Raw genomic sequence first — 72,089 nt, forward strand, 5'->3', positions numbered from 1 at the left:
CCGTCGTCTTGAAGTATCTCACCAGCCCGTGGCCTTTCGCATAGTGGGGGATCGATATACTCAGACAATTTATGCCAGCAACAGGGCAAAGGAGGTTCTTAGTGGTGGCAGTTGATTATTTTATCAAGTGGGTAGAAGTTGAACCTCTCACAACGATCACAACGAGGAATGTGCAGAACTTCATCTGGAAGAATATAGTGTTCCGTTTCGAACTACCCCGAGTACCGATCTTTGACAACGATAAGCAGTTCGAGGATATTCAATTCCAGAACTGGTGCAAAGATATGGGAATTCAACAAAATTTCACCTAGGTGGCACACCCTCAAGCAAACGGCCAAGTAGAGGTCACGAATAGAGCCATTCTCCGCGGACTGAAGGCACACCTTGATCGAGCTAAGGGGCTATGGGTAGATGAGCTACCAAGTGTATTATGGGCTTATAGGACCACGGTGAAGACCGCAACAGGCAAGACCCCCTTCAACCTCATGTATGGCACTGAAACAGTCATCCCAACTGAGATCGAGGTTCTCACGCTGCGTCTGGAAGTGTACGATGACGAAGCAAACGAAGATGAGCTACGCACCAACCTCGACCTACTTGACGAGGTACGAGACCTCACATACAATAGGACTGCGGCCTACCAGCAGGGAGTAACTCGGTACTATAACGCCAGGGTCAAAAAGCGGAACCTCCGCGTCAGAGACCTGGTTCTTCGTAAAGTCATGGTACCTGAGCCCGGTGTTGGTAAGCTCAGGCCGAATTGGGAAGGACCCTACCAAATAAAGTGGGTGCTTAAGGAAGGAACGTATGAGCTTGAAACCCTATATGGGAAATAAGTACCTCGAGCATGGAATATTGTCAACTTAAGACAATATTACCTATAATTACCAAGCTGAGTGGACCACAAGTCACTCCCAGGGCCTAAGGGCTAAAAAGCCGAGCTAAGGACCTCGACACCCAGTCGCCTCTTTGACATGGGCGAACTTCAGGAGAGTGGACTATTAAGTCGCTCCCCCAGCCTAAGGGCTAAAACGCCGAGGTGGATAAAACGTCGAGCTAAGGACCTCAGCGCCCAGTTGCCTCTTCGACATGGGCGAACTCTAGGAGAGCGGAATATAAGTCGCTCCCTCAGCCTAAGGGCTAAAGTGTCGAGCCAACAAAAGACATCGACACCACATAAGACCTAGTTGTCTCGTTGGCATGGGATAAGTACGTTTAATGCCAAGGCAGGGTCGGCTCGGGTGTGAACCCTATGATGCATAGCCTGCCCCGACATATAATAGGTTGAACCCGTTAGGGACAATCGATGTAAGCTTAAGTAGCCCGGGTGCAGACAGTTTGGGTATATACCCTACTATGTCGCTCACCCTAGTGTACATCCAGAAGTTACCCCTACTAAGTACTGGGAGACAATTCGGGGTAACAATAGTTAAGAAATCCCCACATCGGGTACTTAGCTCAATAGCTTGACAGTTCGGGGAAACCCTTACACCCATTATTCCGATCAAAAAGGATAATTGCACAAGAAGGTCAAATGCACAACACTTAGCAAAAAACATATTTCATTACCAGAGTTTCATTACAATGAGTTCGGTACAAAAAAAAAAGAAGAAAAAGAAAACTGAGCTCGCAGGCTCAAAGTACAAGGACCGCTCGAACTACTTGGGGAACTTCTCGTATGGGGCCTCCGCAGAAGTGCCGGCCTGGTCGGCAAACTGGTTAGTAGCGCCAGCCTCCCCGATGTCTTTGTCGCCCTCCTCTTCAGAGTCTGGGTCTTCGGCAGCTTGACGGGCTACCTCTCCCATGATTCGCGAGGTGGTGGTGGCGCTCACATCGAGCTGGGGGAACTCACACTGTATTAACCACTGACTAAGCTTGAAGCCATTGCAGTAGGCGTCCAACATCACCCCATCGAACTCCTCTGACATCATGTAGTCTTGGACGGCCTTGACCTTGGCCTCCTCCATAGCGCCAAGAAGGATGTCAGTTCACTCCTTGACATCTACTTCGAGGTTCTCTACTTGGCACCTTAGAACTTCCTGATCTACCTCAAGGCCCTCCACCTTGCGCAACAGCTCCTCCTTCTCGCACTACCACCCTCCTTCTCTGACATCAGCGACGTAACTAACACTTTCTGAGCCAGCACGTCACCCTCCAGACGATGGATTTGGCCGCGAGCTAGTTTCAGATCGGATGGGCTGCACAGGCTGAGTCTTCGGCAGCCAGAGCTCGCTTTAAATGCTACTCAGATTGGTAGGACAGGGCATGCACGACATTGTTCACTTGCCAAGAGAATGCCAGTAAGTGTCAGTAAAGCAACAATTGTAGAAATTGAAGTCGAAGTGCAATGAGACTTACCACCATGCAATGGGTAGCTGCTCGAGCTCCGAGTTGAGTAGGCGTTAGCTCGGCCAAGCTCAAGACCTCCTCGGCACACGCAACCCCTTTGCTCTTCCGGAGGCTGTACTGTGGGTTCAGAATACTTCGGGCTAATCCCCCACTTCCTGAAGTAGTGGTAGCAGTCTCAGGAGTGGGCTCTGTAGTTGTCTCGGGAACAGGCTCTGCAATTGCCCCGGGCTCCCGAGGTGAGGGGTTCTCTGACTCCTCCATGTTAATCACTGGAGAAGCATCAATAGTCCGCTCAGCAGGTCGCTCAGCAAGCCACTCGGGTTCAGGAATAGAAGCCTGTGGAGATTAAATACGAGCTCTCTTTGCACCTCGCTTCTTTCTCCCCTTCATCTTGCCGAAGAGTTTCTCTGTGCTGAATTTCTCCATGCGACCTGCAACAGAGTTCGACGTCATTATTACTACCAAGAAGTAGAAACTGGCTACCGAAGGAAAAAATACTAACTCTTGACAAGGCGACCTACCGGGACTCAGACCGGCCTCAATAAGCTTGTTCTCAACAAGGTAGTCCTTGTAGTCGAAGCCGTGCTCCACCCAAGACTGAAGTACCTTACTTGTAGCCTTATCTAGCCTAATGTCGGAGTCTTGAATGGCCACCCTCCAGTGAGTATGGGAGGGCCACCCCACAGTGTTATGAACTACAAAGTAGTCCCGTTTCCAGGATGGGACCTTACTGGGAAGCTTATGTAACAACTTGAAGCCTGGGCGGGGGAACATGTAGTAGGTCCGTTTGTGCTCGGGGAGAATGCTAGATGCATTCTTCTTTATCAACAAGATTGAAGAAAAAATCTCAAGGTCAAGAGGAAGGGCATAGTCGAAGTAGAGGGAAATCGTACAGACTATAGAGTTCGGGTGGAGTTGATTTATGGTTACACCGAAGTGATTTAACACTTCAACAATGAGGGGGTGCAGTGGGAGGCAGAGTCTGACTGCGAGCTGTTCCCCAAAAATCACGATCTTGTCACGATCGTGTTCCCAAGGGAAGTCGCCCGTAGGAAGGTGGTAGGTGTACTCCCTACGATGTACCGAGCTATCAGGCCCCTAAGCCTGCCTACCGTCATAATAGAAGGACCGAACTTGTCTGGTACCCGACCTCGATTAGAGGTGGATGCCAGGTTACCCGAGGTCCTCCGCACCTCGTAAGTGGAATGTGCCTCAGAGGTACCTACTTGACCTGAGGTATCCATCTTGGGCTCATCCAAGAAACTATCTGCTGGAGCCAGGGCACCCACCTCGGGCTCGTCTAAGAGACTGTCGAAGCTATGGTCTGACATAGCTATGGACTGAGAAATGGGCTAAAGGAAGCTAACTACGAAATTGAAAAACTGGAAACGAACTGAAAGAAGGAGCTAGGGAGACTCACCCAAGGAAACTTGAGCTGAGGGATTTTTGCACGACCTCAAGGTGAGTGCTAAGAACTTATGGCAGGGAAAAATGACCTAGGACCCCCACTATTTATAGCCGCTATGCTCAGGCATCAACGGTCAAGATCAAGATGATCTGACGGCTCTCAAGAAAACTGGCTACACGACCCCCGAGGTGAAATCGGTTTAGCACGTTTTTTAATGTCCCTGGAGTCTATAAATCGCGTGATGTCTGCGTGTGAACTGTACGTGACCCGGTCACCCTTGATTGAGCCGAGCATCAAACTGGTCTGACCGACGAGCTGCCTAGCTGGACGCCTGAACTCCGAGCCAAATCCACCCGTCGTACCGTGAGCTCCCCGCGTTGGGTCAAGACCCCTAGCACGAGGAGTGGGGGGCAATTGATGGAGGGTGATTTGGCCTGACCTCATAATAGGGGGACACGTGGACATGACTCGACATGAGTGACAACTTGGCATGACAGCCTGGCCGCAACTCGGTGTGATGAGCTCACTGGAGCCTAGCGTAACAGCTCGGCACGGGCAGCAGCTCGCTACGAGGTGGTATTTAGGTTACCCCAAAGGGGGAGCGCCCCCAGGTCCCTCCAAGTGAGGAGCCCCAAGCTCCTCCCAAGTAAGAAGCTCCCGAGCTCCTCCTCAGTGAGGAGTCCCTGAGCTCCTCCTCAGTAAGGAGCCTCCGAGCTCCTCAAGAAGGGAGCACCCCGATCTAAGATCGCTGGGTAAGGAACATCCTGAACTGAAGGCACTTCGTGTAAGCTCGCCAGTAGGCTCTTGCCCAAACCTAAGTAGCCCCCTCAAAGACTTACTTTGGGTAGAAGCACCTCGACATGTCAGTAGTAGCTCGGTACTAGGTAACTCGGTGTATCGCCTGACAACCGTACCTGCCAGATCTGGAGACTACACCCACGTCTTTGGCCAAGCAGCGTCGTGCCTGCCAGGCTCTGACGAGTGTCCCTTGCCTGACAGGGCCGTACCCTGTAACGGTTACCTGCGCCCACTAGCTCAGCTCTGGCACTAACGGTTGTAGTAGAGAATCAGAGGCGGTTATGCCAGATTTGACAGGGCATCAGTATAAAAAGGCCCCGACCCCCAAGGGACAAAGGTAATTGCATTTGCGCTATTTGCACTCTAGCTTTCTTCATCTTCTCTGCAATTCTCTCAGAGTTCTAACTTAAGCATCGGAGTGTTCCCACCGGGCGAGCCCCCCGGGAATCCTTCATCTTCTTCTCCTTCTCAGGTGTTGTCCGTTGCCAGCTAGGAGCGAGGTCCCTACCAGCTAAGAGTGACTAGATCGCGCCCTATCAGAGTGTAAGCGCATAGGGGTGCAAATGGATGGTTTGATCCGATTCGAGATCCGATTCTAGTTGGTTGAATTCGGATCACCCCTATCTGATCCGATATATGATATATATTTGTTTATATAAATAAATAAATATATATATATATATATGTATAATGCATATATATGTTAATTATATATTTATTTATAAATATATTATTTATATTATATTTTTGTAAATTTGTTATATTATTTACTTTTTTTTTATAAAAACATGTATATATATTATGAAAATAATTAAAAAAACTTGTGTTTTTTGTTTTTTATTTGAATTACTATATTTTATTTTTCTTTTAATAATGTATTAATTTTTAAAGAAAACAAATTGGACCGAATTAGATCCAAAGATCCAACTTCCCGATCGGATTCAATTCAGATCCTTGCTTGTTAGATCCGATTGGATCTTCGGATTGGATCGGATCCACCATAAATAGTGTCAGGTCATATTCAAACATACTTTGATTCAAATCCAATCCGATCCGTGTGCATCCCTGTATAAAGTGCACTGTATGCAGGGTAATATTGGCGATGTTTGACATCAATGTCGCTTTTTGAGAAAAACGGCACCATGTAAGCGCCACATCAGAGAAAATGGTGATTCAAGCAACACCCTTTTGTTTGGTATCGTATTCCAAAAAAAACATTGTTCCAAATCATATCTTAGAAATTGGGAAAGTGTGAACTGGAACAACACCAAATTCAATATTTTCTAGAAAAACGATATATTATTGCCAACTATATAATGATGTGGTATCAATGTGATATTATATAATATAGATCAATATTAAAAATATTACTGACAGCATTAATATCAAATAAAATCAGTGCTGTTTTCTGTACATGAACACCCTTTCTCTAATAAAACGGTATGATGTTCACACTTCACAGCACGGATGCCAAATACGTACATTATGGCTTTTGCGATTTTTTCATACAAAAGAGAATTGATACTTCATGGGATGTTTCGTACTGAAACAAACCGGTTAAGTTGATGTGTGCATCTATAAAATATAAATCGAGAAGTTAGTCCGTGCACGACGTGCACCGTGCACGCACGGATTTCCTTGGCATAAAGAACACAGTTGCATCAGTGAAGGATTAAACATTAACCCTTAATTGTAGTGCACCGACCCTATGGTTAATATTTTATAGTTCACCGCCTGTCAATTTAGAATGGATTATTTTCATTTAATTATTTTTCTTTAATCCAAAAACAGTAGTATGTTTGTCAGATGTGAGATGTCTCTCCTATCCCGTTTAGGCTGTATTTGGTTTAAGAAAAAAGCATAATTTTTTTTCATAAATCTTATATAGATTTTTCTGCATTTTCCTTCGAACCAAACGTAGCCTAAAAAAAAGCGTGGTCTGCCCAATTTACTTTGCTTGAAGATATCTTGCCATCCCATAATCCCATCCATCTCGTCAAGGGCCAGCTTTTGACAAACTGGGCAGCTAAGATAAACGACTTACCCATCTTATTACAGGTGCAGGCACCCGTACAAATTTCATTGCTTTGAGGTTGGTCAAACCGTATCTATACGTGGTTAAATTTTACACCGTCGATCTTGTACTACATCCACAGTATTCAACGCAGCCGCATGTAAAGTAAAATCTTTTTGACCAACTCATATAGTTGAATGGTACGATGGTACTGTGATCATCATCATACCACTGTCCCTTTCAACGAAATTATCACTCCTTTCCTCCGTAACTCTAAGGTTGAAATCAGCGGCTAAAATCCAAGAAAACCATGTCATTTCATCTTTCGGATTTCAATGCTTACATCAAAGAAAAGTATAAGAATATGCACGTGTCCATGCCAGATTCGGTCCCAAATCGATTGTTTTCTTTGTTTGGGTACCAGTTTCCCATCGTTTTCATTCTTTTCTGTTTTGATAATTTTATCGCAACTATAACTTAATCTGACTAATAAATAAAAAAACAATGAGGTAAGGAGGACAGTTGGTGATGGGATCACTTAGCAATGAGACTAAATTGGTACAGGAATCTTTCACATGGCAGTTTAGGTGGTGGTCCAGGAGGGCTCGTTTAAGATTTGGATTAAATGGGAGCAGAATCTTGTTGCATCTTGATGGCATATGTAATTAATTAAAATGGCTTGCACATAATTATATGCATCCATATTAAAAAAGATGGAATTGAGTTATTACATCAGTTTTTCTCTCTACTAATTATTCCATTTCTCATCTTCTATCTCCGACAAACCCTAGTGGCAATAGGATTCGATCCTACATTTATACACCAATAAAGCTGGATCCTACCAACTGAACCATCAATCAATTGATGATTAAGTGGTAACCCTGCCAAATTAGGCTTTGAATGTGCCAAGGGGTCAGTTTTGCCTGATTCTCTGAATTGAATTGATAATGTCAGTTCTAGTTCCATGATTTTGCTCCAATTAATGCTTGGGTTGTTTTTTATTATTGTATGTCTTAAATGAATTATTTTATTAAATGTATATAAGGTTTTTTAGTTTTCTTGTAATTTTTATAATATTTTATATTTGAAATGATAAATTTATAAATAATATATAAGATAATAAATCAGGTCTATTGGATTAGACTTAGAATCAATTTGTTTCCTCTTAATTCTTATTTCTTAAGAATAATCTTTTAATTTTAAGAGAAAAATGGTTGTTCGTTTCTTCTTATTTATTAAAGTGTAATTATACAACTTTTTGTTTTCTAATGATACCTCAAAAAATACATAAAAATTCTCATATATGGAGTCAAAATGGATATTTGATAATTTTCAGAATTTAAAACAACATTCTCTATATTTAGAGTTAAGATGAAAGAAAAATTCACCAATACCAATATATCTCTTAAATTAATCATTGTACTTTCAGATGTCAAATTTCAGAGCAAACGAATAGGCACTTAGACCCAATCATCCCAATTATTAACCGGGATGGTTCTATGCATTTGATTTTGTCCCAATTAATAACTAGTTTAGTATTGATACCACCTTGTCCCAACCAAGGCTCGACCTCTTGACAGCCCGAATCAAACTTAATTGAGTTCAAGTCGAGGTCAAGTCTACAAAACTGGGTTGGGAGATAGACTACCCCCATTGTGTAGCCCTTCCTAATATATATATTATTCAAATAAAGCGGGGGGGGGGGGGGGCGACCACATTTCAACTACATCAATATAACCCTTTGAGCTAATGATATAATAATAAACAGACCAAATCTTTACCAATAAATTTACTTTTAATTGATAACTAACAATTGCTTGTATACGTAGGATGAAACTTGGATCTGATGCCTTCTCTTCAGTCGTTAATGAAAAAGAAAAAGGAACAAAACAGACTCAAGCTGTTGAATGCTAACAAAGCTAGTGAAACAGGCAACGAGTAGAGTGTTGAGGCATTAATTTACAGCTTGAACAAAGTTTACCTACACAACATATAAAAAACGCGTATGATATATAAATATAAAATATTAATAAAATTAATTTTAAATTTAATTAAAACGGGCAAAGAATCAAATTGGTCAAAACTTCTGAAATTTAATCTAATAATCTAAAGATCTAGGTTCTAAATATCAAAATGTATCGTCAATGCATATCAGTGATGCATATTGATTTTCAGAATCATCAAGATTCTGAATAAAAAGTGTATGGAATATCACATCCGCTATAGCCTTCGCTGTCTGGGTTTAAGTTCAGAATTTTTTGTATCAATGAGACGTTGGGATTCAGGCATCCATGGGTGGTGTTACTTCTTTCCACGCAGCGCCCATTTTGGAGGTCTGAAGTTTTAGTTGAGTTTCTTCAGAAAAATCACTGAAAAAGTCAACGGAAAGCTGTTTTATTTTTACTTGTTTTTTTTTTTTTCACCAGACATTACTTACAGGCTGTCTAAAAGAAGTCACCTTAGAACGCCAAAAGCCACAATGGGAAGAGAGTTTGGTTTCAGTCAGTGCAAGTCCATGTTCACACCATTTGAACAGTCTCTTGCAATCTTATATTGAGAATGTCTCCTCATAAAATAAAATACATAAGTATAGAGATATTCCCAATGCTAGGCTGTAAAGACTGTTTGAATGGGGTTATACTGACGGAAGCCCTCTCCCAAAGGGGGCACGCCATTACCCTCTACTCACCTTGATGTACATTGCCATTTTGTATTGTGAGATGTGCGATTGCCCGTATATTGTGAATAGGGCGTGGATAAAAGTGATTATGAAATCTGAATTCCCTCAAAAAGGTCAACAAATACAACCCCACATCTAGTAAGCCTTTTATTGGGCCAATAAACTGGCCACAACTTGATCCATTAGTTCTGTAAATGGCTAAATGCTCAAGTGCTAATTGAACTAATGCTTAAGCTGTGTTTGGTTGCAGTGCAATTTTATTTGCATTAATACAAACATATGGGAGCACAAATGAAAAAAATGTAAATTCTTGTTTAATTTTATTTTGATTTTTACTTTATTCTGCTTTATGTTTTAATTTATTTTATTTGTATTGCGACCAAACAAAGTAAGCTAAATTTTGAAACACAAATAGGTAAGAATTTACACTCAAATCATTCATGTTGCCATAATTTTACATCAATGCAAATAAATTTGCATTGCAACCAAATACAGCCTTAGGATCAGTTGGCCTAGGAGTCCACTTCCATTTGATCTTTATGGCCATTAACCCAATTTATTCCAAAGCCCATGCAGGCACGGCCCACTTCTTTGGTTCTTCCTAGTTATCCAAATATCAGCCCAAGCTGTCAAAAACAAAAAGGATTTCACCTCTATGATGATGGCTTGGCTCTAAGTGTTCTTTATGGTATTTGATTTTGTGGCCGTTTATTTGAAAACTGGTGTCAATTCATTGTTATATAAACATTTATTCAAAAATGTTATTTGATAATAATGTTTATTAAATAAATATTTTATGTGTTTGTGTAAGAGCCAACGGTTGAAAGAAATACTATTTTTAATATTTCATTTGTTATTCAGCTTATGTGACACCTAATGACATAACTGTGAAGTAACACTAATAAACGTTTATCAATCGCTTTCTTATTTTCTACAAATATTTATTAAATAAACGGTCATAGTACCAAATATCTTCCTTGTTAAACATGTTACCGGGCTAATTTGAGCTTTGTCCGGGTCTGTACCAAGACTTATACATCCGATCGAAACCCATCAAGTAATAGTAATAAAATAATATAGGCCCATGGATGCAATTAAACTGAGGCGTGAATGAAGCCGCTACGTAAGTTTTGAATACGGTGCAAGTGTGAGTTATCATGGAGCCATGGACAGACTGGGTTTTATCCTTTTCAAATAACAACGCAGAACTTGGCCCAGTGGATCTGTATGTATTGACTGACCATGGATTGTTAAAGAGTTGGGACAAGGGAGCCCATTGTTCATTTAGCCCATTAAGCTGCTTTTTTCAATTGGCTGGGATAGGTGATTTTACGGTAAACATGTTTTGGGAATGCATAAGTACTTATTCTAATAAGCATGAGTGTTTGGTGAAAAATTATTTATTTCAAACAGAATAATATAAGTATTTTAAAAATGATGTGATAGAAGACAAATTAGAAAAGAAATAAAGACTTATTGAATAAATATAAAAAATAAGCTCAAAATTTAGGTTTTTTGAGTAATACTTATTTTTATGAATACACTTATTTGGGCCTTTCTTAAACACAAATAAGTGCTTATTAGTATGGTCCCAACTCAAAATAAGTACTTTGTCAAATAAATACATTAAAATAAGCACTTCCAAAATACTCGTGTCTTTTAATTGGCAAAATGTTCAGTTTCAGCCATTGTTTCAGAATGCTATTGAGGTGAGGCCAAAGGCCTGAGTCTTGAGGCAAGGCTAAGAAAAAAAGGCTTGGCCTCAATAGCCTCATACCCTACTAAGAAGGCTTAGGCCTTGAGTTATTTAAGGCTTATACGTTTGGGCCCTTAACCTCAAAATGTTCAAGGCTTGGGCCTCAATCGTTCGACATGTTAAGGTTAAATATGGAGGTTTATATAAGGCTAAAACAAAAATTTAAGGAAAAAAAAAAACAATGCTTTGTTTTGTATAAGTTAATGTATTGAATAAATAAATAAACATGCAAATAACAAATAAATGCATGTAATTGTTTAAGAAAATAGCTTGCTTTATTGCTCATATTCTGTATTGTTCATGCTTTTATTTTTCTTACCCACTTGCCCACTTCCCCATACTTGATGATTTATTTTACATCACATAGGTGGTCATTATTCACTATGTATATAAGTGCAAGAAACTAAACTAGAATGCTTTATTCTTAAAAGTTGGTTCATGTCCCCGAACTGAAAGTCAGATCAAAGTATCGATCCGATATGCCATAACATATTGGGGGTACTGATGCCCATTTCTAAGGCATTTAAAAAACTATTTTTGTTAATTAAATAACATATAACTAACCATGCTTTTGATGCAAAATTTTGAAAAAAATTAAAAAAGGAGATATGCATAGTTTAAAGTGTTTAAATATTTGATACACCCCTTTCCGCATATTAGGATATATTAATACTAATTTTGTGTCTAATATATCAAATAAGTTATATAAGATTTTAATTTTATATTTTCCATGTTTTTATTGTTTTATTCTTGCTTTTTTACTTGAGACTTATGCGCCCCTATGAAATCCAATCACCTCGCCTCCCTCTGCTTTTACCCTTTTTTAAAACCTTGATTTTAGCCATTAATAAGATTTTTGATAGATTATTTTTTTTTGGGTTTTTTCGTTTCATTCTACTCAAAATCGTAGCTCAATGGTATAGTTTAGGTATCAGTTCGGAATTGATGCCAATTGACGAGCGTTATAGATGGTGTTATTTATAAATTTGAATTGATGTAACCTGTAGTTGAAATCAGAATTCTGAGGGGGTGTCGTACTTTTGCCGCACGATAGATTTGTCCTAAAAAAACAAAAACTCGGAGGCTCGGTTGGGTTGACATCAATCCACCCAATTTGACTCTTGAGTCTAGACCCTAATTTTTTGGGTCGAGTTGGATTGAGGATGGCCCGACCTAAACCTATTGAAATGAGGCGACAGAGCATCGCTTTTTTCCACGAACCTGCGATTCATGGGGAATGTACGGATGTTCCTCAAGGGACGTGGTCGGAAAGAAAAGTTCGTTTTATGCTTCCATTCCCGGCATCACTCGCGGCACCAAGTTCCTCTGCAGGCTGATCCCATGACTCGTCAATCGTAAAGCGTTTCTGTTAAATATCGTATTGTAACTCATCCTCTCCATCTTCCCGCGTCTCGTACCCTACATCTTTGAAAAAGCAGAAGAAAACCCTTCATGTTAAGTAAAGTTCGATTACCTTTCTGAGTCCACTTTTCTATATTCCTGTCTTTTTTTTCCTTTTCATCTTGCGTCGGCATTTGTTTGTAAAGGAAAAGAAGAAAGCAAGTGAAGTGGTTCGTGAGTTCTTTTTGGGTGGCTTGTATGTCCAATTCGCATTTGAAGCCATTAACTAACAAACCCTTATAAAAAGGATTGAAGGATCTATCTCCTGAACTCGCTCGAATTTCTCATGGTAATCTATCGTTACTTCCCAAGAACTAAGGAGTGGCTTATTTTATTTTTGATGTTTTGAGTTGTTTATCATTTTGACGACGATTTAAGAACGGAGCTTGATTTGGGAAAGCTTTGATAAATTATTTTTCTTTTGTTTACTTATTTATGTTCCTTTACAATTAAATTTGCAGATACACGAGCTTGTAGTTTTCTTGTTACTGAGCCAGTGAATCTTGGAAGTAGTTCATAGAAACTATTATGCAACATTAGGTAAACTCATAATTACTGACAGATAGTTTTATCGGGATTTTGACTGTTATAGGTTTTTCTAGGCTACGGTCTGAAAAGGGTTATTTAACCTCTTACAACTGTGTACTGCCATTAGTTTGTTTGTGCCGAAAGGTTCAAATTAGAGATTTGATTTGTCGCATGATGTTTGTAATCTCTAAATCTGATACACCTTGACCTTGTATTGGGAACCTTTTACATGCTCGACTATGTTCAAAGGAGCGGTCATACAAACATTTTATTAGCATGTTACTGCCCCTGCTCTCTTGAAAAGTAAACTAGCAACCAATGATTCCTGATTGTCAAAATACATACTTTTGTCTCTGAAGTGCCCAAGTCACCTCCTAAAATACACTTCTCATGGGCTTTCTGTGCAATTCACTGTGCTTAATACCGATTTGTATTTGATCTCTAAACTCCTTGCACACTGATACATCCTTTTTCTACTGAATTACTTATCCTTAATGCTTATTATTATTCCTGCATAAAACAAAATATGCCAGAGGTCAAACCATATTCTATGGGTTAATAATTGATCTGTCCTGAATCCCAAGTTCTAACATATTTATCTCCAACCAGGCCTTTTTAGATTCAATTTGTGTAGTGAATTTTGTGCACTTTTTTTTTCTTATCTTTTGAATTCTTAAGGGGCTGTTACCCTGAGAATCTTCAGTCGTGTTGTGTAAAATGCTTGCAGATAGATGTGCTACTCTTAATCATCATGTTGTAATTGGAAATTGAAAGTTTTAGGTGTTATTTGATTTCACCTTTTATGTATACTCACTGCTTATTTATTCTTTCCTACTGAAGGCTATTCCTTTCATATAACTTTTTGCTATACTGAGCAATGCTATCTTCTTGTTTCAATACAAATTAGAAGCTAGAAATGAGTACCCCTCATGTTCAATATCATGCTTTGGAGATCGTTTTGAAGGATATCCTTTCTGCAACCAAACCAAGACAAGAGGATTGTGCCATTCGAGTCCATATAATTAACCAGTTCCGAGCTGTGGTTGAATCTGTGGAAAGTCTGCGAGGTAATTAGTTCTATAGTTGTTTATGATATTTAATCTTACATAACATTTTGTTATACAAAGGAATTCATTTTGACTCAATTCTCAATGTTTACTCCACAACAATGAAATAGTCTTGGTGGACCATCAGATGAAAATTATATTCCACTTCTAATGCATTGTGGTTCAATGACTTATACTTTACCTAAAAAACGTAGATCAATTACTGATAACCTGACATTATCCAAAAGAAAAAAACCTGATAACCCAATCTCATTTTCACCCTCTTGTGTGAAAGGGATGCCATTTTTGGCTTGACTACATTCCTAATTCTTGTTCCATACTAGCAAAACTTAATGTTATCTTCTTGTTGGATGACATAGATTATATCCTCCATTTACTTAGACATGGATATGGTGAATTTAATATCAATTCTAGAGATATTATCTCTTCTTTTTGGAATTGGCCTGATATATTTGTTTAGTTAGCAACTGTAGGTAGTATGATCCTGCATGGTTCTCAACGCCCAAAATGCAATTGACATTATCTAAATGAATAAGAAAGGACAAATAAAATGTTCCAAGCCTCTTACAAAGTAGAGAAAACGGCAAAGGCCTTGTGTCTTAGTGTTTTTCTTTTAATGTGCCTTTAATACTGGGAGCCTGTGATATGTAAACGTGGAGAAATAATATTTGGATAACTTAGAGGGACTTTAACTAATGGATAGAGGTGGAACCCCCTGCTAAATGTGCAAAGAATGTTTGGCCCTACCTTTGTTAATTAGCATAAATAAGAAGAGGGGAAGAACTTTATGGAGATGTACAAGGGCCGCAGTTTGCTGGGCATTATGGGAAGAAAGAAATCAGAGGTTGTTTGAAGATAAAGTAAGAAGTAGGGATGCCCTAATTGACATAATTGACATCATTACATTATGGAGATACATAGGGTGAAATCTATGAAGCTCTTTGATGGAATTCCTGCTGCCAATTTGATGAGAAAATGGGGAAAAGTGGCTGACTCTGTTCCCATGGAGGTAACAATGCCATCTTGGACTCCCCCCAAAAGTGGATTTGTTAAATTGAATTTCGGTGGTAGTAGTGAAGGTAATCCTGGACCATTGGGCATAGGAGGAGCCTTTCGGGATGAGGATGGCAGAATAATGTCTCTATTCTCTGGTCCTATTGGTATTGGGGATTCTTTAAGAGTTGAAATATTAGTTGCAGTTGGAAAGGAATTAAGAAAGCAAAAGAATTAAATCTCTCTAAGCTGATAATTGAAGGAGATTCAAAGCTGGTTATTGACTGGCTCCAAAAGGAGGAGAGAGGGTGGTGGGACTGCATCAATGAGAAAAAGGAAGTTTAGATTCTTGACACAAGGAATGAAAATTTAGTTGATTTGGTTAAGAGGGCTGCCGACTTTTTGGCTGACACATTGTCCAAACAAGGGGTGGGAAGAAGCAATATATTTTGGGCCATGTTGTAATTTTTTATTGCATATGTTCAGTGGAGCTAAGAAAGTTTATCTCCCCTTTGTATTCTCTTTTATCCTTTTTCTATTTAGTGAATTGATTTTCAGTTTTTTATAAAAAACTAATGGATAGTCTATGTTGGCCACTTCATCTCTCTGTATGCTTGAGATTGTATAGTCATCTGTAAAATAATTTTAAGTGAGATTTATATAACTTTTTTTTTCTGTATCTGATTTATGGACAAATTCTAAAAGAAATCTGATAATTGAATAATATAGGATAAGAAATTATGCACTAATAAATAAATAATGATCAACAAGCGAAAATATATTAAAAAAATGATAAAGAAATGGCTGGTTCAACTCTTGCATCTTTTTATCTGGGTAACTTGGTGTAGACACCCATTCAAATACATGCACACACACACACACAGCACACAGCACAGTACATGCAATCAAGGCTATATTTTATATGTACTAGGTATAACTTAGCGGTGGAGCCAGGGATTTTTTATGAGGGGGACCAAAATCTAAACTTGGGGGGGGGGACCATTGGGGTGGGGAGTGGGGGGAGGGGAAAAATGTAAATGGAAAAGTCTAATTTAAGTGGGGATTTCTGGGCCATAGCGGGGCCATGGCTCCCCTGGCTCTGCCCCTGGTATAACTTCTATCACTATCTTAGACTATATATACATATTCTTTTGTTTTTTACTTTTTTGGATCATATTCTAAATTAAGATGGACTAATAGATGTTAGATAACCAAGTTCACTTAAGATATCTGTTTGAGTGAGCCGAATAGGGGTAGTTTAGTAATCTCATGTCAGTTAAGTACTTTGCTTATGTGGCTGTTTTATTAGAGTACTCTGCTCCACACTTAAGTGAGGGCAGTTTAGTCTTTGTAAGTGTAATTAGAACCTAATAAACATAAGGGGGTCGACTGAATGGGTGACTAATCAGTTTTCGACTAAACCCTCCTGTTCTCTCTTTCTCTTGTCTTCTTCCTCATCTTCTTCTTCTTCACTGGGTCGAATTACTGTAGCTGCTCTAAAACATGGTATCAGAGCGAGGTTTCTGACCTGCTTTAGCTTGCAAAGCATCTCAGCTGTGTTCGTGATACCTTCTTCTTCGTTTCTGGTTAGTTAATGGAGAGAGTTGGTTCGCCCTAGGTCTGAGACATCTCAGCTCGTTGCTCTCTGCTGCGCACAATTTTCTTCATCAAGGAAGGTGATTTCAACAATGAATGGTTGGCTGATACTCTCAAAGGAAGGTTGGTTATTTAGTCCTTTTGTGTTGCTGGTATTTCTGGGTAGGAACCCTTCAAGAATTAGTTAGTACTGATTAGAACTTAGAGAACTAGGTTCATTGTTGCCCTAAGAAGGGCTGTGTGTGCAGTAGCTGAATGGTGTACGGCTGCTGTGAGTTGTTGAGTGGTGTTAGGGCTGCTGTAGGTGGCCGAGTGGTGTAAGGTGGAATGCAGTGACCTTGCCAAGCTCCTTGTGGTCGTGTAATGTCCTCTTAAGTGTGTTAAACAAGTCTAAACTGGCCGAGTGGTGTAAGGTGGAATGCAGTGACCTTGCTAAGCTCCTTGTGGTCGTGTAATGTCCTCTTAAGTGTGTTAAACAAATCTGAACTGGGTGTAGCAGTTTGACTGTGTTGTGGTGCTTGTGATGCACAATTTTTTTTTATTGAGTGGTTGTAAGAGGGCCTACTGTTGTGTTGTGGTGCTTGTGATGCTTATGTGGGTCGTAGGTGTGTGAAGTCAGCAGTAGTGTGAAGAAGAACAAGTGTGTGCTCCCACTGTTGTGTTTAGGGGCTGCAATAGGTGCTGAAGTATCAAACTGTGAACAACATCAATCAGCTTGTAGCTGAGAAGTAAGGTTAGAGGCAACTGTGAAAGAGTACAGTGGCAGCAATAGGAGATGGCTACAATGATCAGGAACCTAATGTGGTAATTTCCTCCGACTACCTAGGGGTACAAATGACCTCAATTAAGTTGAATGGGGAGAACTTTGTTCCATGGGCTAAATCGGTGGAAGTGTTTCTCAAGGCAAAGAAGAAAGTAAAGCATGTAAGAGATGAGAAGCCACCGGAGGACTCTCCATGGTTTGATGATTGGGAGCAAGAAGATGCTCAAATCATGACTTGGCTGTGGAATAGTATGGAACCCAAAATTAGTGCCAACTTCATGTTCCTTGATACGGCTAAGGATATATGGGAGCATGCTAAGAAGCTATATTCTGGGCAAGATAACACAATAAGAGTGTATCAACTTTATCAGGAGTATTTTGATTTACAACAATGAACCAAAACACTAGAAGAGTACTATGCTAGCATGAAGAATATAAGGAATGAACTCAATGTCTATCACCCCCTTACTCTAGATATTAAAGTTCAGTAACAACAAAGGGAGCAACTAGATGTTACAAGATTTTTAGTGGGGTTAAAGTCGGAATATGAACCAGTTAGAGCCCAAATATTGGGGGGCTCTACTCTTTCTACACTCGAGGAAGTATTCTCAAAGAGGCCATGGGGCTGTGTGGAGTTCTTTGGGACAGACAGAGAACTCCACACAGTCTGATAGGTTAGCACTTGTGACAGCTAGAGGGGTTGGACATAGTACAAGAGGGGGAGGTCATGCTCCCCGAGGAGGCCGTGGTAGTTCCATGATTAGTCGGGGTGGTCGTGACTCAGGGGGAGGCCGTGGCAGAGGGAAGAATAACTCTACAAGGAAATGTACTCATTGTGGTAGAGAGGGACACAAAGTGAATTTCTGTTATGATCTACATGGCCATCCCTCTAAATGGGCTAATCATGCTGTAGCAGGTGAGGTTGATATCAGTGACAGTAAACTGGCAGACCGAACTCCTCCCACATCTACATCTACCTTTGGGAGGGAAATGGTGAGCGTACCGCGTGATGAGTATGAACAGTTCCTTTAAACTACTTCACATCATACCACTGCCACACTTGCCCAATCTGGTATTGCTTGCATGTCATCTAAAACCTCTCCCTGGATTATTGACTTTGGAGCCTCAGATCATATGATCGGGACTCCAGGTGTGTTCTCTTCTCTTTCTGAAACCTCCACATCACAAACTGTTACACTTGCCAATGGGTCGGCATCTCCCATATGTGGTGTTGGTAATGTTGACATGGCTTCTGTGCCCTTATCATCTGTTTTATATGTCCCTAAGTTTCCATTCAATCTTATGTCTGTTAGTAAAATAACCAAAGTTCTTAACTGTTCTGTTACCTTCTTTCCTTCCACTTGTGTTTTTCAGGCTCTCAAGATTTTGGTCCCATCATTGAGTCATTTGTCAGTTTTGCAATGTGAGTCATGTTAGTTTGGGAAACATTGTCGTGTGTCCTTCAGTCCAAGAGTTGAGAGTCGTATGTTGAGTCCTTTTTCTTTGGTTTATTCAGATGTTTGGGGTCCAATCAAAATAGAGTCTTATAATGGGTACAAGTATTTTGTCTCCTTTATTGATGATTGTTCAAGAATGACATGGATTTACTTAATGAAAGAAATAAGTGATTTGTTTTTCATTTTTCAAAAATTCCATGCTGAAATACGCACACAATTTGGTGTTCCAATCAAAATTTTCCATTCAGATAATGATCGTGAATACTTTTTTACTTCATTTCAACAGTATTTAGAACAACATGGCATTATTCATCAGACATCATGTGCATACACCCCTCAACAAAATGGCAGTATTTAGAACAACATGGCATTTAGAACGGAAGAACCGTCAGCTTCTTGAAACTGCTCGGTCTATTCTTCACCACATGAATGTTCCTAAACGTTTTTGGAGTGATGCTGTACTCACTGCATGTTTTCTCATTAATCGGATGCCCTCCTTCATCCTTCATGGTCGGTCCCCCTTCTCTATCTTGTTTACCACTTTATCTCCATTCCCATTAATTCCTCGTGTTTTTGGTTGTGTGTGCTTTGTCCACAATCTGAGCTCTGGAATAGACAAACTAGATGCACGCTCAATTAAATGTGTCTTCCTTGGCTACTCGCGGACTCAAAAAGGGTACAAGTGTTATAATCCCATTACCCGGAAGTGCTATGTTTGCCCTGTTGTCACCTTTTTTGAGTCAGTCCCCTTCTTCTCAAGTCCTGAAGCGCCTTTGTCTCCACCCGCACTTCCTCTTCCTCTCCCTGTTAGTGATCTAGTTCCAGATGTTGTTGTTGGAGTAGACTCATCACCTCATCCCGTGCAGATCACCACCGAACGTCCACCAATCCGGCAAGTGTATACACGTCGAACAACACCGGCCCCTCCTCCAGCTTCTACCTCATCTGCGGATCTTCTCATGGCTCCTATTGTTGAACCTTCAGACCTTGACCTACCCATTGCCTTACGGAAAGGTAAACGTAGTTCTACCCTCCATCCCATTTCCAATTTTGTTTCATTATGTCGTCTTTTTACATCACATCGCCAGTTTGTTTCCCTTTTATCCTCTATTTCCATACCTAACAATGTTCAAGAAGCTCTCAGTTCACCTGATTGGCGGCGGGCAATGGAGGAGGAACTTTCTGCTCTTCAACATACTCAAACGTGGGAACTTACTACTCTCCACCTGATAAGCATGTTGTGGGATGTAAATGGGTGTATACTGTGAAATACTTGCCAGATGGTAGTGTGGAGCGTCTGAAGGTCAGGCTTGTTGCTAAAGGTTACTCACAATTGTATGGAGTGGACTACATGGAGACATTCTCTCCAGTGGCTAAGATTGGTTCTGTTCGTGTACTAATTTCCCTGGCAGTTATGTATGATTGGCCTCTGTTTCAGTTTGATATAAAAAATGCCTTTCTCTATGGTGATCTTGTGGAGGAGGTATATATGGAGCAACTACCTGGGTTTGTTGCTCAGGGGGAGGATGGTAAGGTATGTAGATTGAAGAAGGCAATTTATGGGCTGTAACAATCGCCGCGTGCTTGGTTTGGGAAGTTCAGTGAAGTGGTGAAGAGTTTTGGAATGAAGCAGTGCTAGGTAGATCACTCAGTGTTCAACTATGACTCAGAAGCTGAGAAGATTCTATTAGTGGTCTATGTGGATGATATTGTCATTACTGGCAGTGATAAATTGGGCATTGGCAAATTAAAGGTATTTTTGCAAAATCATTTCCAAACAAAAGATCTTGGAACATTGAAATATTTCTTGGGAATAGAGGTTGCCAGGTCAAAACAAGGTGTAAATCTGTGCCAAAGAAAATATGTTCTTGATCTATTGGAAGAAACAGGACTGTTAGGTGCAAAACCAGCTGAGACCCCTATGGAACCAAATGTTAAGTTGAGCAGTGATACAAGAGAAGTATTTGAAGATCCTGGAAGGTATAGACGATTAGTGGGGAAGCTGAACTATCTGACTATCGCGAGACCCGGCATATCCTTTGCAGTCAGTGTGGTGAGCCAATTCATGCAAAACCCTCGTATACCTCACTGGGATGCAATTCTTAGAATTGTGAGGCATCTAAAAGGAGCTCCAAGCCGTGGACTATTGTATAAACCGGGAGGAAAACTTGAAGTAGTGGGGTATACAGATGCAGACTGGGCAGGCTCAGTGAATGGTAGAAGATCTACTACGGGCTATTGCACATTTCTTGGAGGAAATTTTGTGACGTGGAAGAGTAAAAAGCAGACGGTTGTGGCCAGAAGTAGTGCTGAAGCTGAGTATAGGGCCATGGCACATACTACCCGTGAGTTAGTGTGGTTGAGGAATCTTCTACAAGAAATTGGGTTTCACATGGATAAACCTATGAGACTGTATTGTGACAACCAAGCTGCACTCCATATCTCATCCAATCCTGTATTTCATGAGAGAACAAAGCACATAGAGGTTGATTGCCACTTTGTGAGGGAGAAGGTTCTTGCTGGAGAGATAAACACAGAACATGTGGGCTCAAATGATCAATGGGCAGATTTGTTTACAAAAGCTCTAAACTCAGGGAAAGTGAACCATCTATGTAACAAGCTGGGATTATATGACATATATTCTCTAGCTTGAGGGGGAGTGTTAGAGTGAGCCGAATAGGGGTAGTTTAGTAATCTCATGTCAGTTAAGTACTTTGCTTATGTGGCTGTTTTATTAGAGTACTCTGCCCCACACTTAAGTGAGGGCAGTTTAGTCTTTGTAAGTGTAATTAGAACTTAATAAACATAAGGGGGTCGACTGAATGGGTGACTAATCAGTTTTCGACCAAACCCTCCTGTTCTCTCTTTCTCTTGTCTTCTTCCTTCTTCACTGGGTCGGATTACTGTAGCTGCTCTAAAACAATGTCTTTTCCCTTACAAAATTATGTTTCACTTGTGAAAATTCACTGTCACTAGATATTACTTCTACTTATATGGTTGGGTATGGGTGCTATCATTTTTATGATGCAAATAGGTACAACTGTTGAGCCATTTGGATCATTTGTTTCAAATCTATACACAAGATGGGGAGACTTGGATATTTCTGTTGAAGTACCCAATGATTCACTTGTTTCTGCTGCGGGAAAAAGGCATAAGCAGGACATACTAAAGGATATACGAAAAGCTTTGAGAAAGAGAGGTAATGTATTTTCCCCTGCATTTATTCTTTCTTTCTTTCTTTCTTTTGTCATCATCACCATCATATATAATTTTTGTGTCTCTATATCACATTGCTTGCATGTGGACCTTTTTTGGATGCAAATTTGCATATTTTAATTTAAGATTAGTGCTCAACATAGTTGTAAGGCCCAGCTATGTTGTATGGAGCAGATTGTTGGGCAGTCGAGAAACAACATGTCCAGAAAATGAGTGTGGCAGAAACGCAAATGCTAGGATGGATGAATGAAAAAACTAGAAAGGATAGGATCAAGAAAGAAGTCATCCGTAGGAACCTAGGAGTAGTTGCAATAGGTGATAAAATGAGAGAGAGTAGACTATGATGGTTTGGTCACGTGCATGCAAGACCACTAATAGATCCAGTTAGAAGAAGTGATTTGTTACAAGTTAAAGGGGCTAGAAGAGCTAGGGGTAGACCAAAAATGACATGGGTAGAAGCAGTAAAAAATGATTTAAGGACTAATAATGACGTCGAGCTCTTTTCAGACCTTTCAAGGGAGGAGATCTCTCACTTTCCGAGCAACAGGATCTGGATCAGGCCTGTTCCATCAAAACTAACCTTTTTGTTTGGTCTGCAGTGCTGGATAAGATTTTAACCAAGGAGAATTTAGCTAGAAGAGGTTTAGAAGTAACAGTTCTGGAATGCAGATTCTGTAATGGAAATGTGGAAAGTACTAGTCACTTATTACTGCATTGTGACTTCACTTACTGGGTTTGGACAAGACTGCTAGTGTTTTTTGGAGTTAATTTTTGTTTTCCAAAGGATGTGAAGGATTTCCTAGAGGCTTGGTTCCTAGGTGGCCTCAGCAAGGCTGGAAAAGTAGCTTGGAGTATCCTCCCCGCTGCTGTTTTCTGGGCAGTGTGGGGTGAAAGAACTATTAGAATTTTTGAAGGAAGGCAGAAATCAAAATAAGAGGTGCTCAACAGGATTATGGGAATGGTGTTTTCGTGGATGACAAACCATCCACTCTTTAAAAACCAGCAAACTTGTTCTTTTTTTGAGCCTGATTTCCTTTTTGTAAGAAGAGCATAGTGTTCTTTTGAGTTGTTTTTCAGAGCTTGGCTTTTCTGAGATTTTTCTGTCTATTTCTGCTGTACAGTCTCTCATTGTACAGGCGCCTTTTGTATGCTGCCCTTTTGTTATTAATGAATTACTTTACCTTACAGTTTTAAAAAAAAAAACAGTGGATATGGCTTTAAATAGAATATTCATAAAAAAGATATGGCTTTAAATAGAATGGATTGGCCAAATAAGATTCATGTAACCAACCCCATATAGTTGGAATAAAGCATGGATGATGATGACAGTGACTTTCTACTTCAATTGGAAGATAGAAGAAGTTCAAGGAGTCTGATCAAATGATCATGACAGAAACCTAAAATGATTATATTATTATGAAGACATATCATGTACTTTATACATACTAACATGCCTATTCATTTAGATTATCCAATCTTCCTATCTATCCACATGAATTACCTACTTGAGTATTAGTTTTCTATGTACATTTTGCAGTGCTAACCATCCATTAGAAGGCAAAATTTTTTGTGACCAGATGCTAATATTAACTGATTGACTTGATTTTTAGGCGAATTATGATGCAATGTTCAACTCTTTCATTGGATGATTAATATCTATGAGCAGGTGAACCAATTATAGATTTGGTGGAAAACAGGTTATTATAATCAATGTTTTAAAACGCGGAGGCGTGACGCGAGGCGTTCCACTACCTAGAGGCATGAGGCATAGTTCAGAACGCAAGAGGCGTAAGCCTCACGAACACAAAGCCTCCTTAAGAGGAGGGGGGTTAGGAGGAGGATGAAGAGAATGGGGGGATCTTATTTTTTTCTTTATTTTTAATAAAAATCTTTTATATTAAGAAGAACAAAGATGCATAACATTAGTTCAAAGGGGGGGGTCTTGTCGAAGTGAAGAGCAAGACCCCCCTGACTCAAAAAAAAAAAAAAAAACAAATTGGGCTGCATCGAAAAGGGAGCGGGGGGATCTGGGGGGCGAAGCTCCCCAGCCGAAGGGGCAAGGGGCAAGCCACTTTCTTTCCCCTTATCTTTTCTTCTCTTCCCTTTCCTTTCCTTTTTTCTTTTTTTTTTTTTTCTTCTCTTTCTTTTTCTTTCCCTTCCCTTCCTTTTCTTTTCCTTTTTTTTTCTGTCTTTTTATATCAAATGTGCATGAGGTGCATGAGGCGTACACCTCTAGCATGCCTCATGAAAAAAGCGCAAGAGGCGTATGCCTCAGAGGTGTCAGCGCCTCTGGCATACGCCTCGGGGCATTTTGGGAGTGCCTTGCCTGGAGGCATGCCTCCTGGTGTACGCCTCCCACACCTTTCAAAACACTGATTATAATTTATAATACTGTAGCTGTTATGCTTTTGCACAACGCATTCAATTGCTTGAAAATTACATATAATGTAGTGATATATTTTATGTTAATCATCTATAACATATACTGAAAAGACAACTGTGCAAAATCACTATTCTAAGAGCTAGTAGACTCTCTAGCTAGGGGTGGATTGCGGATGGCATATAGATCGTGTAAAGGGTCCAGTTGCCCTTTTTTTTTCTTTTTTTTTTCTTTCTTTTTTGTTTTTTTTTTGATGTGGTGGGGTGAGGAAGGGAACTAAGGACTGAGAAGAAGGAGGTTGGTTTATTGGTAATTTGGTATGTTCCCTCCCTCCTTTTAGGCTGTGTTTGGTTTCAAGGAAAAAGGTAAAAGCAGCCTTAGGGGCTGTATATTCTTGTACATGTTCTTTCTTTTTCTTCATATTAACAAAGATTTCTGATCGGGGCTGCCAATAGAGAAATTAAAAAAAAAAAAACTATTTTAGGATTTATGAATCTAATGATTTCAGTACAGTACAATGTTTGTTATGTTGCTGATGAAGTTAGACTCTTCATATCAACATGTGTTCCATTTCTGATATATAAATATTCATATTGGAATATATTACGTTTTCACATGAAATATTATTGGTATCAGGTGACATACATAATTTGCAGTTCATTCCCAATGCAAGAGTTCCAATCCTTAAATTTGAGAGCAACCGGCGGAATATCACTTGTGATATCTCAATCAGCAATGTTCTTGGTCGAACCAAATCCAAATTATTGCTTTGGATCACTGAGATAGATAAACGCTTCCGTGATATGGTTTTACTGGTCTGTTTTCAATATTATATCAATATTTTCTGCTAGTGTTCTGTACAAATGCTTGTGTTTTATGTTTCATTCCTACATGCAGGTAAAGGAATGGGCCCTGGCACAGAATATTAATGATTCAAAGTCTGGAACTTTAAATTCATACTCTCTTTGTTTGCTTGTTATCTTCCATTTTCAGGTGATCTTTTGCTGTTTGAAGTACTCTAGCTGTTAGTATTAATTATCAGAAATAATCTAGACAAGAAGGATGGCAAGAGGTCATCCACTTATTGCACAATTCATGGCACAGAAGTCATCCACTTTTGCCGATCTTTTTCATGTATGCTTCCAGAGGAATGACACATTGACACGTAACTTCAGAAACTAGACATATAAGTATGGTATAAAAATATTATATGGGATACCCCTAGCCATTTTCATGTCTAGGTTTTTTAGAAATGGAGAGTCACATCCCTGTTTCCCTTATCTATGTCCATGTTGGATCCATATCTGGGCATCATAAACGAGCACTGAACCAACACATTCAGAAGTTTGATCAATTACCTTTTCCATCCTCTTTTTCCCTTTGACCCTGCCAACCCCTTTTTTTCCCTTTAGAGGACAGACCCTACAAACCTGTCCACTCTATTACTTGCCTTGCAGCTGCATTGAAATCACTCAAATCAGCCAATATAACCACAATAGATTGTTCAGTCTCTCCTCACCTTAATGAACCTTCTTTTATTACAAGCTAAACAATTTCATTCCTCGACTTCTGAAAGTATGCAAAAACTTGCTTACTTCCTCTTTAATAGAAGAATGGAACTTCTTGATTGCAAGTCAAAGAGCTTCCTTAATAAAAGGCCTTCCCAGAAAAAGGCCTAGTCCTGATCAATGCTGTATATTATTACAATGAGATGAAACGTTGTCAGTTCTGTCACACAGTATTCAAGTTGATTTTAAGCTAAATGTGATCTCTTGTTGGGACTGCATATGGATGATATTGGTCCCCTTGGTTATGAAATGTGCATTTCAGGCACAGGAAGATTGATTCTTCATGGCTTCATATCCTACTTGCTATTACCTGAAATTAGTACCCTAAAAAAACATCTTTTCTACAGCTTGGACATTAATTTTCTGTTTCTTTTTTATTTTATTTTGTTATAGAATTGCAGGCCTGCGATTTTACCTCCTCTGAAGGAAATATATCCAGGGAATATTGCTGATGATCTTACAGGTGAATATCATATTAAACTTCATTAATTCATGGGATGGCGTTCTGGATGCTGCATCTTTAATGGTACTTTGTAGGAGCTTCATAAACTTTTAGCAGGAAAGGTTCTCAAGGGAATAATTTCATATATCCTTTTGGCTTCTATTACTAGGGAACATGCCTTTGTGTGGACTGAGTGCTTTTATTATAAATTGTTCCCCCCCCCCCCCCCCCCCCTTTTATAGAGTTTTTAGCCACATTTACTCGTATGCAGGTGTTGGGGACATTGTTGAGGGAAATGTAAGAGATGCATGTGCTGCAAATATAGCAAGATTTCGAGAAAAGTTAAAAATAAACAATAGCTCTTTGTCTGAGCTTTTTGTCTCATTTGTCAATGAGGTAATTTTTTTATAGAAACCAAGGAGGTAATTTATGCATTGCGATAATGTATGTGCTACAATCAACATAGAACACCATGTACATTACACCTTTATATCAAAGTGACTCGATTTCTTGGCATAATATACGAGGAAAAACTTTTTTAAGTTATTCATCTTAACTATTTATGTTTTATGCTCCTTATGTTTATACGTTCATATGATTCACATGGTCATATCCATTGAGGATGATTCAGGCTTCTTTGTACCTCTTTTGTAAGCTATGCAGTTCTCTAGAATCAACTTGATAGCATCAGAGTATGCAATTTGCACATATACAGGACAGTGGGAAGAAATAACCAGCAATAGTAAATGGATGGCCAAGAAGTACCCACTACTAGTAACTCTCTCTCTCTCTCTCTCCACACGCACACACAAACTTCATTTCTGATTTCTATTCAATCTATTCCTACATTTCTGATTTCTGGTCAGATCGAAGATCCCTTTGAGCATCAAGAAAATACCGCAAGGGCTGTTGGCGCAAGTCAGCTAATTAAGATTTCCGAGGCGTTTATGAGGACCCACCATATGCTTACCTCATATACTGCGGACCGAAGTTCTTTGGTATCAGCTCTATTCAGGCCACAAATCCTTTCGCAACTGGTTGCAAGAACACCAAGAGGAGTTCCTAGTACTCCTGCTGGTCGAGGCAGGCATAGGCCCAATCAATCATTATCGACTTCAATACCGTCGCCAAACCAAACCCAGTTTCTGGCGTTGGGAAATCGTACTTCGACCAGCTATTCCCAAAGGCGTGGACCAGTTGTCAACAGTCAAGCCCAGCAAGAATGGAGGCCAAGATATTCAGAAAGATAACCAATGTTAATTAACATTGATTGTATCTCTCTCGTCCTTACTAGATTCGTATTTGTATACCAAAAAAATATGTACTGTTTTTTTGTTTCATTTCAATCCAAGTTTAAAAAGGTGCCAAGGTCTCTAACTGGTTATTGCCAAGGTTCAAAATATCAGCATCGCATGATGTATGGGTGCAACTCAGGCGGGTCAGGTTGGATTTAGGCTCAAACTGGTTTAACCCGTGCCTTTTGCTATATGCAATCACTATTGGGTCAAGCTAATTTTAAATCTAATACTCGGGAGGTTCATAACCTCTAATTCATTCCTATCATCAGGTGACTCCATCTCAGCCTCTGAGTGAGACATCTGGTTATGCTCATAGTGTGGCCTAACATCAGGTCAAGCCCAAAGTTGCCAGCCTAGGCCTAGATTAAGGTAAACCTAACACAATGGGCCTTGCATTTAAGGTTGAAATGATTATAGATAAGGCATAAATACATAAGAAATGCATACGTTTTAATAGTTTATATGAAGAATACATAACAATGACAATGATTACAGAGGAATATATAGATATCATACAATCTATCAAAAATATGCTTACATTGTGTCCTACAATGTGTTGTGGTCAGCAGAACCGGACTCTCTAAGAAATTATTGTGTAAGGTTATTACTATGTTATTTATTTATTATAGGTTATTTTTTAATAATTAAATAATATATAATTAATCTAAAGTCGGGAGATGTTAGGTTAATAATCATACCCCTAATTGGGAAGACCCTGCTTCAAGTCTTACCAGTAGCATGGGTGTTGAAATTTTATAAAATTTAATAAGGAGACACTAAATGACAAGATTTGAAAATCTACAATTAGTAGCATTAATGGTGATAATTAATGGGATTAAGTTGAAGTAGAACCACGATTAGGCTGCATTTGGCATTCCTTATTTTAAAGACTTATCTCCTTTTTATAGTTAAAATTGCCCTTAATAAACATCGAGTTTTTACTTGTAATAAAGAATGTAAAATGCAGCCTTAAGGTAATATCTACAAGAGCACGATACCAGAACTTTGATCAATTGACTCTGCTGATCCAGCTGATCCTGGATCTCACTTATATTTGCAAAGATTTGATGAAAGTTCCAAAAAGAAGGCTGTCTCAATTGCTGAACTGGATTTTGTTGTATATGCTTTACGATCTCATTGTTGTTGTTATCTGGTTGGATCAGCAGCATCCGAACTTGATTCAACTATTGGACCGTCAAATCTATATCTGCTTCAATTCAAAGTTCAAAATATCACTTATGACTGTATTGTGCATTAAGATCACTGATATTCTAAATACTAGAGTTCTGTAATTATATTTGTTTTGAGTGTTAATACATGATGTGTCGTATCTATTGACAAAATAACAGATAAAAAATAAAAAATAAAAATAGTTTGAACTGAGTGAAACTTTTTAATACACAATTTTTACATATTAAGATTTAAGAGTATTGATGCATTGAACAGAGTATTGAATGCATTCAGATTTTAAGATCCAAAATCCAAAATAATAAAGATAAAGGAATCAAGGTTCACTTTTTGGAGTCCATTGAAGGCCCTAACCCCATTGTATTCAAAAGAGATTTAGGGCAAGAACTTTTGTATCATGTGCTATGAGCAAAACCATATTCTATCCAATATTCAAAATATCAAATATGAAATGGCTGATGCCTGCATTGGATTTTCAAGGGCCTGCTCTATGTAAGTCTTGGGATATTAAAATGATGTGCAATTTCATTTGAGCGGCACAGCATGAGTAGGTATTGTATCCATTCGTCTGTATGGGCTGAAGGTGTTAAAAATATAAAAAATTAATTGACCCTTAAAATGATTATTTTAAAGAAATTTGTATTTAAGGCTCAGTTTGGAAGGAATACAAATAAAAATATGTACAGTATAAAATAATACAAAACACAAGGTTTTGCACTCTACATGTGTTTCTATTCCTTCCAAATGGAGTCTATAAATACAAATACATAGAGTGCAAAATCCTGTATTTTGTATTATTTTATATGTATTTATACTGTATATATTTGTATTTGTACTCCTTCTGAAACAGTACAAATACAAGTGTACAGTGCAAATACGTTATTTTTTCAAATTTTGAGAGGGGGGAAGTTGGTCAATGAGATTTTGATTCCCATTGACCAAGAACCCCATGTTCTTTTTTTAGATTTATGTGGAGACTAGAAAAAGTTTATTTTCCTGGGTATCACTTACTCGGGTAAGTGATACCTATCTCTTAGGTGAGTAAATAACTTTCCCACATAGGGGGGAAGTTGCGAACACTTGAATGGAACAAAATTGCCCCTTTTAATAATGGATTTTTATAACTAAAGTAGTTATTGCTTTATTTACATGAGAAATAAAAGAACATAGATAAATGCACTTATCTGGATAAGTGTTTCTCATAAAAAACTTACCCAAATAACCGTATTTACCTTGATAAATAACTTACTGAAAAACGAACTAGACTAAAATACAAAGTTCTACAATCTATATATTTGCATTTATACTAATTCCAAACTAAGCCTAAGGTTCAAAAACATCCTTAAGATAAACCCAATACCTGATATCTGAACGCAAGCGTATGCAACACAAGTGAAACAGCACGAGGTTGAGGACTTATGGTGGCGGTGTTAGCGAATGGTTAAGAGACCGGTTTACCCCAAAAGTAGTACGAATGGTTAAGAGAAAAGTCTATTCATCTTTCGTTGGATTAGATTGATTATAACATCTTCAATTAAAAACATATCTATATTATCTACCAAAAGCAGAGGGTTTTATTTGAATATTTCTCAATAAAGAAACGAGAAAGATAAGGTCAAAAGGAAGAAAAATCCATCACTGTCTGGTACTGGGGCTGCAGACTGTATCCAATTGTTTAAATTCGAATTCAAATTCAATCCCATTAATGGTGATTCAACATTGATCCATTTATAATTGGATCAAATATATAGATACACCCCTATCTAATCCGATCAATCCAATATAATCCTATATCTATTAAAAAGGCCGGTTTGAATGTTGTGTTTTTACAAAATTGTAATAGATTAAAATTTCATACAGTAATTCTCAGATCATTTTGTTCATGAAATGCAACATCAAAGAAGCCATTCATTTAATAAATAACATAAATCTTTAGATCATTTTTAGTTTAATTTACTCTTACTATTCAATATCCAATTTCAATCCAAATTCGATTCAAATCCAATATAAATTTGATGAATAAGATCTTATTTAAATTCAAATATAAATGAATCAATTTTGGATTTACCCATATTCAATTTAATTTGATCCATTGGCAGCCCCATCTGGTTTGTTAGTAGACCGGTGGTAGACCTTGTTTTGCTACCATCTTGGAAGGGAACCCTGCTTCGTCCCAGTGGTAGACCTTAAATCCTCTAAATTATCAAAATACTCCCACTAAATTCTCTTTATTTTCTTGCCCATTTTTTCTTAACCTAAACTGATCCGAAAATACCTCTGTTTCTTCCTGCCGAAAAGTCTTCTAGACTGGTGATATAACAACATAAAGATCAAAATACTAGACAATTTTGACAAAGTCGAGAGCTTTCTTGACAGATACCCAATTAGTCTTGAACTCATAGTGAATGGGAAAAGTGGAATTTTTTCAATCCAATTTGTACACCCACTCAGGCTTCATTTTAGAACCTTTATTTATTTTGGATTCAGAGCCTTTAGTATTTATAGATTGAACATTGAAGGTGATGGGCCGTGAAGGTCGAACAGGGTGCAACCCAAAGTACGTGGACTAAAAAACCTTCATGGATGGCCCATGCAAACCAGCCCATCATGCATGGCCCATGCAACGGTCCAGTAGAGCAGGAATCGGTCAAGGAAGTCAGGGTGCTAGCCACAAGAATCTGTCAAGAAGTTAGGTTGTTAAGTTGTTAATTGTTAGTTGGTCTTAGCATGAGAATCGGCCAAATAAGTTAGTTTGTTATTCTTGTTAAGTTGTTAGTATGAGATGGCATAGGGATCGGCCATATAGTTAGAAGGTTAATCCCTTACTTTGAGGCTATCTCAATGGTAGGAAGTTAGAACTTTTTGTATTTAAACACCATCCCACCACATGGATGGGGGCAACTAAAAGTTAAACTCTTGTGGCCTTATTCTCACCCTAAGCAGAATACTCTATCTCTCTAGCTTTCACTGGGACCTATCATTGGTATCAGAGCTAAGCACCATGGTCACTAACAAAGAAAGAATTGAGAGTTTGGAAGTTGGACTCGGGGGACTCCAAGCAAATTTGAGCAGGCTCGAGTTAGGGGTTAATGACAAGTTACACCAACTCGAGGCAACTATTAGTAGGATGTCTGAAGCCTTGTTGTCTCAGCAGGAACCATCTCTGAGCCATGCCAATGGTTGCAGCGGACAGTCCTCCTCCAGACCTTCTCGTGACAACACAGAAGGAGGACGACCCATGTTCTCCTCAAAATTAGCCAAGCTCGAGTTTCCCAAGTATTCCGGTGATGACCCAACCGAATGGTTCGCCTGTGTTGACCAGTTCTTTGAATACCAGCACACCGAGGAACCCTAGAAAGTATCGCTCGCCTCATTCCATTTGGGAGGGGAGGCAAACCAATGGTGGCAATGGTTACGTCAGACTTATCACGACGACGGGAAGGAGGTAACATGGAAGATTTTTGTAGAAGAGCTTTGGGCTTGTTTCGGTCAAACAGACTGCGAAGACTTCGATGAGTCATTATCAAAAATACGACAAACGGGGTCTCTGCGGGAATATCAGAAGGAGTTCGAAAGATTGGGCAATAGGGTGCACGGATGGACCCAAAAGGCGTTGGTGGGCACGTTCATGGGAGGTCTCAAAACAAACATAGCTGATGGAATTCAGATGTTCAAACCGAAATCTTTGAAGGAAGCCATCAGCCTGGCGCGAATGAAGGATGAACAACTGCGTCATCATGAGAAGACTTTGCGTCTAGCCACCAGAACTGCTGGTGACTCTTTCCCGACAAAGACGAAGACGACTCCACCATTGAAATGTTTTTCTTGGACAGAAATGCAGAGGAGGCGTGTTCAAGGTCTATGTTTCAACTGTGACAAGAAATTTGGGCCCGAACACAAATGCAAGGGGCCACAGCTGCTACTACTCTCTGGAGATTGTATCGACGACGAACCAGAGGATGACGAACAAAGCTTCACCAACCCGCGCAAGGAGCCTGAAATATCACCCCATGCCCTTATGGGATGGTCGACGGCTAGAACCATGCGTGCCACAGCCAAGGTAGGATCACACGAACTGATTGTTCTTATTGATAACGGATCCACCCATAACTTCATCAACGACCAAATAGCCGAACTGCTGCACTTACCGGTCGTGCCTACCAAGCCCTTCAATGTCAAAGTAGCCAATGGCGAACCCCTTAAGTGCCGAGGAAGATTTGAAAATGTGCAAGTCTTACTACAAGGTATCCCGTTCACCTTAACACTTTATTCTTTACCACTGATTGGGTTGGACATGGTACTAGGAATCCATTGGCTCAAGCAATTGGGCACAGTGGCGTGTGATTGGAAGAAAATGACGATGGAGTTTTCTTGGGCCAACCAACATCGACTGTTGAAGGGGGTCGACAACCAACCGATTCAGCCTGCATCCTTCCAAGCATTCTCAAAGGGGATTAAGCAGGGACATTCACTATTTACCATATGTCTCCAAGCAGTCACGGAAGAAGTACCACCACAACTACACCCGGATATGCAACAATTACTGGCCAAATTCAAAGATCTCTACCAAGAGCCCACACATCTGCCACTACGGAGAGAGATTGACCACCGCATCAATCTCAAAGAAGGAACGGAACCCATCAATGTCCGCCCGTACAGGTATGCCTACTTCCAAAAAGCTGAAATAGAAAAACAAATACAAGACATGTTATGGTTGAGGCTAATATGATCTAGCACAAGTCCCTTTTCTTCCCCTGTCTTGCTAGTTGAAAAGAAGGATGTGACTTGGCGTTTCTGTACCGATTATCGGGCACTCAATGCCGTGACCATTAAGGATCGATTTTCGATTCCAACGGTTGACGATATGCTAGATGAACTACATGGAGCCTCTTTCTTTACTAAACTTGATTTACGATCCGGATACCATCAGGTACAGATCCACCCATGAGACATTCATAAAACGACATTTCGCACACACAATGGTCACTATGAGTACTTGGTTATGCCCTTTGGCCTATGTAATGCACCTTCCACCTTTCGGGCTATTATGAATTCTGTCTTCCTCCCTATCTCCGAAAGTTTGTGCTAGTTTTCTTTGATGATATTCTTATTTATAGTCCCAAATGGAGCATGCATCTTGAACATGTTAGAACAACTTTTGAGGTTTTAAGGCATCACCAGTTTTTTATCAAGTTTAGTAAATGTATATTCGGCCAGCCAAAGGTCGAGTATCTGGGTCACATTGTCACTTCCCAAGGGGTCAAGGTAGACCAAGGGAAATTTGAGGCTATGTTTAAATGGTCTCAACCCACTCATATTACTGACTTGCGTAGCTTCTTAGGCCTTACAGGATATTATAGGAAGTTCATCCACAACTATGGGATCATAGCTCGACCCCTCACTAATCTTCTCAAAAAGGGTGCATTCCACTAGACCACAGAATCCCAAGAGGCATTTACAGCCTTAAAGAAAGCAATGACCACGACCCCCACACTAGCAATGCCTAATTTTGAGGAACCTTTTATCATTGAGTCAGATGCTTCCGGGGTAGGTATTGGAGCAGTATTGATGCAATAGGGATGACCCATAGCATTCATGAGCCGAGCTCTAGGCATCAACAAACAAACTTGGTCCACCTATGCCAAAGAGATGCTCGCCTCTGTTCAGGCAATACGGACATGGCGACCTTACTTGTTGGATCGAAAATTTTACGTCCAGACCAATCAGCGCAGCCTCAAGTATCTCTTGGAGCAACACATTGGGACATCGAAACAACAAAAATGGTTGTCCAAACTGCTTGGGTACGACTATGAGATCATTTATAAGCCTGGATGGGAAAACTCTGTTATAGATGCTCTATCTAGAGTACTAGGCAGTCCTAGCCTTAATACTCTCTATATGCCTCAAACATCTCTGTGGGACACCATCAAGAAAGAAGCCAACACACACCCCTACATGATCCGCATCGGCAAGCTTGCAACGGAGAATCCTAGAGTTCCCTACACATGGAAGAATGGACTGGTATGTTACAAAAACCGGGTCATGATTCCCCCTCAGTCCAACCTCGTCCCTATCCTCTTACAAGAATTTCATGACTCCTCATATGGTGGACACTCGGGGGTACTTAGAACATACAAGCGTATGGCACAATAGTTCTATTGGCCCTCCATGTATAAAGATATTCAACAATATGTAGCATCTTGCATCATTTGTCAAAAAAATAAGGCAGACACTCTTTCCCCGGCAAAACTACTACAGCCATTACCCGTTCCCTGCCAAGTATGGGACGACATCACCATGGACTTTATAGAAGGTCTACCACCCTCCAAAGGCAAAACCACTAGTTTTGTGGTAGTAGACCATCTCACTAAATCAGCTCATTTCTTGACCTTACCACACCCCTATACGACGAAATTAGTAGCCGAAAGTTTTGTAGAAGGAATTGTGAAGCTCCACAGTATGCCAAAGACGATCGTTAGTGATAGAGATCCTATCTTCGTTAGCCACTTTTGGCGGGAATTCTTCAAGATGTCCGCTACTAAATTGCAGATGAGCTCCGGCTATCATCCCCAGACTGATGGGCAATCTGAAGTGGTCAATCGTTGTCTAGAGCAATATCTTCGTTGCTTTGTTTTCCAGCAACCGAGGAAGTGGAACTCCTTCCTCCCATGGGCAAAATTTTGGTATAACACTGCCTACCATTCCTCTATTGGAATGACACCCTTTCAAGCTCTTTATGGAAGACCACCACCTTGTATTCCAAATTACCAAGGTGGAACATCCTCGGTAGAAGAGGTAGATCAAGCCATGCTCTCTCGAGATGCCATTTTGCAGCAACTCAAAATAAACCTGCATGCAGCAATTAATCGCATTACCCAAATGGATAACTCTAAAAGAAGAGACGTAGAATTCCAGGTGGGCGATCTAGTCTTTCTGAAACTCGACTCGTACCAACAACAGATTGTTCATAGGCAAGCCTATCACAAGCTGGCCATTCGATATTATGGGCCATGCCAAATTAAAGAATGAATCGGCAAGGTGGCCTATAAACTTCGACTTCTCGAGGGCTCGCGCATCCACCCAGTTTTTCACATTTCCCTACTCAAAAGACAGGTGGGCGAAACCATTGCCACTAGCACCGATTTACCGCCCATAAACTAGGAGGGAGAACTTGTCACAGAACTGGCAGCCATTCTGGATACCCGCTGGGTGAAGAAAGGATCCACCTTCGTGGAAGAAAGCCTCATTCAATGGAAGAACCTTCCCAACGAAGATGCGACATGAGAGAATTCTCAAGAGTTGCGTGAGAAGTACATAAATCTGGACCTTGAGGACAAGGTCCATTTGCAAGATGGGGGCAATGATGGGCCACGAAGGTCGAACAGGGTGCCTATGCGCAACCCAAAGTATGTGGACTAAAAAACCTTCATGCATGGCCCATGCAAACCAGCTCATCATGCATGGCCCATGCAACGACCTAGTAGAGCAGGAATCAATCAAGGAAGTCAGGGTGCTAGCCACAAGAATCGGTCAAGAAGTTAGGTTGTTAAGTTGTTAATTGTTAGTTGGTCTTAGCATGAGAATCAGCCAAATAAGTTAGTTTGTTATTCTTGTTAAGTTGTTAGTATGAGATGGCATAGGGATCGGCCATATAGTTAGAAGCTTAATTCCTTACTTTGAGGCTATCTCAATGGTAGGAAGTTAGAACTTTTTGTATTTAAACACCACCCCACCACATGGATGGGGGTAGTTGAAAGTTAATAAACTCTTGTGGTCTTATTTTCACCCTAAGTAGAACACTCTATCTCTCTATCTTTGACTGGGACCTATCAGAAAGTTATAATCCCATAACAAAGGAATACAAGGTCGTAAGGTCGGATTTGTCATAGTAATGGTGGTGCACACAGTGACACAGTGCAGGGGCATAGCCAAGTATCTTGGTGGGGGTTCTTCCCCTTCAAACCTTTTATTGAAACCATTATTTATATGTGGTTACTAAGTAGAAGTTGGATCAATACCTAACAAAGTGCGTCTTTGCCCCCCCCCTCCCCCTCCCAAATAAAAAAAAATTAATAAATAAACTTCAACTAAAATGTAAATGATTATTTTTAACACTCCTTCAACTCTCAAAATAAAAAATATATACTTATTTTTTCTTTAAAAAAAATTGTAATAGACCCAAACCTTCACAAGCCATTTTCTCTCAAACCATAATTCTTCTCCCTATCTCATTTTCTTGTTTAAAAGTTCAATCCCCCACTCCTGACTCCGCCACTAATACAGTGGATACCGATTCATTGAGGACTCTCGAGAATATCGCTCCACTCATTAATTACAGCAATCCACGAGAAGTATGTATTGGTAGAGATATGCATTGGATCGCAATTAGTGACAATATCATTTCTTTTAACATTGAAGATGAACAATTCATTGATTTAGAGAAATTCTTGTTCGGGTGATGATTGATCTAGCCAAGGATGTTATGTGACAACCTCCACAACCATCCTCTCTCTCTACTCATGTCGGCACCACACATGACGGAAGAACACGATTAAGGAGTGTTTTGTACGAACAAGGAAGCGAACTTTGTCGGGAAGAGAAAACCTCCTGAAAACCTCGACAGATGACCTTATCCTGAAAACCCTATCCATTTAGGATAGGTACACCCAACTATAAATAGGTATTCCCTACTCGAGGTAAGGGACTTTTGATAGAACTCTTTAAATATCTCTCTGCACTATTCAGAGATATTCTTGTTTGGTGATGATTGAACTGGCCAAGGATGCCATGTGATAACCTCCACAACCATCTTCTCTCTCTACCCATGTCGGCACCACGCATGACAAAAGAGCACAACTAAGAAGGGGTGTCCTGTATGGATAAGGAAGTGAACTCTACCAGAGAAGAGGAAACCTCCTAAAAACTTCGGCGGACGACCTCATCCTGATAGCCCTGAAAGCCCTATCCATCTAGGACATAGACACCCAATTATAAATATGTATTTCCTACTCGAGGTAAGGGACTTTTGGCAAAACACTCTTTAAATATCTCTCTACACTATCTCTTCGGCTAGGACCAACATTACTTCAATTTGCTCAGCCAGGCCACCTCTTTCTCAAATTTCACCCGATTAACTTGAACGTTGGAGAACTTGTCCGGGTAATAACTCTTTGGCCCTTTGACCTTTCTCCCGGTTGTAGATCTCAATGCACGACTTTATCCTTTCACCTCGGCTTCGCCCAGTTGGCAACAAGGATCAAAACTTCGTCACGTATCAACTTGTATCGGTTGATACATATCATATCGGAACCTTCCCCATACGCCCCTACATGGGATGTTTCGGGTTGGCAAGTGGTTCAGAGGGTAGATTGGCCTTAAACTGGCCCCTTTGAACCAGTTAAAAAAAAAACAAAAAGCATATTACCAATACGGCTTATCAACTTGTATCGATATTTGAACCTTTGTTGATAAGATTATCTGATTGTATTCTCAGTTCAGAACACCTCAGTCAGACAACATCAAATTCTAATGCCCAAATTTCATTCTTCTAACCAAAGCAGTCTTTTCACGTTGGAGAAGTCAGTTCGAGTTGGTGTAAAAAAGAGGAAGCAAGATTTTAAGATAGGAGAATTGGGAGGTTGTCTTTTGTCAATTCATATTTTGTGTGATAATTGCTTCAAGATATTTGTAACTTGTAAGGAAGGAGGGTCCTGGTCTTAACAGTTAACTGTTAGAATTGATGTCGGAATATCACATGGGAATTGGGATGTCAGAATATCACATGGGAATTGGCTTGGATATATCACAAGAGGCTACACAAACAGGATATATCGCGGTGGACCACCTGTGGTTGACTCTACTTGTTCAAGATGGAGGACTCGATTATCATGATCGCCATTACTAGTTGGCTTTAAGTAGCCTCTCTTAAGCCGCAACTCTACTTGAGATTTTGCAATTCTGGCAGGTCTAAATCGAGATGGTATATGCTCCTCACACTTGGGCGCCTCACATGCACATCTACCATGCATTTGAAACATCTCCCGTGAATAATAAATTAAAAGTATGGGAGATATTCCCATTATAGGATGTATGTGTAAGGCACCTTCTGTGATGAGCAGATCTGATCTCATCTAAATCCTAGTCCTAGGCAGACCAAATTGAAGTACGAGTAAAACTGTAAAAGTGTCGAATAATAGAAGAAGATCAGATGTTGTAAGAAAATTATAAACAAAAATAAAGATCCTGATTATCCTACATCCATTCTATCCTTCTTAAGCTTTGTAATTGGTGCTCTGTTGCAACAACCAATTATTGATAGTGAAAATAGAGATGAAAAAGGCATCGCCATTGATGACAAAGAAAGGGTAAAAAGGGGAAAAAAGATTAGTTAAGATTTTTGTCTTGAAAGGGAATAAAAGGAAAAAAACGATGTTTTAAAAGATGATCTGGAATTGAAACAATTTTGGCCATTAATTTTTGGGTCGATAGTTTGACCGTCTGGTTCTAATAGACAACATGTTCTAATAAAAAATAATTAAAATAAAAAGGTCAAAACTGTTGAAAGGTCAATGATTCAATCACACGAGTCAATAGATCATTGACCAATTCAACGATTTTTTACCAGGAATCAGGTTTGGAGTAAAACAGAACTGATTGCATGTTCCCAAGCTGAACAGTCCATCCATCCATGTCAACGGCAATTTGAAAACATTGGAAAAAAAATAGAAGAACTACTATCGATGAGAATCCCTTTTAAAATTAACTCAATGGAAGTGGGTCTTTGTCACACTTAAAAGTTAGAGGCTATTTCCCATTAATGAAATTACAAGGGGTATTTGTTACTGACATCATATTACAGGGTCTTGTAATTTACCCTTTTTGTAAATATATCATACGATGAAATATAATTTCTGCATATCAAAGAATATCAAAACTTTTGAACCATGCTTATTAATACATATTTTTGGGGTGGACGATACACAAAATACTACAAATTTGGGAGAATAAAGATTCAAAACTTGATCTTCGTCATGGATAATGACGATTTCAAAGCTTTTTATGGTATATTTTCATTTTAAGAGAGTGCCAATGTACCTCATGTATCAATGCTTTTGCACCTTGGAAACAGATTTTGCTGTAAAAGAAGGCACAAATATAACTGAAACATCAGAATGATTTTTTTCCACTTATTTTAAGTAATAACTAATAACACATCCCTAAGTGGTAAGCCAGGCAACGAAATTACAACTGTAGAGCAAATTCACGAATGGCACAAGGAAAGCCAAATTGGAGTTCCAAAGTTAATAGGCCTAGATCACCATGTCAAAGACGGGAAACATGCCTTCCCAAAAGTGAAATAAGTTGAAACTTGAAAGCAACAAGCCAATGAAACAAAAACAGTAACTTTAGTTAAGAATTGAGGTCAGATCATTATTTATCGGAGAAATCCAAACACCTAAAAGTTCAGAAGGATGGATCCTTGGTTGTTATCTGGGACTTAAGCCATTATTACAATTTGAAACTAAAAACGAAACAATCAAAACTTCGAGAACAATTTCGTAAGATATTTTGAATCTATCATGTGTCAAGCTTATAGGCGCAATCACAAAGCGGAGAAAGCACTATCATTCCTTCTTCCCTATCCCATGAGACATATTGGAGATCCCTCGTGCCTGAACAAAGCATAAGAGTCTTAATGATGCAAGAAATCAACTGAACGTTGTTAAGAATTAGAAAATTTTCTTGCTTCATGGAAACAGATTACTCACAATTAGAGCTATAGATGAAGCTGCCAGTGCAAAGGGAATGGCCACTGAGGTGATCTTGTCAAAAGGACCCTTAAAGTAAGTGTGCTTGTGAATGTTTTGAAAGTACTGTTGCTTCTTAAGAGGAGTCTCTCCCTGGGGACAAAGGGTGGTTCCGTCATTCTGCATGGTCAATTAAAAAGATGAAATGAAAATTCAATGTAAAAAGCTAGCAGAAAATAGCACATCACAGAAGAGCAACTTCCCCCGTCAAACCCTATCCTCATACACACAAATTCAATGTAATATGCACACACTCCATAATTCAGATTGTCCCATTCATTCCCACACGTTGAGGCAATTGGACTTTGGTTTCCCACTTTCACTTCAGGCTGAGGATCTATAGAAGATTGAGGATAAAGACCAGCAATTAACACTCCTTGTAACAACTTTTTGTCCCAATAGAGAACCTTTCTTTGGTGCCAAAGTAGTTATAAATTATGGTATATGACTACCAAGCTTCATTTAGAACAAGCAATCTTTTTCCGACAACTATAAATAAGGAGCTCTGTTGGTCTCTTTATTGGCATAGGATAAACACAAACTGCAATTTGGACAAGGAAACACAATACTAAAAAACATATAACTATGTTATGAAGGTAAAACCTAGAAGAGTGTATGTTCTACCAGTAATAAACTCTCACGAGGAAAAGCAAAGGAAAATAGGGCACTGGGGGGTGGAGGGTCCATTTTGACCAAAGAAATGTCTTAAAATGATAAAATGATAATTATATAAGATTCACACTTTGGATATGTAACATAGCATAGCAGCCTGGAAAGGGAAACTGATACCTTAAGCTGGGATAACAACGTTGATGAATTCATTGATAAAAAAAAAAAACAATGTTGATGAATTCCGTAGCTCAGGCTACTTTTATGTCAACAAATTTCTTATATAAGATTGTTGACAATAAACTTGAATACCTAGAACATTTTTTATTGTGGAAAGGGATATCAACATGTTATGGTTTGCAATACCAAGCAAAGCTCAAATCTTAAACTCCCAAGGATTTCATTTGAATCTTGCATCTAAATAGAAACTCCTAAGGTTATTCTTTTTTTTTATCAATAGCAGTAAATTTTATTAATAATTGAGAACTTGGGAAGTTACATAGAAAAGGAGCTAAAGAATCTTAACTCCTTACTATACCAATGTACACCCAAACCATGAAAAACTTACAACATAGCCCAAAAGAGAGAGTTTTTGTTCACCCCTTGTCTAGCCAGCCCAACTGCCAAGGAATTTGTATTTCTTTTTATCCATGTGCAATGAACTTCGATGTCCTTAATCAGCCACTTAAACTTCCTCTTTTCATTGTTGTAAATCTAGGGTTTAGAGCTATCCTCTTTTAGCCAATTCACCACAATTTCAGAATCACCTTCTATGATCAGTTTTTTAATATGCATGTCCTTAGCTCTTTGGATCCCTTCAAGAGCTCCTAGAATCTCAGCCCTTAGAGAATCGCCCACCCCAATTAACCCGGAATACATAGCTAACAAGTTCCCTTTTTCATCTCTTATCACTCCCCCTATTCCGGAAGGCCCTGCCATCAACATTCAGTTTGGTAAACCCTTGAGGTGGAGGTGTCCAACAAGAACTTGAGGTCTTCTTCACCAGAGCTGAATCTGCAATCTCCTTCCAATTTCTTATCATTTGATCAACTGAGAAATCTATAAACAGTTCTAAAGTTTTCAACCAATGTATCACCCTAACATGGATACTCTCCAAGATTTGCTTCCAAGCTTCTCTCCTTATCTAAGAAAATCCGTGAATTTCTCTCCTCCCAAACAGTCCAACATACTGCAGCCCTAACACATCTCCACATGATCTTGGCCCTTTTTGTTGTCCAGCGAGGCATGGATGTGAATAAACTTTGCACATTCAAAGGAGGGGTCCACCTGCACCCAAACAAAGAAGTAAACCATTCCCAAATACCTTTGACAAAATGACAAGAAATTAGTATGTGGTATCCAAACTCACCATCAGATTTACAGATGACACACCAGTAGGAGATAAACATCTATTGGGTCTTTTTCTTTGAAGTAAATCCCCTTTATTAACTCTTTCCAAGAAGGCTTCCCAACAAAAACTCCCAACCTTAGGAGGAATAGGTTGACACCACACCTTTTTAACTGGGAAGGACAAACCAATAGGAGAGGGGGTAATAAGGCCTTAAAGAAGGAGGCACAAGTGTAGGACCCCAAAGGAGTGAGAGTCCAGATTCTATTATCTGCCTTTGTTGGAACTAGGAAAACCCCATCCATAATGGATAACAAGGCTGAAAGACAATCTAACTCTATGTCCCTAATAGCTCTTCTCAAACCTAGGTTCCAACCAAAATGAGAAGGTGAATTAGAAGGTACAAGGAAGGAGGAAATTTGTTCATTTTTCATGGTAGAGATAGCAAAAAGGCTTGGAAATTGATCTTTCAAAGCGGAGTCCCTAACCCAAATATGTCCCCAAAATTTAGTGAGGTTACCTGAGTACACATCATACCTTATCCACGGAGAGAACAAGGGCAAAATAGCTTGAATAGCCTTCCAAGGAGATGCTCTTGTAGTCCTTGCAAGAATCCCAGAATCATATCCAATATCTGCCATCCCATGAATACTCCCCACTATCTTAACCCAAAATCTTTCTCTCTCCAGCGAGAATCTCCACAACCATTTCCCTAGTAGTGCTAGATTTCTACTCCTAAGGTTATTCTTTGAACCTTACTATTTATACAATCCATACAATTCAAATCAATTCAATTAAGTCATGGTTCTCCATCCTCAGTTTCTCTAAATTTTCTTTCAAGGGACTTTTCTTTTAAAACTCTTATTAGAATAAGATTTATTTAGATAAAAGAGATACTATATATGGGTTAATTAACTCATAAGTCAAACTTGACTACATCATCTACCATTCTAGTTTCTAAGTGGCAAACCCTGGTGTATTAACTGCTTATATAGTAGCTATGACACAAAAATGGGATCACTAATCCGTGTGGCTGCGTTTAGAAAGAGTACAAATCCCGGTTCAGTGCATATATGCACTCTGCTTCAGTTTTGCTAGTGTTTGGCAAGTGGCAACAGTGCAACTGTGTATTGACAATGACAGAAAACACAATTTCCAATGCATGTTTACACCCAAAATGAGAGGTAATTCTGCATCGAAAAAAGGAAATAAACATTTGCGTTCAAAATGATCAATGTTAAAAAGGTATATTTCAATATTGGGATTTGTGTTTGCATCCATTACAATTAAAAATCGTTTGGCAATAGAGTAAATTTATCAATGCAAAACTAAACCAACTTTGCATTTGTATGGACCAAAATGCACTCTGCATATTTGCATTTACACTCTATTTGCACTGTTTCCAAATGCAGCCTATATGTTTTAGTTTTAAGCACATGTGTTTTAAATTTTTGACAAATATCTAAAGAAGGGTGATTAGGGCACATCCAAATTTTGACAAACCAGCCAAATCCCTAGAAAAAGACAAAGAAAGCACTTTTTGTTATCACAGAAGTCAAAACATAGGGGTGTTACTGTCTTATGTGGCATCTACTCCATGAGTAGTGATTGGGTGTGTCCCTTTATTACAAATGGGTGATGCCCAAATCACTCCCAATTTTTAAAATAGAGAAAGAAAGATCTTATAATTTGTGATACAATTCACGATTTGATTTAGCTCAAGCTTCATCATGATTTAGAGTATGTTTATAATTTTACGCACAATAAAGCATGTGAGACATACTGTTTCTTAGAACAAGACAACCAGTCAACAGGATGTGCTGTTCCAAAACTTGAGTCAGTTTAGGAGATGAATAATGCAAGGCTAATGGAAACTACGCTGGCATTGTAAAGAGAACGGTTCTTACTGGGAAAAGAAATTTAGAAAGAAGTACTTCCCAGAGGACATGTTCCTTCAATTAAGTAAGAAGTTCTCAAATTCAATACTAAGGCAACCATGGTGACAAAGGACTCACTAAAGCAAGACATCTATTGAAAGGTCAGATATGGAGGAGCACAAGATCCTTGGATTCCTCCGGTTAGGGGTGGCCACGAGCCGAGCTTTTCACGAGCTATTTGAGCTTGTCTCGTTATTATATTTTATTTTTTTCAAACATTTGGCTCATAGTCAAGCTCGAATTGAGCTCGAGCCATATACTGTATTGGGGAGCAGAGATCGAATAGTTAGATATTCAGCTCAGCTCGAATCCACCCCTACCTCTAGTAATGCAGCACATTCACACCCTCAACCAACATTTCCACTTAAGGATAGTAAATCTGGGTCTTCCTCCACTATTTGACATTGCATAGTGATTCCATATTGTTATCGATCTCATTATTTTTAAATTGTCTCAGCATCACTTTGGAAAAACGTATAAGACCTGAAAAATAAAATGTCTGATGAATAAAAATTCATTTTTGTCTTTGTCCACGGAAACTGCCCTAATAATGCAATTAATTCTTCCCACCACCCAAAAAAATGATGGGTAATTCTTCCCTAAAAAATTGGCATCTGATGTCCCCTCCACATAATGTCAGTCATTTTCTTGTGGGTTTATCAATTGTTACGAATGAACATCAAATTCTGCCAACCTACTATCGATATGCATTGTTCCGTGTCTCTGCAAAATCAAAATCGTAACATTTCATTTGTTTATAACTATTATTATAGTTCCTTAGAAGAACCTTCCATTTCGTTTTCGTAAAACCACATCCAGTGATGAACCATGAATGTGGAGAAATGACTCAATTTGGCCGTAAAAAACGTACAAGCCAAACCATTGTGCACATGGAAGCTGGTTTGCAGCAAAAAGTACTAATGGTTAGAAGAAAGCTCATACACAATAATGGATTAGACTGGTTATCAACATGCTTAAGAGTGAAAACAAAAGCATTTGAAAGAAGACGCAATTGTTCCTCTGTTCCTCCAAAGATTTCAACTAAAACATCACATACACTACCCATATTCGCCACGAGAGAAACAATTTTACTTAATCATCTATCGAACAACAGAAAGAAAAAAAAAAAAATCAAAAGAGAACAGATTCATGGGTGTCTGTTTTATTTTATTTCATCTGTCTGGTTTCTTCATCTAATAAAGAATAAACAGGAGAAATAAAGGTTATGGCTGTGTTGCTTTCGGGGGATTCAGAGAGTTACCTCAGTGGCAGAGATTTCGCGGTAGCCCTTTTGAGTGCTGAAGGCTGAGAGGTAGATCTAGGGTTATGGCGTCAAGGAAGCGAGGTGGAGATGAGAGAAAACCAAAGTATCCTCCCCCGCCTCCTCAACAACATGTACAGAATTACGGATTTGTCCTTTGCGGCTTTACCTTCGATATAAATGAATGATAAAATGTATGGTGCAAATGGATCGGGTCATGATCCGATCCGATATATGATCCTATTTGATCGAATTCGGATCATCCCTATCCGATCCAATATATATTATATACTTATAAATATAAATATAAATATATATAATACATATATATGTTATTTATTTATTTAAATATATTTTTTATATTATATTTTTATAAATTTGTCATATTATTTATTTTTTATAAAAAACATGTATATATATGATGAAAATAATTAAAAAATACTTGTTTTTTTTGTTTTTACTTTATTTAAATTAGTATATTTTATTTTTCTTTTAATAATTTATTAATTTTTAAAGAAAATAAGTCAAATCAATCAGATCTGAAGATCCGGCTTACTGATAGGATTCAAATTCAAATCAAGTCCTATAAGATCCGATTGGTTGGATTCGGATAACCCTAATTTGAATCCAATCTAATCCATTTGCATCCCTAATGAAATGTTCATACAATCGAATTGAGATCTCCTGCCCACAAGAATCCTACCAATGTGATACTACAGTTGTACATTGGGAACATCTCCCCATAAATGGTAAGATGCAAACATGGAGTCTCACAAATTGCGCCTCACACCAACCTCACTGCATGTCTTGGTTGTATATTGGGAACATCTTCGGTACTTATATTTATTATTCATGGGGAGACGTCCCCAACATAGAGTGAGATGTGGTTGTGAGGTCGATATGAAATGCGTTCTGTGAAGAGCATATCCCAATTTGCAAACATGGGAGATGTTCTCAACATACAACTATAATGAGGCATAGACATGTTCATGGGTTAGGCTCGGGCTTAGGAATGGCAATTTTCCCCATCCCCAACGGGGACTCGACTTCCTCGACTCGATGGGGTCGGGGATGGGGATTGAGGTCCCAGCCCCGCCCCAACCTCGATTATATATTTATATGTTATTTATATTAAATGTATATTATTTATATTATATATATATATATATATATATCAAAACATATTTAAAACATTATTTATATTTTAAAATTTTTATCTATTTTAAGTAAATTTATTTTTCAAAGAAAATACTATTATCTAAAAATATTTCAGAGATTCTAGTCCCCGTAGGAAACCCATCCTCATCGGGGATTGGAGATGGAGGACAAATTTTATCCTTGACGGGAATCGAGGATGGGGATGGGGATGAGGGTTAATTTTAGAATCAGGGGTGAGGACGGGGAATATGATACCCGCCTCGTTGCCATTCTTACATGGGCTTGGCTTCTGCGAAAATCTGAATGGGGTCTGGCCCAAAACCCAAGTCCAACACAATGTAGGTCTGGCTCGAAGCCCGGCCCGTGAACAGGTTAAGCGTGGGTAGGAGATATGAGCTCTGATCGATCACACCTCAGCCAGACTTATCATCTGATTGCTTGCTTTGGAAGCACACAAATAATGGTGTTTTTTACTGTTAAATCCGTTTATCAGGTATTTATTAATGCTAAACCATCAACATCTTTTAATTTTTTTTTTCTAGTAGAGCTTAATCTAGAAGTTCAAGGTCCCATATAAAGTCCAAGTTTTCATGTGGAAGGCTTTATGGCAAGGAATTCCTACGTTGGACAAATTTGGTTTCATCACACACATGCATGACAAACTTTGTTCTTTTTGTCAACAACACCAAGAAACCTTAAATCATATATTCTTTTAGTCTTCCTATTCATGGGTTATATGGCGTCATACTCAACTTGGCATCAACCCGAATCACCATGAAGAAGCTTCGTTACACCAGATTCTAAATAATTGGCTCTTGTCCACCAAACGGGAGTTAACAAAGCCACATAAAGTCTTGTTCTTATCCAAAATTAGTATCTTGCTAAGATTAATATGGGATGAAAGGAATCTTAGAAGGCATCAAGGTGGGGCATCTTCACCAGAGGAATTATTCCAAAAAAATGCCATTTTTCCTTCTTGAGATAGGGGACTCCAAGGGACCAAAAATCCTATAGAGAGAGTTGGTTCTCATAGATTCCCAACATCTCAAAATTTACATTGATGGATCATTTAATCCATTATCAAATTGTGCAAGTGCAACTTTTGTCATAGCCACTCACGATAATCACTTACTATTTGCATCAAGAACTGTTATTGCAGTTTAAGGAATTCAAAATGCTGAATTCAAGGCAGTTGTTAAGGGATTGGAGAAAGCAAATCAAGAAGGTTATAAACATATATCTCTCTTTTCGGATGCAGCACAGGCCATTCAAGAAAAGAACCAACATTGGCAACTGGATAACTCAGAACCATAATGCACAACATCACAGTTTTTGAGAACATCCAAGATCCCTAGAGATCGGAATACTTTAGCTCATCTTTTTGCCTACTACTCTAGTAAGTTTGATGTAAATATTATATATAACTCTTTTGGGCTTCATGTACTTTCAAATTATCAATGAATATTGCATGAAAGTTGTTAAAAAAACAAATTAAAACTCTCCACGCCAATAGTAAAATATATAGGACCCATAATTTTTTGATTTTATTTCACCATCTATTTTATCACAAATGTGGCGCACTACCATTGATTGTCAGCATACTAACACTAATCCCAATTCGTTATTCGGATTAGCTGCATTTGATCACTCCAAACCAGCCACAAAATGTATATGCCCCACAAATACAATTAATTAGTATATGTTTTGGAGTTTATAAAGATGCCATTTATTACTTTAGGGGTGTTCTATAGTGTGGATGAGAAATTTGTGGGTGTGGACTGGTCGACACCACACCCTGTGGCAGAGATCAATCCACATCACACCATAATCTATAATTGTTCTGAACTATGGATAGATTGTGTGGACCGGACCAGTCCATATTCACGGTGGCGTTTTGTAGGTGTGGTGTAAACTGGTCCATACCAACTTTTTGATTCCATGCATCTCATATACTTTTTATGCGAGATCTATGTAGTCGATCATAAATGCCTAATTTTTGCATTTAATATGGTAAATAAAAAAAGACATTGATAAATTAATATGTTAGCAACAATTGTATTTTTTAAATAATTAAAAATATCACTTTAAATATTAAAAAATTAAAAATATATTTTAAATATTATTTTATTAATAAAAATATTAAAAATCTAATATTTAAATAATGAAAAAGGAGTGGAGAAAGAAAACCATCGAACTTGTGCTAGAATTAACATTAAAAATTATTATTTTATTGATAAAATATTAAAAATTATTAAAAGATTAAATAAAATGAGAGTAATTGAACCAATGTAATGTGAGTGCATTACACTGAAACCTTCCCACAAACTGTCCACACCATAGTGTGGACCATCCATAAGAAAATACGTAGACGATAAATTGAAGTGTGGCTCGTCTCTGTTCACACTATTTTATGGACGATGACCATCCATACATAGCAGAATACCATATCTTATTGTGGACAGGACCGAAACAGTCCCGTCCATGATATTTACACACTATCGAACACCACCTTAAACACTTATTTTTACTATCTTACTTCAAAGTTTTCCACTTTAAGTGTTTTTTGTTTTTCTTTGTTTGGTTATGCATCACTTTAAACATTTATTGCTTTCCACTTCAAATTAACACCCATAAAAGTATGTCACATCATCATTTCGTTTCATGAAATATTGGGGGTTAGGAGAAACGAAAATTTGATATTCCCCAAATGCCCCATGCCCAAAAAATCAAGCATTTTCAATTTCTTAGTATTTATTTGATCTCAAATTAACATCGATAAAAGTATGTCACATCACCATTTCCTTTTAATAAATATTGGGGGTTAGGAGAAACAAAATTTTGATATTTTCCCAAATGCCCCATGCACAAAAAATCAAGCATTTTCAGTTTCTTGGTATTTATTTGATAAATGATCTTCACTAAATAATAATTTCATATAGAATAAACACAAACGCCTATGTAACACTAATGTGACAGCATTTTTTCAATAAACTCCAACGAATCAAACATCCCCTCAATTTCTTATGTCAGTCAACCATGATACAGCCTGAAACAAGGTGGGCCCCACAATCACTCAATCTCAAATTCTCAATTCTGATCGAGTCCGGATAGGATAGAAATAAGGTGAGCTATGCAACCTATCAGGTGCGAATACGCCAATGTTTTGTATGCATGGGCGCATGTGAAATTCACACATTACGCGGCATGGAACACTGGTATCTTCACTGTTGATTGCTACTTTTTTCTTCCCTATATGATCTCCTTCTGGTCAGTCTTGAATCCCAATCAGCACTATTTCAATCTTGAAGCTTCGGTTGTAGTTTTTGTTCACGTGGCAAGAAAATTTTTGGCTGAAACCTCCCGGTAGTAAAACCAATCCCTCATAATTTTTATTAAGGATTTTTGGACTGCAATCTCCCTCATAAATCTAATTTGTAGCCCCCTCCTACTTTATTAATAGCCCCCCTAAAAACTGTATCCTACCCGTGAATTTAGCATCAATCCATGGGCAGGATTCAATCCACCCCTAATCCATGGGCCGGTTTTGAACGGGCATGATTTTCAAAACCGGACCGGACCGACGGTTGGACCGAAAAAACCGATAACCGTTTAACCCCCGGGTCCGGTTATACTATAAACCGGTAAATCTTTAAAACCCGTTGAAAAAGTTAGAAAACGACTAACCCGAGAGGTCAAACCGCTAAATCATTCGACCCGGGCAGCGGTTCACGGGTTATCATTTTAATTTTCACTGATTTAAATAAAAAAAAAAAAAACAAATAACCCCCGTATCCCCAATCCCATCTCTTACGTTTAGTATCGTTCTAACCCTTCCCTCCTCTCATCCGTTACACCCAACCGACCACCTGCGGCGGCCACGACCTACGACATCTGACGGCAACACACGCTGACCGACGACGATTCACGACGACCAGCGACGGTGGTGAGCTTCATATATGGCGGCCAACATTAATTTTGCAACAGATCCAACAGTAACAGTTGTGGGTTGCGGCAGTAACAAGTCCGACGATCGACTTGCAGCGGTGGCCGACGATTTTGCAACCTTACCTGTAGTGACGGCGATGGTATATTTCTTGCCCACTATTCTCCCATGCTTGTTCTATCTGCAACTTTTGGGAACTACCCGACCTTCAATCCTTTGAGCGTGAAGGTATAAAATTCAAAAAAAAATGCAAAACTTTTGGATTCTCAATTGAGTGTCAAGGCTCGAAATTGGTGACACTCAATTGGGAACACTAATTTGGGAACCCGAAAGTTTTGCATTTTATTTTTTTGAATTTTATACCTTCACGTTCGAAAGGCTGAAGGTCGGGTGTTCCCAAGATTGAAAATATATTTTTTATTTTTTAATTTATTTATGGCATTACAGGTTAAATCGTTCGACCCGGATGATTGAACCGCTTAACCGGGAACCAGTCCCTGACCGGTTCTGTTTCCGGTTCATTTTTAAAAACCTTGCTGAACGGTAAAAACCAAAAAGGCTGCATTTGATTGCAAAAGGCGAGGGAACGTGAAGCATTTCTTTGGTCAACAGGAAAATGAACCATTTTTCTGCTTCTTCTAATGTTTGATACTTTATTTTAACTTGGGAAATAAGATGACCACTGCTCCGAAAAATGATTCATAGAAAATCAGAATGAATACCATTTTCCATCTCCAACTTATGTTCCGAAAAACATTTGCATTTTTTTTTTCGCTTCAAAATTTGTAGCTGTTTGACATGCATCAAAAGAAAACACCTTAAAAATACTAACTTTACAAAATCACTTGTTTTCCTTGATTTTACATGCAACCGAACTAAATAGAAAAGAAACCACAAACAGTTATATGAAAATGGGTTCTCCCAGATGGATAGTTGAAAATTGACTTGCGACACAGAACGATAGGCCATGATTGCAATGCAGTTCAGTGAAAATAGGCGAGGCTTTAGAAATTACTCAGCTAGCCGATGATTGCACTCTTGCTAGAGTATGAACCTCTTTGATATTGCTCCTAACAAGAGTCAGAGAAGTTGATTTCAATTTCATTGAGAAATCCGTGTGTGGATCTGCTCAGCATTTCAGCTCAAGCTGTAACAAGGAAGACCTTAAACACTCACATTACACGCCTTCCTAGAATCCTATGTTGACTTACAAAAAGAAAAATGGGTTTTTATAGTTCAGTCCACCCCTAGGGTGGAACTAAGATTTCTAAGGGTGGATTGATGTCAAATTCACAGGCAAAATGCGATTTATAGGGGGCAGACTACTAGTAGACTAGGAGGGGGTTGCAATTTCAGATTTCTGAGGTGGATTGCAGTCCACTTATCCCAAAGACAAAATCGCCCAACATTAACATGGCAATTTCAAACATGGCAGACGTGTAGTAAGTGAGATGCTTTTTTAAAGCTCGTATGTGAGAAATAACCAATAAAACAACGGTGAATTACACTGCACTTCAGCACAGAAATCTGAAATTACAGCCCCCCCATGGTCTACTTGTAGCCCCCTATAAACTGCATCATGCCCATGGATTTGGCATCAATCCACGGTTGAGATTCATCCCACCTGTACAGTGGGGCTAAGAATTCTAGCATAGGCTGAACACTCATTCTCAAGAGACAGTATGATGACAGAAACACAAAAAACTTGTAACCAATCAAGTGGGTTTTCATCAATATTCACAGTGGAGAGGGGTTGATTGGTCAAAGCCGGCATCATAGACTATTCCTAAAACAAAAGGTCATTATTCAATGTTGGTCCGAGCCATCTAGGATCTTGGGATTCTTTCGCACAAAGTGACCTCTGGCATTTTTTTCTCACAAAGTGACCGATCTCAGACTTGAGCCAGCGTTCTCACTTGCCTGTCGTAAGTACAACCAATAAAAACAGAAGTGTATTGATAATAAGGACATGGTTAGACCTGAAAACAGTTCATTCTTTATCATTACCATGAGACATCCAAAATCCAAACATATACAAATTGAAAAGGATAGATCCGTAGTTGTCATCTGAGACTAAACCATTATTTGAATCTGGAACTAGAAAAGAAAGAAAAAAAATATCACTTCAAGAATTTATAAAATCATTGGGAGCTATGACATGTCAGACTTTGGGTCATCACCGTTGAGAAAGCATCCTCATTCTTTCTTCCCAATCCCATGAGACATATTGTAGATCCCTCGTGCCTGGACAAAGCATAAGAGTCTTACTGAGGCAAGAAATCAACTGTACACTGTTAAAAATTAGAAAACTTTCTCGCTTCTAACTCACAATGAGAGCTATAGATGAAGCTGCCAATGCAAGGGGAATGGCCACTGAGGTTATCTTGTCAAAGGGACCCTTCAAGTGAGTGTGCTTGTGAATGCTTTGAAAGTACTGTTGCTTCTTAAGGAGTCTCTCCCTGGGGACAAAAGGTGGCTCTGTCATCCTGCATTACCAATTAAAAAAAAATCAAATGAAATTCCGATGTAAAATGACCAGAGACATGAACCACATGTTCTCACTTCTCACAAAAGTAGCTTCCCCTGCCATATCCTCATCCCTCTTACAATTCAGACTATCCATTCATTCCCATGTTTAAGCCATGGTATTTCATTTTCTCACTTCAACTTCAGACTTAGAAGGGCCTTTCAGAAAATCAATGATGACAATATTCCTTGTAACAACTTTTGGCCCAACTGAGCTCCTTGCTTTGGCGCTAGAACAGTAAATAAATTATAATACAAACTCACAAACTTCATATAAAGAAAGAACATTTTATTAATAAACAACTCTGTTGGTATCCTTGACATAAAATTGTGACAAAGAACCACAAATGCCAAAACATATAACTAGGTTGTGAAGATAATACTCCAAAGATTATTTTCTTCTGGTAACTACCCCCGGGATGAAAAGGAAAAGAAAATCAAACTGTGGTCCAGTAAAACAATCTTCATAAAGAGTTCACTTTTTGGACCATGCTACTAAAATGGTAAAATTCAATGGATTTTCTACTAGACCAGTTAATATCTGTGTCTTTGAAACACAAAAACATTAGAAATCAGTTATAATGTTAAAAGGCCATTATCCAATGCTGGCTCCTATTATCCAAGATCTTGGTCTTGGGAGGGGTGGACTGGATACAGACCTAATCACTGGCATTTTTAGCATGAAGTGGCCACTCTCAGAATTTCAATATACACTAAAAATAAGAAATAAGAGTATGCAGAAGGTGTTGACTAGAGATGTGCACAATCAAGCACAATTATGGATTGCAACTTGCATGTCCTTCTTTCTGTTGGGCATGCAAAAATGAGCTCGTCTCTCCCTAGATGAACAAACTTTGTTCTAGACTTGTTATCTAGCAAGTGAGTCCATTATGGAACACCTGGGTTAGCAAAACTAGTCCAGACAACATAACTTCAAGTAAAATGGATTGTGCTCCAGAAAAAATGAATAGTGTAACGAGTGTACATTTATCAACATATTAATATCAAAATGTAAAGGAAAAAAAAGATCCTAGTTAATGATCAAATCATAAACAAGAGCAACTGTTTATGTTTTTTTCACATATAGAATCATTTTTTGATAGATTATATAGAATCAATTTTTTTAGAGACAAGTAAATGTTAGCAAGAAACAATGAAATAAAAAGAGGGAAACATAACACACTATTTGGAATTAATTTGTTATCTAACTTAGTTCTTTGTAAGCTGCATTTCATTGAGTATATAGAGCCTCATATCTATTACCATATGCTTCATTTCACATTTTAACCCTCAGCAAGTGTTTGTGTTTGCTTGGCATTTACACATTCCATGTTGGTATCTGAACTCCATATTCTTCTATTGATAAGCATCGCCTAAATGCTGTGTCATGATCTAAGGAGGAAAGACACACCTTGGCACCCAATAGCTGTCTTGATTACATTGACTTGTATGCAAAGCATTACACATCTTGATAGCAAGTACCCTGATGGTGTCATGCAATAATGTATTGTGCAAGCAACATATCCATGGGTGTCCGATTTCTTGATTTAAATAAAGAGAGGAGATAAAGAGATTTTGTCTCATATTAAGGAAGAAAGATTAAAGAAATAGAGAGCATAGTCATTGTTCATTTTGAGGGGTTGAGAGAGTTCTCTTGGTAGTGATATTTGCATTGACCCTTCTAAATGTTGAAAATGGGATGCTACAAAATAGGGTGCCGAGATGGGGAGCAAAGGAGGATTCATTTTAACTATTTATTAAGAAATGTCTTAAAATGATAAATATTTAGGATCTGGACTTTGGGTGGTTAAGGTAGCAGCTTGGCAAGGGAAACTGAAGATCTGGGTCTATGCGATCATCTGAAACTTGGAATCTATGTTGCGAACTCTACAACCAAATCAATCCTCACCAGCAACAGAAAATATCAAATGGAAAAGGATAAGATGGTATTGGAAAGATCATGAGAGAGAAACAAGTAATATCAAATCAGCCTACAGGAAACTCCAAAACGACCCACGATATGGGTGATAAATGTCTAGCAAAGAGGACTGTAGAATTTCAAGATTGAATTTAGGATTGAGTTTTTAAGAAATTTTTGACAATGAGTTCCCTGTGACAGGCCCAGCATTTTACGGACCAAATTTCAAAACCTTGACTCGAAATGAGGATGAACTGTGGGTTATGAAGGAAGAACACCTAAGAATCCCCTCCAGTATCACAGCGAAGAAAGGAATGGATCTAAAAGTTTCAATACCTGCTTCTGGTTTACAATTTTAGACGGACATAAAATGGCAAAAGAAATAATATGTGATTAAATGAAGTAACCTTCTACCTATACAACTCTAGATTCAAATATCGACATGTTAATATCCTAATTTTCTGAAACTGAAACCCTTTGAATCTATTCTCTTCGATACTCCAACCAAAGAAATTTAGCTGTTATAGAAAGCAAACTCTGAACGATTTTTATCAGATCGAACAGATGAAGAAATATACCTGATAAGAATTGAAGATTAAATCGATGAAGAAAACGACTATAATTCGACGACTTTCAGAGAAATTGGCCGAGAAGGGTTTCGTCAAAGCTTCAAGTTTGAGTAGGAAGAGGGAACGTTGAATATAAATTTAATAAATAAGCATATTTCCGCCCTCTACACGAGTTCACGTCTGCGCCTCACCGTGCCCCACAGCACATCTCATCGTGCATTTGGAACATCTACCGTATTTATCAGTGGGACTGTGGCAGATGTTTCTTATACGCGGTTGGGAATGTAAAAGGTTAATTTACGTATTAGCGGGTACCCGTATAATGCAGGAATTTATTAAGGAAAGATAAATAATAAAAATAATCATTTATTAAAATACCTTTATAGCTTTATGGATTTATTAAAATTTACCATATAGTTAGCATTTTGCTAAAACACTAATAATTTGCAATGGATTTAACCAATCTTTCATTTAATGATAGTGGAAAATGACAGTGTTGACCCTAATCAAAAGAAAATACAAATAAAAATATCATTATTGTCCATTATAAGACAAGGGCAACCATTTTATTGGTTATATTTGGCTAATTTTATTTTCTGTTAAGGGTACTTTTTGAACAAAAAATCATGGACCTAATAGCAAAACAAACACTCCTTAATGAAAAATTGATTAAATAAATAAGTTGTAAAATATATGGGATGTTTTAGTAAAATGAAAACTATAAGGTATGTTTAGGTAAATATGAAAAATTATAAGATATGTTCGGTGAATGACCCTAATGGAAACACATAAGAGTATACAATTGTTTTATATTTTTAACTTTTTAAATAATTAATAATTATTCATATTTTATATACTATTTTTAATAATTTTTTTATAATATAAAAATAACAATAATTAATTTCAGTTAGGCTTATTCATCAAACTTATAAAATTGACCAACTTGATCAACTCGATTTGAGTTGGTCAGTTTTCTATTATTTTAGGTCGGCTTTGATTAAATAATTTTCCATTTTGATCAAGTTAGATCAGTTTCACTTTGGCCATTGTAAACCAACAAAAATCGAACAACCTAACCATAGATATATATTAATATTTTATATTTTAAATATAATTTTTAATATGAAAAAGTGAGAAATTTCTCATATTTCTTAGTTTAAAATGTTTTATTTTATAAATCTAATTTTTAAATTTATCTTTTAATAATATCACTGTAATTTTTAAAATTTAATTTAATTTCTACGTTCAAATCTTTTGAACCAACTAACCTTTTGTGAAAACCGACCCAAACCGATACAACTTGAGTAGGTCGGTTTTCACAAAAGGTCAATCGATTTAATTATCCATAAAATCATAATTTATACTATTATTACATAATTTCATTATTAATTTTGTAATATATTAAATTATTATTATTTTCAATATTATGTTATAATTATTTTCTACTTTGAAGAAATTTTTAAATTTATTACATAATTCCGTTATTTTAACTATTTAAAATCTAGTTATGATAAATATTTAAATAATCTATAAAATATTTATAATTTTTTGTTATTTTAATTTTATTTATTTAAAGCTATTACATATTATTAAGTATTTGAAAAACATTTAATTGATAATCCAGAAAAATATAATTTAAATTATTAGTACATAATTTTATGATATATTTTATAAAAATTTAAAATTATTTTTTATGTTTTTAATACATATTTTAATATGATTATATAATTTTATTAGAATATTTAAGTGATTCTTAAATTTTTTAATCTAAACTTTCTCTACATGAATATAAATAAAAGGTAAGGGAGGATAAATATGAATTAGAAATAATTTACACGGTTGAGGATGTAAAAGATTAACTTACACATTAATACTTGTACTTTTTGGATAGTGCACAGATGTATTTAATCCCGATGTTGCTGTATCTTGTAGTAGGTGTGGGCACTAGATGTTTACCCTGGATGATCGTGCTGGGTGAATTGTGACCTCGTATGATCGTGTCGGGTGAGCAACGGACGCTTCGTCACAGTACTTACTCATGGGATAAGGGGTCACACTTTGGCCAAGTATCCTACAAAGAGAGTCCCGAGAGCCAGAAGTATCGAAGGAATGGCCATAGGAATGGGCGCATCATGACATCGTAAGATGTCTCGCCCGAATAAATTAGTTGGTACTAGAAATGTTAGAAAAGTGAACGAAAAGAGTAATAAGAAGTGAAAAGGACAGAGGCACTTTGGAATAAAATCACATACTTGGTATTAGACCTGTTCATGGGCCGGGTGGCCTGATCGGTTCGGCCTGGCTCTCAGATAGGCTTGAACATGTATATGGGCCTACAGGTTTAGCCTCGGGTCAAAAAGCCTGATCTATAATAAATTCGAGTTGGGTTCGAGATTTATCAAAATAGCCCGACCTGACCTATAACTAAACCTAAAAACCTTAGTCGAAGACCCCCTCTTTTTTTCACCTCTTTGTCTTTTTCCTTTCTTTTTTCAGTTGAACCATTCTTCTCCACATCTTCCACAGTTCTCATCCTCACACTCTCAGGCAGCCACACAACTGGCAAGGCGGCGAACGTTCATCGGCGCAACAACTTCAGTGGTGAGTCCTCACTCCTTTCTCTCTCTCTCTCTCTCTCTCTCTCTCTCTCTCTCTCTCTTGTTCTTCTTCTCAAATCTCACTTCTCTTTCAAATCTCAGACACTAGCGACGGCGAGGCGGCAAATATAGGCATCAGCGGCGGCGATGAGTTCTCTCTCTCTCTCTCTCTCTCTCTCTCTGAGACGTGGACTGATCATTGTTAAACTTAAAATCACAGGTCACAACTCACAGACTACAGTTATCGTGAACTCAGTTCCGGCGAACACAATCACCAACGAACACAATCGGGCTTCAGGCTTGGGCCCAAGTTGTAGGCCCTTTGGTTGGGCTGGGCTCGGGTCCAAGTTGTAGGCCCGTCGGTTGGGCTAGGCTCGGGCCCAAGTTGTAGGCTCGTTGGTCGGGCCGGGCTCGGACTCGGGCCTAACAAATTTTCATTAATAAAGAATAAAAGTCCAGCCCAAGCCTGGCCCGGCCCAACCCATGAACAAGTCTATTTAATATATAAAGACACCCAGAAAGCAAAGTTCCCACTTATGGTATACTTGGTGTAAGCGAGCTCTAAGATCACATCTTTGGAATAAAATCCAATTGGATTCGTGGGTAGTTTGTATTTGTCCGGTTATTTGTGATTAATTATATTTGGGTTTCTGCAGCATTTTGCCCTTAATATCAATAAAAATAATATTTTTATATAATAATTAAAATGTGATGGATTTTTTGAAAAAATATCAAGAAAAGGGCAATAACTGAAAATGCTCTTCATGTCCAAGAAAGAAGCAAACCGGCGCAGGTGGGGCAGAAAGCGAAAAAAAAAACAACAAAAATAAAATTTGTTACAAAATAAAAACTTAGATCGCCAGAAATTGCTATCACCTCCTTGATGGTTCAAGCGCCCGACACTCCTTTTCACTAGATTGCTTTGCTATGCAATTTGTTTCCCGACGAAACCTTGTCGGAGAACCTGGTCGTTGCTCCCCTTTCCTATCTACGCTTGTCGTAGTAGAAGTTTTGGCAAAGATTGAACTGCATTTGTGACAAGCTATCATGGGAGCAGCAGGATTTGGTTTAAGAAGCATTGAATCCGGTGGTTCGATTTTGGATGGTACCGGATTCGCCATCTCCTTTTTGACGACGTCTCGAAGTGCAGTTGCGGCAGAGGACTCGGATGAGTTCTTGGGGAAGAATACAATTGCATTGCTATAGAGGAGAAGAAGATCACGGAAGAACTTTCAGCTGCAACTAGAGTATCGTCTTTCTTCCAACCTCGATCTCACTGTTTCAAGATCAAGATTGCCAGACCAAGCTTCTGTACCTGGCCGTATCCTGTAAATCGGAAAAAAAAAATATCAGCATCTGCAATGTGGTTTTCCTACCAATTAAGCGGTTTTCTGGCACAATTTGTAAATTATTTGTCTTTTTTGCATGAATCTCATTCAAACATTATCATAGCCTAGGAGGATCCATTCGGATGAATACAATGGCAAAGGAGGAAGACGATCCACTGCCCTTTATTATATATCCTATTTTAGTTATTATATAAAAATATTATTTTTTGTTGATATTAAGGGTAAAAAGTTGCCCTATCTGAAAGATCACATCCCACAGCATATTTCCTATTGACAAATTAAGAAGATGTTACCAATGCACGGTGAGGTGTTTGTGGGGTGCCCTTGCATATGTGATTTTTTTGGCAAATCAAGTTTCCTGCCCAACACTGCCACACTCCATTCGCCACCTTGAATTGCAGCCACACATCATCATCTTGTAGTGTGGGAGATGTGGACTGCAGTTTATTGTATATAGGGTGCGGGCAAAGAAAGTGGATAGGGAATGTAGTTCACTACTATTTATGTTTTTCATTTATGTATTACTCTGTGAATGTGCTGGTAGAGTTATAGACCACCAGGATATAGGCCATAACGAAGCAAAAGATGGTGCAGCTTTCTCAAAAGCACAAAGTGACATATCTATCTATACTATTAAAAGTATAAATAGTCTCTAAAATATCTGGAATTTTTATTGACTAAAATACCCTTTTTTAAAATATGATCCTTTTGTTGTGAGGGTAGAAAATGTAATTTGAATACTATTCAATGCATTCAATTCATTCTCATTAAATCTCACATTTAAGGTATTAACTCTCATTCACCCCCATTGAATCATATATTTAAAGCATTAATTTATTCTCATCACTAGATTCTACCAATTAAAATCTTACATAATAAATTAATAATTCTAATAGCATAAAAACTTACACTTTTAAATTCTACATGTAAAAATAGTGTTTTCATCTAGGTGGTGGTACGAAATTAAACCATTTTGGGTCAAATGGGTCAATTCATGTTGCCACAATTAAACAATAAAATTTGAAAAATAGATAAAATGCAAAAAATATATAGAAATTAAAGAAAATTTTGGAAACATTTTTAGCATCATATATTTGACATATTAAGCAATAATAAGGGTGTGAAACTTTATTTTTTTTACTAAAATACCCCTATATATGAATTTAGTCCATATTTAATTGTAAGGGGTCAATTGGGTGAACCCATGATGCCATAGTTAAAAAAATAAAATAATTAAAATAGAAACAAATTCATAAAATAAAAAATGTTGAAAAATTGGGCCATTTTTTCTGATATTTTATATTAACCATATTAAATAGTTGTAAAGAATAATTCTTTTTATTGATAATGGAAATGAAATACAAATTTTAAAACCAACTAAAAAGGGTCAATAGTTCAAATTTAGGTCAAATGTGTCAATATTTAATGTCATAATTAAATAATAAAAATTAAGAGAAATATACAATGAAAAAAATACATAAATTCTGCAAGAAATTAAAAATACTTGGATACATCTCTAATATTGTATATTCATCATATTAAACAAAAACAAATGTGATAAATAAGAATTATTTTTATACATATGGAAATATAAAAATTGTCAAAAATGTAATTTGAATTTAGTCCATTTTTTATTGTAAGGGCAAAAATGTAATTTGAACTATTATTTTTCACTTCATTCAAATCCCTCACAATAAGGCATATATTTGAGGTGTTAACGCCCACTCTCTCTTATTAAGTCCTATATTTAAGTTATTTTTTCACTAATAAATGCTACTAATTAGATATATGTCCAATACTTTTAAGAATATAGAACCATAATCCAAGTGATGACTAAGCAATTCAACCATCCAGTCAAATTGGTCAACTCATGAAGTCATAGTTGGATAATAAAATTTTTAAATAGAAATAAATATAGAAAATTGCAAAAATGTAGAAAAGTTAGACACATTTAAGATATTTTTATTAATCAAATTTAAAAGTAAGAGTAATAAACAATAATTATTTTTATTGATGATGAAAATGAAAACATAATCTAAAACTAGCCAAAAAATGAAATTATTTTCCTGTTGGACGGAGATCAATAGTTCAACTTTTGGGTCAAATGTGCTACCCTTTAATGTCATAATTAAATAATAAAAATTAATAAAATATAAAAACACAAAAATGAAAAAATATAAACTTTTACAAAAAAAGAATATTTGGGCACATGTGTAATATCGTATATCTATCATATTAACCAATGTTTGTGTACACACATAAAAATAAAAATAAAAAATTACAGAAAAAATTGAACACATCTATGATTCTATATTTATACTACTAGTAAAAACATGAATAATGAATAAGATTGTAAAGCTTTCTTTTAACTAAAATTATACAATTTTTTGAATTTAATCTTTATTTAATTGTGAGGTTTAAAATGTAATTTCAATTATTATTTTTCACATCATTCAATTTTCTCTATTTAAATCTTACATTTTTTTTTTATAAATGAACAAAAAAGATACACCATGAAGATAAAACATTACAAAAAAAGAGTCCAGTCAAGCAGTTGGGCCGGTAAATGATACATAAAAGTCTAAAACTTTGCAGCCTAATATGAGGTGTTTACATAATCGGATTTGGATTTTGCAATATACATTCAATTAATAATAAAATGCAACAAAATATAAAAATAAAAAATATATGATTAAAAAAAATTGGATACATTATTACTATCATTATGATCATCTAGAATTGCCATGTAAAAGGTACATACATACTTACTAGTGTTTATAAATCATGGCCATCAAGCCCATGTACATACTTACTAGTGTGTATAAATCATGGCCATCAAACCATGCAACTCTATTTTTACATTTTAGGCTTTGGTCGAGTTACTAATCCCCAGCCCAAGGCCCAGCTTTGTATGGTATACAAGTGCCAAAACATGTTAGCCCATGTTGCACCCCCAATTCAAGTATGAGAACGTTAACCTCCATTGCTCCCCAATTAAAGTAAGAGAATCTTTTCCTATAGGACAAGCATCTGCTATAGTTTGCAATAGTTTGCAATCATTTGCAGTAGACAAAATATGTGACAATCTTGGGGTATTCCTGTGGGGCCTCCCGAAATCCCTTAGTTGCCGAATTGGGACAACTTTGTAAAAGAACGATAGGTTGAAACTAGACCTATTCATGGGTCGGGCTGGGCTTTTACTGTATATTAACAAATTTTTTTAAGGCCCGAGCCTAGCCCTCATAAAAAGCCCGAAGCTCGAGCCTGGGCCTGGGCCCGAAATTTAGCCTATACTATTATTATTATTAATGTTGAAGCAGCTGAATAGAGAGAGAGAGATTGAAATTATAAAAAAAAAAGAATAAAAAAAAATATATATATATATATATTAAATTATAAATATATATTTTAATAAATATTATATTATTTATATATTTTATATAATATATAAAAATATATATTATATATTTTATAAAATATATAATACTGAGTCGGGCTGGGCCGGGCTCGGCCGGGCTTTTTTGACAAATCCCGAGCCCGGCCTGAAACACAGTCGGGCTTACTGTGTTAAGCCCAAGGTCAGGCCCGCGGGCCTTATTATATGACCAAGCCCGGGCGGGGTGCGGGATGGGCCGTTGGGCTACCCGACCCATGAACAGGTCTAGTTGAAACGAATGGTCATGGTTTCAACAAGAATTTCTTCGGCTAGAGCTGTCAATGAGTCGGAACCGAAACTGATTCAATACGAAATGTTGAGGATTCGGACACAGACCTGAACCCAACAGGGTCTGTAATTTTTGCATCCGGAACTGAATCGATCAGTTTTCGGGACAATTGGGTCTGACCCAACAGACCCAATTATAATAAATAAAAATAAATATTTATAATATATATTATATTTATAATATATAATTTATTTAATATCTTATAGATTATATATATATATATATATATATATATATATCAGATTGGGTCTGAATCAATTCAAGATTAAGTGAAAGCAGTTCTGAACCGATAGTAATCAGGACCTGGAACCAATGGGTCCGTTTCTGCTCCCGAAACCAGAACCGACCCAATCGACTCAGGTCCATCGGGTAGGATCTGACCCGTTGGCAGCCCTGTCCTCAACCCACGGCCCATGGTCCACCTGTTGCACAAATAGGAGAAGACTGAAATAATGCTTCAACTAAATTAGTCGTTAAAGACTCGAGGCTCTCACTTTCATGAACAAAATTGTAAATTTTTCTGCTTAAGTGTCATGTGGGTGTAATAACTCTACATTCTCGTTCGTTGGAGGAACTGAGGAAGAAATGAAAAGGGAATAAGGGTTTGTTTGTTTTACAATTGGAATTGGAGTTGAAATTGAATTGGAATATTTCTCACTTGTTTGGAATTGGAATAGGAATAAATCGGAATGGATTCTCATTTCCAAGGGAGGTGGAAGGGATAGCCATTCCCTCAAATGGGGGATTAGAATATTTCTCCTACCTACTTGGTTCATATGGAATTTTGAATTGGAATGAGAATCAGAATCAGTTGGAGTGGATTCTCATTCGCCAAAGAGGGGAAAGAAATAGTCATTCTCTCAAATGGGGGAATTCCATATCACTATAAATGGAAATAGGAATGGAAATGTCATTCCATTATAATTTCTTCTAACCGGTGTCAACGGATTCAAGTTGAAGACAGTTAGCCCAATTGCATGAACATATATTGGCTCAAAGCACACAAATTGAGGGCCCGGTCATTTTTTCGGATTTTGAGAATGGTGGAAAGTTGGCCAATAGGATTTTGGCCCATTGACCAAGATACCCATATTATTTTTTCAGATTAAATTTTGATTGGACAAAATCCCCCATTTTAATGGCCTTTTACGACTAAAATGAACATTGTCTTATTTACTAAGAAATAAAAGAACCTGAATAAATAGCTTCCCAAAAACTAATGGGGTCTCGGAGCATAGGAACATTCTCAACCACACATTGGGAACATGTCTCTATGTATTTTCATTCTTTTTCTTTCATTAGACCTGGGCTCCATAATGATTGATTGCCTAACTGGCTTTAATTGGGTGTGATAGCCTATCTTATACATATTTTTTTCCTAGCAATAAATCCAAAGTGCAATTAAGCAAGTGTTAGGGTGATTGGTAAGGTCTCAATTTTTCAATCGTAAAATCCATGTTTATTGAAAAAACAAGCTTCATGGACAAATATGAAATAAAATTGGCTTTATTTTTTAATAAAATAATGAATACCTAATTTCGTTTAGGTTGTATTTGGTTTCAAAGAAAAGGTATGACTTCATTTTTTAACAAAATATTGAATATCTAATTTGGCTGTTTAGATTGTATTTGGTTTGAAAGAAAAGGTAAGGAAACCTATACAAGGGCAACTTCATCAACTTTATGTTTTACAAGAGGGTGAATATATTGTTTTTGCAAGAAAGAATTCAATTGACAACCATTATCATAAAAGTACCATTTAACGAGCATTTAATGTTTTACCAACTGAAATAGCAACTATGGTGGCTCAGTTGGTAAGGATCTTTAGCTAGTTGTAGGCTTGTAGCAGAATCCTGGGATCAAACCCCATTCCCACCACGTTTGGAGGTTTTGGGTTTGGGATCCCCTTGGTTGCATAGCCTCATTAAAATAATAAACATTTGATGCTTTCAAAGGTAAGGAACACAATCCATCCTTACTATTTTTAGTAAGCATTAAAATGTCAATATGTCCTGCAATCAAATATGAGTGTTGGTGCGTATTGATCCGGCTGATACTCACATTTTTTATTTTATTCTTTTTTTGTTATTTTATAATGATCAAGGGGTTGGAGAATAGGCCTATGATGTTTTAATTGTTTTAAAAAATCCATGTAATAATATATTCAAATATATCTAGGTACACCAATATCAAGATTATATACCTTGCATCAGGTGTATCATATCGATAATTTAATCATTGATTTTTAGATATTTCAACTTGGGCCTTAACCAAGAAAAAAATATTTTTAACCATTTGGGGACTAGCTGGTTATTGAAAAAAAAAAAAAACAAAACAAGGTCTTATTTGTTTGTAATTCAATTCCATTCATATTAGTGCAAATATATAAGAATGCAAATGAAAAAAAGTGCAAATTATGATTCACTCTTAATTTATTTGGTTTAATGTACAAACTAGCGGAGGGTCTCTACGTTGTAGGGCTTGCAAAAGCTAAATTATTGTATAGGAAAAAATGAATTTGCAAAAGGTAAATTTTTTAATTAAAAGTTTTTAAGAAAAAAGATTTGCTTAAAGTAAGTAGAAATTTATGGATAATAATTATTTAATTTAATAAAATAAAACAATAAATAAATAAATAAAATTTTCAGTTTTGAAGTCAATTTAATATAAATAAATCAATTTTGTTGTTAAATAAAGAATACAAATCTTTTTTGCTCAATTTCCTAGTCGGGCTTTAGACTTTATATGGGATCAGGCTTGGGCTCAAGATCTATGCCCAATGGGCTGGTTCTGCTTAGGCTTGGGCCTAAATATGTTCTATTGATATAAAGGCAAAGCCCAGTGTGGCCTATGAATATGTTTAATCCCAACCCTAGGGGTAGAGACAAGGGACCCCAAGGAGCCATGGCCCCCCTATGGCTATGGCCCAACAAATCCCCACTCTTCATTTATATTTCCCCCCTCTCTCACTCCCCACACTAATGGTTGCCCCCAATGGTCATCCATATTCATTCCCCCTACCCCCCAATTCACTTAGATTTTGTCACCCCTCATAAAAAATTCCTAGCACTCTTCTTGCCCAACCCAAACCTAATCTATTGATAGCACTAAATTACACCCAATCCACTTAGATTTTAGCTCTCCTCATAAAAAATTCCTAGCTATGCCCCTACCCAACGTAGACCTAACTTATTGATAGCCCTAAATTCATGTTTTTTAAAACCAAATCAAATAGGAAACCATTATGGGGTCTGGTTCCTGAGTCGAATGATCTGATTGTTCAGTTTGAACGGATAGCCCACTCCAACAAAAAATAAAAAATAAAAAAAATGAAACACCTAAAAAATGACCAAAAATCGCTCTCGGGTCGAATTGTTTGACGGTTCGACCACCCGAATTAGTGATTCATTGACCAAATCAATGATTTTTGGCCAAAAAGTGGTTTTGGGATTAAATGAAGCTAGTGAGGTAACTGGTTCTCAATTTTACAGTTTGATTGCCATCGTCCGGTCCGGTCCGATTTTGGAAACATTGCCTAAATTATTAGGCTCAAGGAGAAAGAGAAATAATTTGTTAGTAAAATAAATTATTAATTAATTGATTAATTTAGTAAATTAAATAAAAATAAATCTATGGATAATAATTTACTTAATTTTGTAAAATAAATAAATCGATTGTTTAATGTAATAAAATAAATAAGTAAATATTCATTTATTATTAGGACATGATTGGTCCAAGTTATCTAGAACCAAACTCGACCCATTGACAACCTTAAATATTGGGCCATGTTGAATTAAATAAATAAAAATTTATGGATAATGATATATTTAATTTAATAAAATAAAACAATAAATAAAAATTTCACTTTTGAAGTCAATTTAATATATAAATAAATCAATTTTGTTGTTAAATAAAGGATACAAATATTTTTTCTCAATTTCTTGGTTAGGCTTCGAGCTTTATATGGGGGTCGAACTTGGGCTCAAGATCTAGGCCAAATGGTCCGGTCATGCTTAGGCTTAAGCTATGGCCAAACAAATCCTCACTCTTCATGTATGTTTTCCCCCTCCCCCACTCTCCACCCCAATGGTCCCCCCTCCCCTCCAATGGCTATCCATATTTATTCCCCTATCCCCAATCTACTTAGATTTTGGCCCCCTTATAAAAAGATTCCTAGCTTGACCCCTACCCAACCCAGACCTAACCTATTGATAGCCCTAAATTATTAGACTTGGGTAGAGAGAGAAATAATTTATTAGTAAAATAAATTATTAATTAATTGAATAGATTAGTAAATTGAATAATTAGAAATCTATGGATAATAATTTACTTAATTTTGTAAAATAAATAAATAAATTATTTAATTTAATAAAATAAATAATTAAATATTCATTTATTATTGGGACATGACTGGTCCAAGTTATCTAGAACCAAATCAAACTCGTTGACATGCTAAATTAAATAAATAAAAATTTATGGATAATATGTTTAATTTAATAAAATAAAGTAATTAATTAATTAATTAAAAAGTTTACTTTTGAAGTCAATTTAATATAGATAAATCAATTTTTTTGTTAAATAAAGAATACAAATATTTTTTTTTCTCAACTTCTTGGTCGATCTTTGGACTTTATATGGGGGTCAGGCCTGGGCTCAAGATCTAGGCTCGATGGTCTGGTCATGCTTAGACTTGGACTTGAATATGTTCTATTGATATAAAGGCAAAGCTCGACATGACCTGTGAATAGGTTTAATACCAACCCTAGGGGTGGAGCCAAGGGGACATAGGGAAGCCATGACCCCCCATTCCACTTACATTTTGCCCCCCTCTTAAATATCGGGCTAAAACCTACCTATTGATAGCCATAAATATTGGGCTCAAGGGGAGAGAATAATTTGTTAGTAAATTATTTTTAAATAAATAATAATTTAATAAAATAAATAAATAAATATCTATTAAAATCTTCCTCTCAACGTCAAATCTCTTTTATTTGTTAAATCTCCTTTATTTTATTGATTTATAAATAATTTATTTACTTTTATTAAACAAAAAAAAGCTTAGATAATAATAATTAAATAAATTAATTAAATAAAAATTTTAGTAAAATAAATAAATAAATGTCTACTAAAATCTTTCTCTCAATGTCAAATTTTCTTTATCTTATTGATTTATAAATATTATTTAATTTTATTAAATAAATACATGTTTAGATAATAAAATAAATAAATGAATAAATAAAAGTTGAGATAAAGAATAGTAGGAGAGAGAGAATTAGGTGAGATAGAAGAGGGATGCCATTTTATTTTATAGGATGGCATAATCATAAATAATAATAAGATAAATAAATGCTTAGATAATAGTAAAGAAATAAATAAATGAATAAATAAAAATTGAGATAAAGAATGGGAGGGGAGAGAAAGAGAATTAGGTGAGAAAGAAGAGGGATGGCGTTTTATTTTATAGGATGGCAAAAATCATAAATAATTATATATGATACTTTTGTAATTTTTGAATATCATGGAATCAATTAAATTGGAAAATTTGTCTTATATGTGGTAGTCTTGTAATTTTCGAATACCATAAAGGCAATTATAAGTTTGAAGGTTTGTCCTATATGTGGTAATATTGTAATTTCCAAATACTATAGAGACAATTACAAGTCAGTAACACAAGGAAATTTGTCTTTATATGGCATTCCTATAATTTCAAAAGAAAAAAAAAGAGGCAAAATTTACTATTAGATTTCATTTATTGCATCATCACGCTTTCCTTCTTATACATTTTAGCTTAATATATTTATATAGATAGATAAACAGCCAATTTAAAGTATTATAATTGATACACTAAAGAATATCATTATCACATGTTGGTGCTATCCATTTGAGGTCTTGAGATGGGTAGGTTGGATATAGTTCTAACCTTTACTTTTTTTTTTTTTTCATAAAGTGATTGCTCTAAGTTCAAACTCACAATTTTGTAGATGACAGCCTGAGATTCACATGACAATTCAAGGACCCCTAGTAAAATTTGAGAATGCCATGATTTAAAATGCTATAATTAATTTATTGAGTGGTGTATTCCTATTTCATTGAATCGGGATTTATTCTTCAAAGAGCGTGACACACACAAACTTCATAGAATTTGCAGCCACACATTGATAATATCGCTTATATATATTGATGAGGGCAGATTTGGCCCTTCAATGATATTGTGACATATGGCACTTCGGAACAACTAGATGACACCCGGAACCACTTAGGCAACAACTTGCCTTAGCCAAGTTGATGGTGTCCCGAACTAGCGACTTGGCACAGGCGCCAACTTGGGGACTTGGCATGACTTGGCGACCAGCCTTTATGCTGAACTAGCAACCTCGACCACAACTCAGGTTAGCTAGAAGCACCTCATCCAGGGCTGACCTGCAGCACCTCGTCACTGGCTGAAGTGACCTCGACGCAAGGAGCGACATCCCTCGAGGGCGTGCTAGCGTGACTGAGGTCCAAGTGTTGACCTATGAGACATGCTCGCCGACAAATTCGGCATGCATATCCCAACACTTCCACGATCCTTGTAAATCTTGGGTGGCCAACGTGCATAGCGGTTGCCTCCGGGAATCTTGGACCACTTAGGCGACCTCTTGGAAATCTTGGATGCTGTGAAGCCCCCGCCAAACAATGCCTATATAAAAGCACCAACCCCAATGGCATAGGGGGGCAAGTAAACATATTCTAACTCTCATACTTTGTGATTTTTAGCTCACAGACTAATATGAGAGTACTGACTTAAGCATCAGATCAACCTCGTCGGGTTAGCCACCTCGGGTCCTCTGACATTGATTCCTTGTTGGTCTCTAAAGAACTACGAAACTCAACAACCAATCCAGCTCGCCACCAGGCAACTCGGCCCTCTGGTAAGCTCGGCACCTAATAGGCAGCTTTGCCCTCTAGTCAGCTCGACACCTAATAGGCAGGTTGGCACTCTGGTCAACTTGTCACCTGACCTGCCTACATCGACCTAGTCAGTTGGTCACCTTACCTTCCTAGATCGGCCCAGCCAGTTCGGCACCTAACCTACCCACCTCGGCCCAGTTAACTCGGCACCTAATATGCCCCTAGCTCGGCCTAGTCAGCTCGACATCCAGGTCCTCATCTAGCAAAAATTCACTTCGGCCTCTGAGTCATCGACTACTTGGAAGAAGACCAAATGACGAGGTACTTAGCACAAAAAATTGATATACAACCAAAAATTGATTCATCAATTAAATGATGAGGGCGGATTTGACCCTCCAATGATATTGTGACACATGGCACCTTAGAACAACTAGGTGACACCCAGAACCACTTAGGCAACAACTTGCCTTAGCCAAGCTGATGGTGTCCTGACCTGGCGACTTGGCACAGGCGTCAACGTGGTGACTTGGCATAGGCACCGACTTGGCGACCTGGCACAGGCGCCGAACTGGCGACCTGGCATAGGCGCCAACCTGGCCACCTAGCACTGACGCCGACCTAGCAACCAACCTTTATGCCGAACTAGCGACCTCGACCACAACTTAGGTCGGCTAGAAGCACCTCGTCCAGGGCTGACTTGCAGCACCTCGTCACTAGCCAAAGTGACCTAGATGCAAGGAGCGACCTCCCTCGAGGGCGTAATGGCGTGACTAAGGTCCAGGTGTTAACCTACGAGACATGCTCGCCTAAAAATTCAGCATGCATATCCCAACACTCTTGCGATCCTTGGAAGTTGGCCCACGTACCGAACGATCCGGAGGGTGGTCAACGTGCATGGCGGTTGCCTCCGAGAATCTCCGACCACTTAGGTGACCTCTCGGAAATCTCGGATGTAGTGCGTGAAGCCCCCACCAAATAATACCTATATAAAGGCACCAACCCCAATGGCATATGGGGGGGGGGGGGCAAGTAAGCATATTCTAGCTCTCATATTTTGTGATTTTTAACTCGCAGTCTAATATGAGAGTACTGACTTAAGCATCGGAGCGACCTCGCTGGGTTAGCCACCTCGGGTCCTCTGACATTGATTCCTCGCATGTCTCTAAAAAACTACGAAGCTCAACAATCAATCCAGCTCGCCACCAGACAGCTCGGCCCTCTGGTCAGCTTGACACCTAATAGGCAGTTCGGCCCTCTAGTCAGCCCGACACCTAATAGGCAGCTCGACACTCTGGTCAGTTCGTCACCTAACCTGCCTAGCTCGGCCCAGTCAGCTCGTCACCTAACCTGCCTAGCTTGGCCTAGTCAGTTCGGCACCTAACCTGCCCAGCTCAGCCTAGTTAACTCGGCACCTAATATGACCCTAGCTCGGCATCCAGATCCTCATCCAGCAAAAGTTCACTTTGACCTTTAAGTCATCGACCACTTAAAAACAGACCAAATGACGAAGTATTTAGCACAAAAAATTGATACACGAACAAAAATTAATT

The 72,089-nt window shown here is 37.8% G+C and overlaps 3 protein-coding genes, 1 long non-coding RNA gene and 1 pseudogene across 22 annotated transcripts; 3 read left to right on the forward strand and 2 right to left on the reverse strand.

Annotated features, from left to right (window-relative positions):
• The first annotated feature begins 12,003 nt into the window (after positions 1-12,003).
• Positions 12,004-27,793, forward strand: LOC148870649 (protein HESO1-like). Of its 18 annotated transcripts, none has more exons than XM_088970425.1 (11): positions 12,119-12,464; positions 12,553-12,695; positions 12,868-12,946; positions 13,845-14,001; positions 21,845-22,009; positions 25,043-25,221; positions 25,304-25,399; positions 26,368-26,437; positions 26,688-26,812; positions 27,080-27,190; positions 27,283-27,793. In XM_088970425.1, exons 4-11 carry the CDS (start codon positions 13,851-13,853, stop codon positions 27,664-27,666), a joined length of 1,281 nt encoding a protein of 426 aa, XP_088826551.1. In that variant the 5' UTR covers positions 12,119-12,464; positions 12,553-12,695; positions 12,868-12,946; positions 13,845-13,850; the 3' UTR covers positions 27,667-27,793. The 18 variants fall into 18 exon arrangements, with proteins under 18 accessions (XP_088826558.1, XP_088826550.1, XP_088826549.1 ...); XM_088970422.1 differs by having other exon boundaries at positions 12,121-12,464; positions 13,842-14,001; XM_088970423.1 differs by having other exon boundaries at positions 12,020-12,695.
• Positions 27,794-31,836: 4,043 nt separating this feature from the next.
• LOC148870650 (uncharacterized) lies at positions 31,837-36,752 on the forward strand. Its single transcript, XM_088972702.1, has 2 exons — positions 31,837-33,561; positions 33,669-36,752. The coding sequence occupies exons 1-2, from the start codon at positions 32,531-32,533 to the stop codon at positions 33,670-33,672; spliced, it is 1,035 nt and encodes a 344-aa protein (XP_088828828.1). The 5' UTR covers positions 31,837-32,530; the 3' UTR covers positions 33,673-36,752.
• A 3,536-nt stretch (positions 36,753-40,288) lies between these two features.
• Positions 40,289-40,828, reverse strand: LOC148870651 (uncharacterized; annotated as a pseudogene). Its single transcript, XR_016107178.1, has 2 exons — positions 40,671-40,828; positions 40,289-40,574 (listed from the first exon to the last, which is right to left on the reverse strand). The product of XR_016107178.1 is annotated as an uncharacterized LOC148870651 (transcript).
• Positions 40,829-50,807: 9,979 nt separating this feature from the next.
• Positions 50,808-51,703, forward strand: LOC148870652 (uncharacterized). Its single transcript, XR_016108036.1, has 2 exons — positions 50,808-51,107; positions 51,413-51,703. It is a non-coding gene; the product is annotated as an uncharacterized LOC148870652 (long non-coding RNA).
• Positions 51,704-52,938: 1,235 nt separating this feature from the next.
• Positions 52,939-56,214, reverse strand: LOC148870653 (uncharacterized). Its single transcript, XM_088969520.1, has 3 exons — positions 55,988-56,214; positions 53,295-53,451; positions 52,939-53,209 (listed from the first exon to the last, which is right to left on the reverse strand). Exons 2-3 carry the CDS (start codon positions 53,448-53,450, stop codon positions 53,162-53,164), a joined length of 204 nt encoding a protein of 67 aa, XP_088825646.1. The 5' UTR covers position 53,451; positions 55,988-56,214; the 3' UTR covers positions 52,939-53,161.
• Positions 56,215-72,089: the final 15,875 nt, after the last annotated feature.

Source organism: Nelumbo lutea, chromosome 2 (assembly GCF_056320005.1).
Source record: "Nelumbo lutea isolate HS-2025 chromosome 2, American lotus-T2T, whole genome shotgun sequence".
Taxonomy (NCBI): domain Eukaryota; kingdom Viridiplantae; phylum Streptophyta; class Magnoliopsida; order Proteales; family Nelumbonaceae; genus Nelumbo; species Nelumbo lutea.

Bases quoted from the DNA above. Each gene is read 5' to 3' on its own strand.
- LOC148870653 (XM_088969520.1), bottom strand. From the start codon at position 53,450: ATGACAGAGCCACCTTTTGTCCCCAGGGAGAGACTCCTTAAGAAGCAA. The intron at 53,210-53,294 runs GTGAGTTAGAAG...TGCTTTGTCCAG, and splicing joins CTTCATCTATAGCTCTCATT to GCACGAGGGATCTACAATAT.
- LOC148870650 (XM_088972702.1), top strand. From the start codon at position 32,531: ATGGGAGGTCTCAAAACAAACATAGCTGATGGAATTCAGATGTTCAAA.
- LOC148870649 (XM_088970424.1), top strand. The intron at 25,400-26,367 runs GTGATCTTTTGC...ATTTTGTTATAG, and splicing joins TTGTTATCTTCCATTTTCAG to AATTGCAGGCCTGCGATTTT. The intron at 26,813-27,079 runs GTAATTTTTTTA...TAAGCTATGCAG, and splicing joins TTGTCTCATTTGTCAATGAG to TTCTCTAGAATCAACTTGAT.